The 69,002-nt window shown below is 32.9% G+C and overlaps 7 protein-coding genes and 2 long non-coding RNA genes across 28 annotated transcripts in view; 4 read left to right on the top strand and 5 right to left on the bottom strand.

The window, feature by feature from the left end:
* LOC108201625 (protein VERNALIZATION 3-like) overlaps positions 1 to 1,871 on the top strand; it is a 2,544-nt gene extending 673 nt beyond the window's left edge. Inside the window, exons 2-4 of the mRNA XM_064094324.1 lie at positions 376 to 437; positions 1,118 to 1,158; positions 1,473 to 1,871. Of these exons, the coding sequence (XP_063950394.1) occupies positions 376 to 437; positions 1,118 to 1,158; positions 1,473 to 1,705 (336 nt within the window). The 3' untranslated portion in view covers positions 1,706 to 1,871. The remainder of the gene's footprint in view (positions 1 to 375; positions 438 to 1,117; positions 1,159 to 1,472) is intronic.
* A 9,193-nt stretch (positions 1,872 to 11,064) lies between these two features.
* Positions 11,065 to 20,662, bottom strand: LOC108205515 (uncharacterized). 2 transcript variants are annotated; one of them, XM_017375505.2, is made up of 17 exons: positions 20,523 to 20,662; positions 19,001 to 19,132; positions 17,356 to 18,849; positions 17,190 to 17,281; positions 16,960 to 17,013; positions 16,760 to 16,874; positions 16,590 to 16,663; positions 16,230 to 16,324; positions 15,677 to 15,877; positions 14,983 to 15,217; positions 12,261 to 12,458; positions 12,022 to 12,093; positions 11,843 to 11,938; positions 11,648 to 11,779; positions 11,535 to 11,561; positions 11,397 to 11,446; positions 11,065 to 11,312 (listed from the first exon to the last, which is right to left on the bottom strand). In XM_017375505.2, exons 11-17 carry the CDS (start codon positions 12,349 to 12,351, stop codon positions 11,259 to 11,261), a joined length of 522 nt encoding a protein of 173 aa, XP_017230994.1. In that variant the 5' UTR covers positions 12,352 to 12,458; positions 14,983 to 15,217; positions 15,677 to 15,877; positions 16,230 to 16,324; positions 16,590 to 16,663; positions 16,760 to 16,874; positions 16,960 to 17,013; positions 17,190 to 17,281; positions 17,356 to 18,849; positions 19,001 to 19,132; positions 20,523 to 20,662; the 3' UTR covers positions 11,065 to 11,258. The 2 variants fall into 2 exon arrangements, with proteins under 2 accessions (XP_017230994.1, XP_017230996.1); XM_017375507.2 differs by lacking the exons at positions 14,983 to 15,217; positions 15,677 to 15,877; positions 16,230 to 16,324; ... (5 more) ...; positions 19,001 to 19,132; positions 20,523 to 20,662 and having other exon boundaries at positions 12,022 to 12,172.
* Positions 20,663 to 20,767: 105 nt separating this feature from the next.
* LOC108205514 (pentatricopeptide repeat-containing protein At4g21065) lies at positions 20,768 to 22,755 on the bottom strand. Its single transcript, XM_017375504.2, has one exon. It carries the CDS (start codon positions 22,638 to 22,640, stop codon positions 20,814 to 20,816), a length of 1,827 nt encoding a protein of 608 aa, XP_017230993.2. The 5' UTR covers positions 22,641 to 22,755; the 3' UTR covers positions 20,768 to 20,813.
* A 2,479-nt stretch (positions 22,756 to 25,234) lies between these two features.
* On the top strand, positions 25,235 to 28,148 carry LOC108195181 (protein VERNALIZATION 3-like). Its single transcript, XM_017362136.2, has 4 exons — positions 25,235 to 25,475; positions 25,880 to 25,941; positions 27,402 to 27,442; positions 27,747 to 28,148. The coding sequence occupies exons 1-4, from the start codon at positions 25,278 to 25,280 to the stop codon at positions 27,977 to 27,979; spliced, it is 534 nt and encodes a 177-aa protein (XP_017217625.2). The 5' UTR covers positions 25,235 to 25,277; the 3' UTR covers positions 27,980 to 28,148.
* Positions 28,149 to 29,390: 1,242 nt separating this feature from the next.
* LOC108207421 (uncharacterized) lies at positions 29,391 to 35,687 on the top strand. 18 transcript variants are annotated; one of them, XR_010292267.1, is made up of 12 exons: positions 29,391 to 29,583; positions 29,740 to 30,034; positions 30,320 to 30,563; positions 31,651 to 31,737; positions 32,312 to 32,420; positions 32,500 to 32,620; positions 32,706 to 32,924; positions 33,288 to 33,477; positions 33,886 to 33,989; positions 34,078 to 34,260; positions 34,427 to 34,598; positions 34,828 to 35,687. It is a non-coding gene; the product is annotated as an uncharacterized LOC108207421 (long non-coding RNA). The 18 variants fall into 18 exon arrangements; XR_001804218.2 differs by having other exon boundaries at positions 32,299 to 32,420; XR_001804222.2 differs by lacking the exon at positions 31,651 to 31,737 and having other exon boundaries at positions 29,740 to 29,920.
* Positions 35,688 to 37,879: 2,192 nt separating this feature from the next.
* On the bottom strand, positions 37,880 to 41,086 carry LOC135150836 (uncharacterized). Its single transcript, XR_010289226.1, has 3 exons — positions 40,386 to 41,086; positions 38,533 to 38,611; positions 37,880 to 38,381 (listed from the first exon to the last, which is right to left on the bottom strand). It is a non-coding gene; the product is annotated as an uncharacterized LOC135150836 (long non-coding RNA).
* Positions 41,087 to 53,717: 12,631 nt separating this feature from the next.
* LOC108204580 (uncharacterized) lies at positions 53,718 to 58,132 on the top strand. The gene is made up of 4 exons (XM_017374094.2): positions 53,718 to 54,009; positions 54,204 to 54,336; positions 57,105 to 57,285; positions 57,669 to 58,132. Exons 1-4 carry the CDS (start codon positions 53,800 to 53,802, stop codon positions 57,886 to 57,888), a joined length of 744 nt encoding a protein of 247 aa, XP_017229583.1. The 5' UTR covers positions 53,718 to 53,799; the 3' UTR covers positions 57,889 to 58,132.
* Positions 58,133 to 58,175: 43 nt separating this feature from the next.
* LOC108204579 (protein LNK1) lies at positions 58,176 to 65,345 on the bottom strand. 2 transcript variants are annotated; one of them, XM_017374091.2, is made up of 8 exons: positions 65,161 to 65,345; positions 64,508 to 64,616; positions 63,752 to 64,326; positions 63,337 to 63,676; positions 62,375 to 63,013; positions 60,111 to 60,247; positions 58,710 to 58,845; positions 58,176 to 58,594 (listed from the first exon to the last, which is right to left on the bottom strand). In XM_017374091.2, the coding sequence occupies exons 2-8, from the start codon at positions 64,529 to 64,531 to the stop codon at positions 58,547 to 58,549; spliced, it is 1,899 nt and encodes a 632-aa protein (XP_017229580.1). In that variant the 5' UTR covers positions 64,532 to 64,616; positions 65,161 to 65,345; the 3' UTR covers positions 58,176 to 58,546. The 2 variants fall into 2 exon arrangements, with proteins under 2 accessions (XP_017229580.1, XP_017229582.1); XM_017374093.2 differs by having other exon boundaries at positions 65,034 to 65,175.
* Positions 65,346 to 67,924: 2,579 nt separating this feature from the next.
* Positions 67,925 to 69,002, bottom strand: part of LOC108195970 (uncharacterized) — a 2,825-nt gene continuing 1,747 nt past the window's right edge. Inside the window, exons 3-5 of the mRNA XM_064094279.1 lie at positions 68,666 to 68,857; positions 68,245 to 68,348; positions 67,925 to 68,119 (exon numbers count right to left, since the gene is read on the bottom strand). Of these exons, the coding sequence (XP_063950349.1) occupies positions 68,295 to 68,348; positions 68,666 to 68,857 (246 nt within the window). The 3' untranslated portion in view covers positions 67,925 to 68,119; positions 68,245 to 68,294. The remainder of the gene's footprint in view (positions 68,120 to 68,244; positions 68,349 to 68,665; positions 68,858 to 69,002) is intronic.

Genomic DNA, 69,002 nt, shown 5'->3' with positions numbered 1-69,002 from the left:
TATCTATCTCTCTCCCCCCCCCCCCCTCTCTCTCGTATGCCTCTCTCCCTCTCTGGTCTTCTCTCTCTATCTCTCTCTCCCCCCCCTCCCCCCTCTCTCTCTCTCGTATGCCTCTCTCCCTCTCTGGCCCTCTCTCTCTATCTCTCTCTCGTATGCCCCTCTCTCTCTCATGCATTTTTCTACTTGGTCTTCTCGTGTAGCTCACTCCCCCACACACTTACCCAGCATACTACTTTATATCTTCTTCTCATCCCTCACACACACAACTTCATATCCTCTTCTTAATTACACCTCAAACACACACATCACATAAAGCTATGCATATTATTATCATTATACAAACATGCTAAGTTGTATCATTAAATCTGACTGCAGGTTATGGTGGATCCTGATGCTCCCAGTCCAAGTGATCCAAGTTTGAGAGAATACTTACACTGGTAAGTACGATTAATCCTTTACAATTTTCCTAAGTACTCCTAATTCTTAACAAATAGAAAAAAATCATTTCAAATTCTCAACGTACAGTGTGATGAATTAATAGTACAGTATGGTATGGGCATTTAAAGTAAAAGCTCTGCTTGACATCTCAATCTCCACATAAGTCCTTCCAAGTTCCAACACATGAAAAAAGTATTACTAATTTGAAAAACTGAAACCCATGTCACTGGATTTATGTAGCTTACGTGCTACAACACAATCACTTGCTCTAGCGATATCGTTCTTGCATCTCTAATGGGAAGTCGAGGATTTAAATATTATAATTTTGAATCGATTAATGGTCAATTACAAAAAGAAAATTCATGCGTTTTTTCTTTTAAAGAAAGAATGATCAATGTGGATGATAAAAAGATGTATTTGCCGTCGCACTTATTACTCGATTTTTAATAAAATTTACATATTCGACGTGATGGATAATATTTAACATCTACAACAGTGATTTGTATTCAACAGGTTATTTGTATTCGACGTAACTAATAAATTTATCTAATTTCTGATTGAATACGCACGGTAGGATCATAGGATCATATTGTATTGTTAACTAGAATGCTCTTCACTCCAGCTTGGTTATGTAAATTCTTCCTAACATGTACAATTCTTCTCTATGCCCCTGATTTAGGTTGGTCACTGACATTCCTGCTACAACTGGAGCACATTTTGGTGAGCACTGAACTTTAAACTCCTCTTTTCCTCTGTTCTCTAAACTATTCTAACCAGCTATTCCTTAGGCATCCCTTATTGTATAAACTTGTGAAATTTGGATGTACTCGTTTGCAGTTAAGATATACGGTATTATATGATCTTTAGAAAAAGGCTTGACATGTTTCTCGTAAGATATCAGTTGATCCGTAAACTTAGCATTTGTTATAATCATGCCTTGGGGCTTGGGGTGATTTTTCCATGCATTTTAGTTAAATTTAAATTACCAATATCTTTAACATGTAGCGAGATTGATGAGCTAATTTGATTAATAGGCCATGAGATGATGCTCTACAAGAGTCCAAGACCGTCGAGTGGAATCCACAGATTCGTTTTCGTGTTGTTCAAACAACTGGGACGACAGACAGTCTACGCTCCACCATGTCGCGAGAACTTCAACACCCGAGACTTTGCAGAACAATACAATCTGGGTTCGCCTGTTGCTGCCCTCTATTTTAATTGCCAGAGAGAGACTGGTTCTGGTGGCCGAAGAAGACCACCAAATTAGAGACTCTTGCCGCGTTAATTATTAGCCTGCATCATGGTATCATAGTTGATCTGTTAGCTAGGGTTACTGCGACTTGCAGGCAGAGAATAAATTCCATGTTACATTTGTATTACCAAGTGCTATAATAATCTGTATTTTGCTGCTCATAGTAAAAATGCGCGCGTTAATGGTGTTATCTTATTTATTTTCGTTTTTAATTTACTTAAATGATTAATGACTGAACCATAATGGATGGAGTTTATGTATTAATCCGATCAATTTCAAGATAAAAATAATTTAAAATTAGTATATAACTCGACTTTCACTTTAATCTGATCAATCTCAATATATGGTTCGCCTCAATAGAACAAAATGAGAAGTAGCTTATGACCAACTTCTGGAAGATACATAATTGACTGCATTGATCTAGAAAAATAATTTAAAATTGGTTTATGAATTGTGACACGATACTGAAGGTTAATTAAAGATGTTAAAAATTGTTGTCCTCAAAAGATCTTAGCTAGCTTTAAATTAGTTCCATGCACGATCCCCGGGTATTTTTGATTTTTACGTCGTCTTTACATTTTAACTTATTTTGTTAAATATATTAACAGTGTATTTAAGTATTATAAATAAAATAAATATTTATTCTACATATTGTATAATTAAATCACATAAGTTGCAAATAGAGACTCAATAAGTTATTGAAATGAGTGAGAGAGGGGTTTCAAGTGATTTTCCCAAGGTTGTAAAGTTTTCCCTACAAGTTTTGCATGACAAATCGACAATCTTGTAATAAAGAAACTCATCCCTTCATTCGCAAAAATAACCTAGCAGAGCGCTTTCTTTTTCTTTTCTTTTTTTCTTTGACAGAAAAGCATTTGTCCGTAACTGAATACACCGATACTCCGAAGAATTTCATTCACTCAAAAAGCTTATTATCTAATCGAAAAGCGTGAAAATGTCTCCAGAAATTTAGACAATAAAACTTAATGTCCGAAAAAAAAACGCCCCAACTTATAAGATCACGGAAATAAATACAATCCATTAATAACAAGAAAATAATAATAATAAATTTAATTATATTAAATTCAGTATAGATTCTCAAAATAAGATAAATCCAATATAATTTATCAAAAAAGAAGATAAATAAAAGGAAAATAAAAAAAAAAATATCTAACCAAAGGGAGGCCCTTTGGCTAACGTTGATGGCCTCCGAATATGCCTCGCAGTGACTCTGAAAGGAAGAAATCTGAATTCCAATTTTCATTGTCTGTTGCCCGGTTGTGTCGTTTAGAATCCAATCTTCTTTCTCGGTAGAATTCGAGATGGTGATTTATGGGTTTTATTTTAAAATCGGTAACATCATTCTTTTAATTTATTTGTAATCAAATTCTCTCCGTCTCTTTAAAAGGTACGTCTTTTCTTGATCTGTTCTTGATGTTTGTCGTGTGTTTTTGGTTTGTTTTGTTGGTTTTTTCGGTGATCGAATTCATTTGTAACTTCGTTGGAATTTGTTCAGATTAGGTTGTGAATTTTGTTGAGTTTGGTGGCCTAGATTTTTCAAACATGTTTTGTCTTGGCCGGATTTGTTGTGGCCGGTCATAGTATTGATGGAATTCGGGGTTCGTTTTAATTTTTTATATGTGTTTTTTGTATACGTGTTCTTTGTGTTCTTGGTAGTTCTCGATTGATAGATGTGTTTAGTGTGTGTTTGATCTTCTATATTTAAAATTTTAGTTTTTTAAATTGTTTTTAGTTGCATGTACGAATAGATTATTGATTTGTTATAATTTGAATATCGATTGATTTTAATTATGGTATAATTTTATATGTTATACATATTGTATATATTTTAGTGTGCAAGAATTTTGGATAGGAAGAAAATAAATTCTTCAGTTATACATCAGAAAGAATTAAATATTTGTGTAATTGTGTTTTTATATTTAAATATATAGAGTTTAATTGATCGTACTCATGTTTTTAAAATATGTGTTTGGTAAGTGTTTTTATTTGCATTTATTCGCCTTAATTGGCATATTAAATTTGTTGATTTATTAATTATTAATGAGATATTATTGTGTGCCATAATTGATGGCTTTTATTTACGTCTTGATATTGTTCAAGGAGATTGTACCATTTTTTGATGGTCATAATTGGTGGCATATATTTTGGACCATTATGGGTTGGCATGATTATTGTCCCAGAAGAATTTGTGCGGAAAATTTTGTTCTTTGATTAATAATTAGAATCTATTAATTCTTATACTTTGTGATGCTATGATGACTCTTTGTTGATTAATTGGATTATTAAAAATAAATTAATGTTGATTGTGATATATATATTATTTAAATTTTAATAAATTAAATTTCTTAAAGAGAAGGTTTTATTCTTTTCCTAACAAAAAGTTTAAATTTTTTTGTTTATGTATGTTTGTTTCTCGTGAGAAAAGATTAGTATGTGTTGTGATTTTTTTAGTATTGTGTGTCTAACCAAAGTTATTGCTTTGGTTAGACATTATAACTTCTAATATTCTTTTTTTTTTTATCAAACTTCTAATATTCTTATTATTGAATAAGATGTTATATTCTTATATTTTTGTCGGGAATTATATTTCACAATTGGTTTTAGTTTGCCCCTCATATACTTTTTCTATCTAATTCATCATTCTTATGTTTCTTTTTGCTTGTTTTGATTTTCAGGATCATGGAAAGAGACCTTACGGGTTTTCTTATCAGACTTTAAAGTCTTATTATCTAAACGTCCGGAGATTTCCTTGCGAATCTTTCGGTTAGATGATAAACTTTATCGCATGAAAGTAATCCTTGATGCGACTATTGTATCCATGATACAACTCATCTACGAGTATGTAGATCCTGACAAAAAAAAAAAGAAGAGAAAAAAGAGGCCCTTTGGCTAGATATATAACAAGCTAAATAAATACTATGAATATAATTAATAATATAAGTATTAAAATATAAATGTTGAAATATAAAACATCTTCAAAATAATATCTAAAAATTTAATAAACAAATTAAATATAATAAATATGCCAACAAAATGGCACCAAACTGCCCTATACTAGGCCAAAAATATACGTCATCAATTATGGCCACCCATAAATTGTACAATAAAAGTCATTAATCAGCATTAAACAAGATTAAAGCATTTAGAGCATGTATAAGCAATTACTGACAAACAAAATAAAAATTCATTTAGGCTTATTTTAGGTTATTTTAGAGTAAAACGGACATATCATATAAAAACATATGTATTATTCTCTTCTCGTCTCACTTTTGTCGAATGAGGACATGTTGTAACATCTTCAAATCAACCAATCAAATGTTGCTTTTTAGTCTTTTTACTCTCGAACGACCAGTTTTTTCACAAAGTACGCATTGTACTTGATCATGTTTATCATCAGGCCAGAGACCATATTTCCATGCAGGAACAAAAGAATTTGCTAGCTTCTTCTTTTTTTGATCCTTCGAAGGATCATAAAGCGTTTGTGTATTTCCCTCCGACATTCTATAAATAAAATCAAAATCTCTTTTAAATTACCATACAAACATTCTTGATATACACATAGTAATATTATAAAACCTGGTGGAATGCTTGATTAATTCGTAATCACCCGAGGGAGACTTGAGAATGAGATAAAGTTGCTAGGTTTTAAAATTTAGGTTTTTAAGTTATAAAACATATAATCTGGGCTTATTGGACCACTTTTTATTAATTAGTTTTGGGATGGGCTGACATTAGCGGTCTTTAACGTCATATGGACGTCAAAAGACACCATATAAGAAGTAGACTGATGTCATGGACATTTCTACCGTCTTGTCGTCAAGACGAAGCCGTCTAAACAGTGGTAATAACAAAAAAAATATAAAGATGTTTGCCTGATATACCTATTTACACAACGCACAAAAAAATTCAAAATTTTTTAACTACTTGATCATGATCTTTTTTACAGCCTTTCATAGGGCTCATCTAAGAATTAATTTCATAATTTACTTACAAGACTTACTAAATATGTCGAGTGAAGTCAATCGATTACAAAACAATCATCAAAATTCTGACTACTTGCACATATCATACATTTAGTATTTATTTTCGCATACATCATTTTCCATCATTTTTAATGGGAATCGATGTCGAACTGCAATTTTATATCCTAAGATGATTAGGTATGTAATTTAAATAAATTCTTAATGTGAAATCAACTTTGGAATATTAAAAAAAATTCTATATATATTCAAACCTATTATATATCTTGATTTGTATATCCTGAACACATAAGATATACCTAATTTCTCATTTCAAATTTTCAACTGAAACTGAACTTCATACCGTATTCTTAATAAATGACATTTATCCGTACATTCCAAGTTAGAAATGTTTTAATATCTGATTACAAATAATCAGGGTGTCGATATTGGAATCCACTAACACTTATTACTGAATCGGAAGACAATTTTCGTTCCCTGAAACATCTTGATCTTTATTCTTTATTGAAGCCTGACATATTAATCAACTTCTTTTAGTGCACCTGTGAATGCTTCAGTTTAGTTGATCGTCTGCTTGTATATACTGGTTATTCATGTATTATACTTGTATATATATAATTTCCTGTTTTTTTACTGTGTAAGTTATCTCTATTACATTCTTAGTTATGTTATGCTTTATGGTCTTTTACTCGTTTTGTATGACTAGAATTTGAGGAACTTTTCATTGGCTAGCCGCGACAGATTATGGAGTTAAATGCTTCATCAAAAAGCGGTACGTACATTAAGAAGATAGATGCTTATCAATACATCGATAAGGATGGCAATCGGTTCAGAATAGATTGGATATGATAGCATTCAAAACCAAGCCCGAATTTTTATCCATATCCAAAACTGATTTGACGGATTTCAGATAGGATTCTCTAAATTTTTTCTCGATTGGATATAGATCATCTGAAACCCAAATCCAAACCTGAAATTGAAACTTGTATTTACTTTTATTCAATAATTAATCTTCAAATATACTAACATTTCCAAACGTGCATGATTATAACACATCATTAACACTCAAAATATATCACTCGATAACTAATTTAAAAAAAGAGTCAGACATGTCTTCTTTACCTTCAACAGAATGCTTATCACTGACTCAGTTATTGTTCGGCTAAGTTCTAAATGATTTTAAATTGATAAATTTATAATGTATTATTATACATAATATTATATATCTAATATGACATATCTTAGATTTAATTATCAAACTGAAAAATATTTTATGAATATAATATGGGGCGTGTTTGGCAATCATGCCATTTAAAAAATAAGCCCTGACATTTATTTAATTCTCTTTTGGATATAAATGTTAAAGAGGTGTTTCATATTTTTATTGTACGAAAAAAAGGGATTATTTCAGAAAAAATTAGAGTTTTATGTACTTTTCTTCAGAAACAAGTACTTATTTCTGAAAAATAAGTTTATCCAAACGGCCCCATAATATATAAATTGCAATATATTATAATGTAAGCCCTGATTTTTTTCTAAAAAATACATTTCTTTTAATTCTTTTTTGGAAATGAATGTTAAATAGGTGTTTCATATTCGTTATTTGACAAAACAAATAAGGGATATATCAGGAAAAGAGTAGAGTTTTATGTAATTTTTTTAGAAATAAGTCCTTATTTCTAAAAAAGAAGTTTAGCTAAACAGTCCCATAATATATAAATTGCAATATGTTGTTATAATGTATAATTTATAATTCATTATTAGTCTCATAATATATTAAAATATATATCACAGTGTATAATAAATAAAATATATATCATATATACACACACACACATGTATATATAAGGAATTTTTTCAAGAATTCATATTCAGACCGGTTTGGATCCGATTACAAATCAGTTTACCTAAAATCCATACTCATATTCAAAGAAAAATGGATTTAAAAGCTAGATTCAAATCCAAAAAAATGGTTTCGATAAATTCATAATTTTGAATTTTAAATAAGATATCTGTCAGATTATTTTATCATCGTTACACATTGATGCATAATAGCACAAGAGATATGAATGCGAGCTTCACAGAGAAATAATACACTATGAAGATGGAATTTTATGAGGATAACACTAAGGTTGTGTTCACTTCATGTAATGGAATGATGGGAGAATTGAATGAAAGTATATGAACAAGTTTTATGAGATTGGAGAAAGTATGAGGCAATAATGATTAAATATGAGTGAGTTAAAAATTTTCATGAAGAAGATGATAGCAAAAGATGATGAACAAATGAAATCAACATTCCTTTCAAAACATGTGGGTTAGATTTTTAGTTAAAATAGTTAGAATGCAATGATTGAAGGAATAAAAATTATAAACAATTTCACTAATCACTCACAATTTATAATACAAATTTCATTCCATTCTCCCCTCATTTCATGCCATGAAGTAAACACAACCTAAATGATGCATTTGAATGTTTAACCGGATTGTTACGTACAAAAGAAATGTGAAAATGGAATTTTATGTAGATAACAGTAAATGATGCATATGAATGTTTAACGGGATTGTTGTGTACAAAAGAGATGATGTATTCAATTGAGATTTTATGCGGATTCTATATAGAATATCGTAGAGCTGATGTATAATTTTTAGAATTTAGATATAATGCTCTAAAATCTCATGAATTATGATGAGATTTTAAAAAATATAAAATATATTGAATAATCTCACAAAATTCATTATTTAATGAAGTCCAAAAAAAACCATGAGCATATGAAATTATTAAATTTTACTGGATTTTATATATTCACAATTGAGTGACATTAGATTTTTAAGAATAATTTAAATTCATAATTGAATACAATCAGATTTTGTTGTATAATTTAAAATACTGATTAAATATCTCAATTTTTGAAATAATTTTTAAAATCCTGAATATATAATTTTATTTGAAAAATCAAACCATATAATTCCGAACTATTGACGTGTCGTTAGCGGTACAACATCTCTCATTTTCGCACAATTTGATACCTCATCAGAAAAGAGAGTAGCCATATTCATGATAATCTTTAAATAAAGAGTTAATTACACTTTGTAACTCCTAAGTTTACTCCAAACGCAGTTTAGTACATGAACTTTAAAATGTGACAATATACACTATACACTTAACATTCTCGTGCAAGTTGTAACTCTAGTCACTATTCCGTCCAAATCTGTCGTTAACTTTAACTGTTTGAGAGTTAATATATTAGTTTCTAACAGCTACTTTATCCCCTGTGACCCCTCAAAATTTATGTATTATATTTTGAAATTATTTCTAAACATATACAACGATTAAAAAAAATTAAAATAATTTTTAAAATATGTATTTGTTTAAAAATTTTAAAATAACTTACATCGTTTATGTAAAATAAATAAATCAGATTCTAAATCTAAATATATATTTTTAAAAAAAATTTAATTTTTTTTACATTGTTGTATGTGTTCAGAAATAATTTCAAAATATAATACAAAAAGTCAAAAACTTTGAGGGGTCATGAGAGTTAAGTAGCTGTTAGAAACTAATATACACACTGTTACCTCTCAAACACTTAAAGTTAACGGCAGATTTGAACGGAATAGTGACCAGAGATTACAACTTGCATGAGAATGTTAAGTGTAGGATGTATATTACTACGTTTTAAAGTCCAGGTACTAAATTACGTTTGAAGCAAATTTAGAGTTTACAAAGTGTAATTAACTCTTATATAAAAGTTGAAAACCGAAATAAAGAATGAATAACCATGTTTAAAAAAAAAAAAAAAAGGAATGAATAACCAGTATAGTTCGACCAGAATGTCAGCATCAAACTCCCGCATATTCAGTACAAGTCGAAGACTATTGTTATAACTGTGTTAAATAGTCGTCCATGATTAAAATTTCGCGCTTTTAAGTATACTAGCTTATAACCCGTGCAATGCACGGACGGGTGGTTATAATATTTGTTATTTTATCATATGTATATATAAATTTAACTAATTTTATAGTGAAAATAAAATTATGTTAAAATAATGTTGTTAAATAAATTTTTTATTTAACAGCTAAATAAATTCTTAATACTTAAGTCCGTCAAATGATTAATTAAAAATTAGATTGAACATATACTTCCTATATCTCCCTCAATTCTTTAAGTTACTTTTTGGCACGTTTTTTAAGACTCATTTAAAGTATGGTTTCATAGTATATTTTTAACTTTTTTTTCCTGAACATAAGTTTGATGTTTAAATTTTTATTAAAAAAAATTAATAAAATGTTATGAAACTATATTTTATAAGATCCTCAAAATGCGTGCAAACAGTGAACGTAAACAACCTAGAGGGACGGAGGGAGTATATTTTAATGAGAATATTAAAATATGTTTTTTTACATGTCTTAATTTAAGGAGAAGATATAAATCAATCAATCAACCTTTTAATATTTCGTTATTAATAATTAATAATATAGTTTAGAACATATTATAAGTTAATGAGAGGCATAAACCCAAATACCAACCCATCATACTAACCTATTTGTTAATGTTTTGGTTTAATATATAATCAAAAAACATATTATAACATGTGGAGATCCGTGCGTCGAATACCGACCGGCTCACCAAACTCGACTAATCGAACCCACTGACCAATTGAACTTTTCATGTTTTGGCTTTAATAGTATAATAATATATAATATAGTATAAATTTATAATGTTACTTTTAAAGTGAGACCATTAGTGTATTTAATAATAATATTAATGTAATTTGGATGAGAGATATAACCAGTTATTTATTAATAAAACCTATATATAATAATATTATACTTTTATATATATACGTTGCCCATGTTAATTGTAGAAGATTGAGTTTTTTTTATTTAGAAATTCTAAAATAGATAACGTGTTTTAGTTAAAAAGGTAATTACTATGTTGTTCGATGTTATTTTAGAAGAATTAAGTTTTTTTAGTTAGAAAATATAAAAGATAATATATTTTAGTAAAAAGAATAATCGGGCCCAAATACCGACCGACCAAACTTCAATGTTTCGGCCCAAGTACCGACCGATCAAACTTTTAATGTTTTGGCTTTAATAGTACTAGCTTATAGCCCGTGTAAGGCATGGAAGCTTTTTGATTATTTATAAACTTTTTAAATATATTGTAAATGGTTTGATAAAATTTAATTTATAAATAATAAATTAAAATTTTCAAAGCTCAGACATCAAATTAGCAGAAGTTGCAACTTCAAAGCAGATGGCAATGGACCTTGATGGCAGGACCTGAACTTTCTAGAAAATTTAGTTTGAAGCAATAAGGACCTTTACTGTTGTTGATCTTCTTATCAATCTTACCACCGATAGATATGAAATGGAACATGGAGTTGTATGTTCTTATATTATTCAAAAAATGAGTTGTTTTCTCGCCACCAGATAATAATGAAGCTAAATAAGGAGGAGGTTGCTCCTCGGGCTGAAATATACTTAACCATCTCTACAACAAATCGAAAAGGTAGGATCACTGTGTTTTGCGGCTTTATTATTGCGTCCCTCATTCCACATTACAGTCTCACATTTTGAACAGACTTTGGTGGGCGGACCAAGATCCATATAACCTTTCCAGAAGTATGGACAAAAAAAATAGTCATGAACAAATAATGCTCTTTAAAGGAAATTATTTAATGCAAAACTATGAAAACCTGGCATCTCCGCTTTGCTATCAGTTTCATCATCTTCTGTATATTGTCCGCTGCAATAAAAATTAAAAGGTGTTACATTGATGTGTTGTCACCAATGTTACTGTGATGCTCGATAAACCTTGGAAAAAGTTTGCACACCTTCTTGGACCGGACCAGCAACATCATCTGATGAAAATGTATTGTCAAATTCACCATTAAGCGAGAAAAATAGAGTACTATATGCTAGTATGGGAGGTGACAGTGAAACTCACCGGTGTCAAATGTTACAGAACAGGGAGTAACAAAAATGCCAGGAACATTTGTCAGTTTATCCTTCTGTTCACATATTCTTTTAGTAACATGATGCCGAAGAACTTGACTCCATTGACAATCCTGTGTACGACCTACAAATACAATGATTTAGGCAGGTATACACAGTTCATTATGCAATAAAGTATAACAATTACCTGTTTCTTTATGTCCTAAAGATCTGTCCTCCCCAAAAGAATTGAATGAAGTCATCAAGTTTTTCACGCCAGGAACTGATTTCTCTGCATACCGGGCTGTTTGGTAGGAGATTCTATCAAATCATGTTTAAACGGCTATTTTCTTCATAAAACATAATTTTGAAAGGAATAAAAGTTACCTGGACATCGAACACCCATTTGTTCCAAACCCAGCACCAGAATAGTAATGTCTGAAACCGGACTATTCCCTTCTGCAGAAACATCCTGAGAATTAGTCATATTATTGAGAGAAGCATGAACTGACAGTAGCAGCAGGCTTTATTCTATGTCCTGTTAAGAAACAATATTGGTGTTGTCAATTGCATGCATATAAGTTTTTCAATCCATTAACTGAATTAGGAGGTGGTTATAATGTTACCAGGGGTTTGAGCTTTAATCAGTGGTGTTATTGTCGAGGCCGGTAAATGGAATGGAGTTCCCTTGTTGGACGTTGATGCAATTCTGTTCATAAGCCTGGAGGTTGAAATATGTGGGCCTGGACTTGACAGATCAACACCATGTAGCCGTCTCTATGATGGAGTAAGATATCCATGAGTGCCACCAAGTTTCGTCCTGCCTGTGTAGACAGGTTTATTAGTGTACTCGGGGAAACAGGCTCAAAAACAATTTCAGCTACATAGAATTTCCTGTGTAGCAGCTGGTGAAAGCAGTTTATGGTCCAGCTCAATTGGTAATACAACATGAAGCTTGATTACGTCCATATAAAATACTACAGGCTGTTACACTGAAATTAGGTGGCACTTCTGTTACTGAGTGTTTACAAATAGATCTGTCCAGCAAGTAGTAAATTGTTAAAAGCACCATCACTATCTCTTTCCATGTGTAAATTATTGTGCCAACAGTAATTCCTTTACATTTGCAATTTTGTTATATAAAACATATTGTCTGATAAATAAGACTTGGAGACTAACAAATAGATATAAGTTAACAGATAGCGGCTTATTAACTCATTTTCCATTCTAACTACGTAGCTGCTTATTAGATCACTTTTGCCGCTTATTTTACAGATAGCACAACTTTGTATTTTCAAGTTATGCTAATTCATAACAAAAATTATATTTAGCATAAAGAAAAATGAAGCATGAAAACAAAAATAATATTAAGGGCAACGAACATGAAATAGTAACAGAAAAAGGATTGGTTGCCTTCACCCTTCAGGATATCAACCAAATTTGTATGCAGCTTAAAGTTGAAATATTATCTATGATAAGTGATAACAGTTATAGTGCTAGTCTTCAAAACTTTTTTTTGCATATATCTGGGCATGTGATTTTAAGATAGCCAATACAAAAATAACTCTTTTATATAATGTATTACCACCAAAAAAGTGAAATATTCTTCTCCATAGAAGTCCATAAGAAGACAGGACGGTACCATAATATATGTCAAGGACATTCTCCTAATTTAAATAAGCTACTTCATCTCAGAAATCCCAATATGCACAAAAAGAATTAAGATCCCCCTAGCTTTTGATATTAACTTGAGCCTAGTATAAACTTTTTACATTTAAAACTGCAATCAAAAAAGAATAAAATGTGACTTCCGATTCTCTGAATAAGAGGTTATGGTGTAGGCTTACTAAATATATTACATTTGCAGGCCTATATTTTAAGAATTTAGTGCCAGCGACAAATATATTAACTTTATAATAGGAACATACCCAGGTCCACTATGTCCACTGGCTGACTCAAGTTAATGAGGTGAGGTACGGTGCTTATGCTGTAGTTTTAGTTTCTTATATTTAATTATATTATTGTCCATTTTTTTTTGTATTTCTTAAATTTTTCACGATAAAGTTAAGTAGTTCTCACGATAAAGTGGAAAAAACAAACAAACCTGCAGTTAACATAATTATACTACCAGAGCAACTTCAGCTGTAGCTTGGGTTTAATAATAGAAGTTAACAATAATATAGAATATCCAAACTCCTATAGAAGTTAGGTAATTGGAGTGCTACAATACATTCACGAATAAAAGTCTTTCCCCACAGATAGGCAAGATGATTACATCTGCCTTTGATATGCCTAAATTAAGATCAAATAACCATTCTTGCCCGAAAGAGTTGAGTCATAAAGAAAAAGGAAAAAGGAAAAAGGAAATAAAGAACAGAAAATAGGAGTTTGTCAAGCATAATGTCTAGCAGTCTAGCTCATGTCCATGCCAGCTCCAATTTGACTGGAGATTGGACCAATTTGAGAGAAGGATCTCTCAAAAGGAGAGGGATGAAATTGTGCGCTCCGCCTACGCTTAAAAGTGCAACTATCAGAGGGGGAACTCTCAGCATCAAGCTTTCTACACACACCTTTCACAGCCTGTTCCTCAGCCGGCGTAGATGGAAAAATAAGCCTGCTAACTCCGCATAGGGAGCTACTGTTATCATACAAAATTCTTTAGTTACACTTTTTGTCACAGATGTGAGTGGTTCCAGTTAGTTTGCAGCGATACATAGTATAATTCTGTTGAGAATAAGAAGTTAACTTTGGCTGATGGAAAGATTAAAAATCTTTTGGCTAGTATGTCTGAATTAAAGGTGGGGATGTGCCTAAATACGGTTGTTTAATGCATGGTTTTTGTAATTTGCCGATGCCAAAAGGTTTGACAAACTACAGGGCACATCGTACTTAATTAAAAAGCATTATGAAGTTGTGATTCAGATCGCTGATGATCCCACACTTGAATATAGAAAAGAAGAGAGTGTTTGTGCCACTTGATTTGGTATTGTGAGACTCGTGGTTAAGCTCGGTACTAAACTGATTATGCATGTCAGTCAAATGCTTCCTGTACTAAATCAGGCTGGTCTTGGAGCATATACTTGTAGTTGTCCTGAGGTGAATATTTTAAGTATACGAAATATATTAAATCGATAAAAATACTCATATAAGTATTTAACAAACTGAGTTGAATTTTGGGTTTCAGAGCTTCTAGTCTAGTACCTTGGATCAAACTCAAGCTAATATATCAGTTCAGAGGACATTAGGGAATATGATGCTAATCCGTTTTGCTAGTTACTGTATTTTATAGGTATTTCACACATAAGCAGCTCTATATGCAAACGGAAATGAAATCTGAGCAAGACTTACTTCTTGTATGACAGGCCCCTTCATTGTCCAAGCAATCACATGAAATAGGCCAAGAAGACTGAAGATCACCATAGTTAAATGTCCCAACCATACATGGAACCTGGCTGCATGCTCAAAAGGGATATCTATAAGTCTGAGAAGTATCGATCCTCTTGAAACTGGCAGAAACAAAAATGCCAGGCAGAATAATCCAATCAATCCAAAGCGGAGTCCTGTGATTTCCAGCATCAATACACTACAGAAATCAAATAACAACTTTATTAGTCGAGACACAAAAAGTCACTCATATTAAAAAGAGAGTGGTACATTCATTCATAGGCATCTAGAGTTCCAGATTATAACTAAAAGAAATTAATAGAAACTGGTAAATCATGTTTGATGCAAATGCTCAACGTAGAGGAAAAAAAGAGTCATCTATAAAACAGGTTTATCGAACCAGTTTGAAGGAATGCTTCACCTAAATAATTGAATTAACAATAATATAAACATATCTCAATTTCGAAATATTCAACAATCATACAAAAATCACGGATACTTGCTTCTAAACAACTCATATAGATAGCATGATGATTGTAGAGCATTAAGAGCAAACAAAGGTTTAATACGATTGCAGATGATAGTTCCTCCTATATTTAATGGAAAATAACCATGCTATATGCTTCAAAAAGTCACAATATATAAGGCGTAAATTAACCTTTTCTCCCACAAAGACCGAATCGCAGATACTGCGCTGCTGTTGCTGTCTTTTATGATAAAAACAGAAGCAATCCAGATAATAAACAAAGAAAATGCAAGAATTTCAATAAACTCCCCAGCAGAAACAACCCCAAACGGACAGTCTACAATCACAGGGAATGTCAATAAGCGAAATCGCGCCTTCTTTGATGCAGGTTTCCTACACAGAACAATTTACGTACCGTATGAAATACTCTCCATTATACCAATATATCAGCTCAAAAGAAAATGAAAACATACATTAATACATAAATCCTTTCAGAGATAACTCACGAGTGAGCCAACTTAAGTTTTTGACTAACATTTCAAAATTTATTAATTCCAATCGAATGACACAAAGTTGCTGAACATCTATTTATGAAAATTTTACAAATGAACAAATGATGCAATGATGTTAAGAAGGGCAGGCTACAGCTTCACATTAGAAAGGGGATCTTTTTTATCTATCCTGGTGGAAAAGGAACACATGATTCATATATTAGAAAGGGGGAAAAAAAGCTCTAAAAACTTACACATAGGGTAGTCAATGTATTAGATTCTGCAAATTATCAGGCGAGAAACCAATTTCATTGATGAAGACGTGATAGTGAGCAGGTCAAGAAGTTCCCTGTCAATGTAATAATTAACATTGTGAGCAGAGTTAAAAATGAACTAAGAGTTGATTGATCAAGCACATTTCATTGTCAACAATTCAAGTTTAAGATCAAAGCTGAATATTGTAGGGATATGATACCAAGCAAAATTAATTTATCTTATTAAACTTTGTTTAACACCTTTTGAAAATCCTGTGTATCTTAATAAATGGGATCAGCACTTATGAACATAAAATATCATAACTAAAGATTCAAGGAGAAAGAAAAGTGGAAACTCACAATCATCCCTGCCTGGGCACATATTTAAAAATCATAATTTCTAGGATGCACAATCTTTGTGTCCACAACAGTACCTGCAAAGCTCATAACAATGATAGTGCACCTCAGAACAGGCGTACTTAAAAATGAAAGTTAGAATTTACATAGTGTGAATGTGCAAAGATGCAGACCAGGCAGAACATTCTCAGAGACACCATCAGCTTGAAAGAGTTTGGTATGATGGTTCTTCTGGGAAACAATCACTGTGAACTTTGGTATATTTTCTTCACGGAGATGCTGGTAAGCCTGCAAAAGCAAGAATCACCATGGTTAATTCCATGCTTCAAGATAATCTTATAACCATGTTCCACGGTATGTAACAAAAACATACCTTCCAAATCAGTTACGCTATAACGTGTCGACCCTTCTTCGTTGATCACAATATCTACACAGAAGACACATATAGGGTCATACATCGAGCAAGTCATGGACACAAATAAAAATATAAAGATCTCCGTGATTTAGATGCCTACTGTACTTGCAGAGTATGCATCATATATGTTGGGAGCCTAACCTAAGAACACAACAGAAAAGCATGTGTAAAGTTAAAGTTTAGCCTACTTGTTCCTGTTGTTCCTGTTGATTCGTCTGCGTCCATCTCTGTTGGGAGAGAGAGTCCTAATAGGTGTTGGGAGAGAGAGTCCTAGCAGAGACTGTTTTTAAACATTAGTATAGAATAGAGACGAAACCAAAAAACGTGAACAAAAGATGGGACTACAAATTATACCCATGTTGGCTTATTATAGTATAGTATAGATTTAAGTACTTGGGTCAGCACTAGCAAAGTGGACTCCGAAGTCCAAACCACCGTCGGAGGCAAACTTTTGAAATCTCCGCCCATGCATAGAAAGTCCACACGCTTTACCATTGTGCAAGCCACTGTTAAGAAACATGTTCAAGCTAATTCTGCAGTTGCACCAGGATTGCTTAGGATGATATTCCACGATTTATTTGTTCAGAATTGCTTAGAATGATATTTCACCCCTACGTTAGTCATTCTTATCTCCCTCTCTCATGCGTTCTTCTACTTGGTCTTCTCCTGTGGCTCACCCCCCAGAAGTACACATGCAGCACATTACTTTATATCTTCTTCTCATCCCTCACATACACAACTTCATATCTTCTTTCAAATATCTCACACAAATATCTCTATCATGAAGTAAGTAAGACTGTAATGTAATACTACAGTATGGTATAGGCATTAGCTCACAGTAAATACTCTGATTGACGTCTTAACAATTACACAACTCCTTCCATAAAACACTGTGTATCCATAAATAAGTTCAATCTTCAATGAATAGAACAGGTGGTTTGTATCCGACCCGATTCCCGATTCCCAGTTTTTTTTTTATTATGCAACCAATAATGCCAACATCAAGCCCCGAGACTCGGTACAAATCGAAAAATATTATTGTGTAACTGTGACAAATAGACAACCAGTACAGTTCTACAAATTAGGAAAAAAGAATTAACAACCAGTACACGAATGTCAACATCAAGCCTTCGGATACTCACCGTGTTAAATAGGCATGAATGTAAACATCAAGCCCCCGGATACTCAGTACAAGTCGAAGATTATTGTGTAACCGTGTTTAACAGACATGCATGATTGAAATTTTGCACTTGCTTAGGTCAGCCCTAGCAAAGTGGACTGCAAACCAAACTTATGAATATGATTTTAACTATTTAAAATCAGTAATAATGCACCATCTTCCTTGGCATTAATTCAAACAAACTTACAACAATAGTAATGCATCACAAAGCTCAAATGGATTCTTTTCTTAACAAATTCTTTTGGCTTCTTGTTCTTTTACTCGCCACACCCTTAGCACTAGCTCAGACAAAAGTTGGGTTCTATTCCAGCTCTTGCCCCAAAGCTGAATCCATTGTGCAAGCCACTGTAAAGAAAGATCCATTAGACTTGAGTTTTTACCAGATTCAGTTGCAAGGTAGTCAGTTCATACAAGATCTGATGCCCACTTTAGGGAATTTTTCACATCTTACTGCTCTATAATGGGTATGGGAGTGTGTAGAAGGGGAGGAAATGGTCTGCATATCTCCCCAATCTGAAAGAATGGCAAATTGAGGACGGAACTCTGCCTTCTCTCAACGTTTTTACTATTGTTGGTTGTGAAAAGCTGAGGATGGTTGCAGAGCGAGTAAAATCTGCTCCTTCCATACATGATATACTTAGATTTGGATTGATATCGGGCAATAAGACCTGACAGATTAAATATAAGATAGCTTATGTTGTATTGCATGCAGGATACAAGCAAAAATAGCATATCTATTCTTAAATACATTGTAGCATTCAATTGAATTGTTTATTCTGCAATATTATGAGATATTTGCTCAGAAAAATTGGTTGTCACCTGGATGTTAGATGTTGGATGACCATATCTGGTATGCAATGCGGATATGTTGTGTACCTTTTTGGGGTGGATTTTGCTAATTTCTTCCTCGTCAATAATAGCCCAAGAGCTCAAGCTTCACCTATCATTGTCCTGTAAAAGGGTAAAGAGTACCTTTCTCAGATTGGGAACGTGAATCAATGATCAACTTAAAAGTTAACTACCCAGAATCTATGAGATACGTAGGGATCAACGTGAACATGTCACTAGTTTTAATGTGGCATTTTTATGGTATCTAGAAAAATCCTGATGCTTCTTGGTGGTAATACTGAGATTGGGCGATCAATATGGTTTAAAGAAGATTTGGCATTACAAATCAAGAAATACTAGGAGTTAAACTATCCATAATACTGATAGCAGCATACAAGTTTGATATTGCATGTATCAGCTTTTGAAGTAATTTAAATTTAAGTTCTTGCTTCAGTTTTCAATAAATACTCGGAGCATCATAAGTAATACTGGTCTATAGTTGAAATTTCATGCTACTGTACTGGTCAAACGTTGCATCAATTTTTTCAATCATGCCCTCCTAAAGTTGTGGCAACCTTCATGCATTCATATCTTATAATCTCGATCAGCTGGGGGCATACTTATAAAATTGCATATACTTGTGTTTATTGTAATGTTTTCTGAGCAGGATCGTCACATAAACAGCTTCCTGTAGAATGTATAAGGAGGCGGTCTGGCGTGGTACTGGTTGGGATGTCTAGAAATTACACCTTTTTGACCAAAAAATATATGTATATTTTTCATTCTTCATTAACAATGTCTTTTGGACTTTAAATAGATTGGAATACATGCAAGCGATACAGGAATAAAGTTTGCATCCGTGTTAAGTTCTCTGTAAACAAAAACTATAGTTACTGAGTATTGATAAACTTGCAAATGAAATTACTGCACTATGCTTACGTTTTGCCTATGTTAACATGTCTATAGAAATTAAGGATCAAAATGATTTAGGTGTTAGACGACTGGCACTGAAGTTGCTAATTCTAAATAAGTAAACTCACATAAACTATGATAAAGAACTTGACTGATGATGACTCACATTGACTGGTGATAAGAGGTCGAGAGTTCAAACCCTGTGGGGATGCTGCATGTGTATTAAGAGTTCTATACCTTTACCCAAAAAAAGGAATCTTCTTATTCCAAACAGATAGGTAAAGACGATTTCTTTCATTTAGATAGGTAAAGACTATTCTACGTAAGATATCGTCATTTTTATGATCAGATACTAATATACTATCTTAAGAAGGAGATTTTGATATGATTTAAATTTACTCTGACCATAACAGGTAGAGTACAGGCTTCCGAACTGAACTCTCCAAGTGTCCATCTCAGTTGAACACAACACATTTACGTTTAATTTTTTTAGAGTGCCACAAAACTATGAGGATTGGTATGGCTCGAGGACAGCAGTTCAAAGTTCAATTATTCATATAGAAAAGTAGCAGATATAAAAAGACATAGAATACCAACATACCTGATCCATATCAGGGGAAATCATGTCAGGAAACCCAATTAGTCTCAGGCTCTCAGCTGCTTCCTTTCAGCGACTTCTAAAGGGACAAAAGTTTGTAGGAGAAAATGCCAGGAAAAAGAATAGAAGATGTGCAGAATTAGTAAAGACTCCTCTTGTGTACAAGACCCAGTATGAATAAAGAAGAATTGACAAGGTCTTTAACAGATTAGTTGCATGAATAATAACTGTAAAGAGCATCACTAGCATTTCTCAAATTGCAGTTCTTTAAATTTTGATGACGTTAACAAAAGTTTACCAATAATCTCTACAAGAACATGAACCATTTCTAAAATGGTGGAATCTACTCCGATCTCTCACAACAATTTCTCGGTTGAAAACCTTGGATATGAGTTTTATTGCTAGATGGCAATCTGCACAAACCCTCAGATTCTTTACAACACTGATAGGGGTGCAAGGTGGGGTATTAATGAGCATGAATGCAATTGCAATCTTCTCACTGTGATATGATAGAGCAGTCTCCTTTTCCTCCTCTTCAATGTCGGCGAGCACATTGGTGGTGCGAGGCATATAACCTTCTAGTCGTAACAACATTGTAATCTCAGCTAGCTTTGCATATATATCATCACTTTGTGGATGTGATCTATCTCCCATAACAAATTCATGGACATTATTTCCCAACTCAACTAAACTATGCCCCGGGACTTTCCTTATTCCTTCATTTAGCATTGTCTTCCTAACCTTTTGCACCTCCGACCAGCGTCTTTCAGAAGCGTAAAGGTTGGAAAGGAGCACATAATCCCCACAATGTTTAGGCTCTAATTTCTGAAGCTGTACTTTTGCAATCTCTCCTAAAGCCAAATGCCCATGATTAGCGCAGGCCCCTAACAATGTCCTCCATATAACAGCATTGGGTGGCAACGGCATGTTCTTAATATATTCATATGCTTGCTTCACTAAGCCAGCCCTCCCCAACAAATCAACCATGCATCCATAATGTTCTATTTTCGGCATTATCCTGAACTCCTCTATCATTTTATTAAAGTAAGCAAATCCCTCATCAACCATCCCGCAATGACTACAAGCATAAAGCACCCCGACAAAAGTAATCTCACTAGGGACCAAACCTTCCCTCTCCAATTCCTTGAACAACTCAAGCGCCTCAAAACCAAAACCATTAACAGCCAACCCAACGATCAAAGAAGTCCACGACACAACACTCTTTTCCTCCATCTCATAAAAAACCCTACTCGCCTCCCTTATCTTCCCACATTTGGCATAAACATCCAAAAGCGCATTCGCAGCATGTAGATTCCTATCCAACCCAACCTTAAACATATAACCCTGCGCCCTCCTCCCCAACGCCAAAGCCCCAAGCTCCGCACAAGCCGTAAGCAAACTAACCATCGTAAACCCATCCGGCTCCACACCCTCAACCCCCATTTCCCTAAACAACGTCAACGCCTCATTCGGCCTCCCATTCAACGCAAACCCATTAATCACCGAATTCCACGTGACCAAATTCCTCTCAGACATTCCCTCAAACACCTTATGCGCACTCCCCACCTCCCCACACGCAGCATAAACATGCACCAATGCATTCCTCACAAACACCAACTCCTCAAACCCATTTCTCACCACACCCCCATGAACCCTCTCCGCCTCTCTCCCATCCATCAGCCTCCCTATAGCCTTCAACACAAAAGGGTACGTATGCGTGTCACTCTCCACACCCACCCATCTCATCCTCCTAAACACATCCACAGCAGGCCTGGCGTCGTCGCTCTCAGCATACCCTCTAATCATCGTGTTCCAAGTGAACACATTCGGGGCTTGAAGATTCCTAAACACATTGTACGCATACGCCATTGGGGCAGAGAGAGAGACAATGGTGAAGATGAGGTGCTTGCCCATATCTGGGTTGGTGAGAGGGAGGCCATGTCGGATGGAGAAGGCGTGGACTTGGCGGAGCTTGGGGGTTGAAGAAGCGCAAGAGAGGAGGAGAGCTATGCATTTCTTGATGAGGTAAGAGCTTGGGGTTTGCTGGGAGGAGAAGAGAGTGGGGATTGGAATGGTGGAGGGTTGTGAAAAGGGGTTGGAGGATGGTGAATTTGATTGCATAAATATGTATGGAAACAAAGCTGACGGGAGGACGACCTGGTAGTAGTTTGCTACTGCTTTTTGGACGATGACTGGATTCAGTAGGCAGCGGGCGGGACTGGGTCGGTATATATATATTTGTTTATTTTTATTCATAAATTTGGTCTAATACATAAATTAGAGAAATCTAAAAATTAACACTTCATCTTATAATGTTAATTATCTCTTAAAAGTGAACAAATATTTTTTTGGGGGCCAAATTTTTATATTTATATAAATATAAAAAGAAAATATAATTTTTTTCAAAATTATATAATACAAATTATAGTATTACAGAAACCTAGGGGGGCCATGGCCCCTTTTGGCCCCTACATAGCTTCCTCCCTGCTCTGCACGTACAGTACTAATTAACATTAATATACTAAATGTAGTAAGTTTTTGCCCATCCAATGATGTTGTAAAGCAAGGAAAGATTTTCATCCACTCAGATTCTCTATGCTTTTTCCTTCTTTCTTCTTCCACTCAACAGGCTCGTGGGTCCCACTAAAGAAATTTATACACCGTGACAAAAGTATTATATAGTGTTCTTAACTTGACACGTATCTGATTTCTGTATTATAAATAGGATTTATGCGGTGTTCATGGACACATGCTAACACCATTGGACTTTCAGCATCGGTCAAATAATCTCTAAGACGTCGGTTAAACGGTGTAACAAATCTGGGAGACGGTATAAGTATAGGCCTATAGCGTCGATTAATCTAGAGACGCAAATAATCTCTGGCGTCGGTTAAATGCAGAGGTCCACCATTATTAATCATCATTAAAATATGTAATATTGAATAATTTTCAGTGATATTGAATTATATTGACGTTTACCTTTATCACATAAATCTTTTTCTTAAATAGTATAATTATATATATATATATATATATATATTTATTTATTTTTATTCATAAATTTGGTCTAATACATAAATTAGAGAAATCTAAAAATTAACACTTCATCTTATAATGTTAATTATCTCTTAAGAGTGAACAAATATTTTTTTGGGGGGCCAAATTTTTATATTTATATAAATATAAAAAGAAAATATAATTTTTTTTCAAAATTATATAATACAAATTATAGTATTACGGAAACTCAGGGGGGCCATGGCCCCTTCTGACCCCTACATAGCTTCGTCCCTGCTCTGCATGTACTAATTAACATTAATATACTACTCCCTCTATCCCTTTCATTTCTTAACATTTCTTTTTCACTGCTCGACACGCATTTTAATGCATCATAAAAACATAGTTCCATAACCTTTTTTTAAAATTTTCTTTTTCTGAATAAAAGTTTAAACATCGAACTTTTATTCGGAAAAATAAAATTTTAAAAAAAGGTATGGAACTATACTTTAGGGAAGTATTAAAGTCCGTGTCACGTCCCCCAATGTTAAGAATTGAGGGGGACGGAGGGAGTAATTAACATTAATTAATCCACTTGTTTAGAAATATTTGATAGACTGCATGCAGGTCTTATCTTATTTTCAAAGAAAATAGAGTTTAGTTTTACAAATATATATTAAATTTTTCTTAGAGTTTATTTAGTTTTAGTTAAATAATGAATAATAATTCATTAACATTTAAATTAATTGAACATATTTTTGTGTCGAAATATATATACCCCTACAAAGCCTACAGTAGTACACATATTTGATGTGTTTTTAGCATTAATGTTAGTGTGTAGCTTCCTGTATTATTAGTAATCTAAACTCATTTTAAAAGAAAGAATTCTAACAAAAAATATTATCTTTACTAATTAAATAACTTGCCATTAAATAACAAATACTTGATGACTATAAGTAAAGTTTAAAGATAACAAATTTAAACACATTTTTTCTATATAAAAATATCATTTTGATAGTATAACTGTCCTGCTATTTATATCATTGCATGGTGTAAATGGATGGGGGACAACGACAATTGCCAAGAGGGAATATTTGGTAATAATTTACTCCGACATGTTTTTAGAATATAATTTCATGATATTTTCCTAAAATTTTCTTTTTCTAATAATATTTGATGTAAAATTTTAAAAAAATATAATGAAATTATATTTTAAAAATATCACTAAATGGGTGCAAATAATAAATATATACTCCCTCCGTCCCATTTAATTCTATACGTTTCTTTTTAACTGCTCGACACGCATTTCAATGCTCTTATAAAATATAGTTCCGTAACTTATTTTTGAATTTTTCTTTTTCTGTATAAAAATATAACATCCAAACTTTAATTCAGAAAAGAAAAATTTTAAAAATAAATTGCACAACTACACTTTGCAGGAGCATTAAAGTCCGTGCCGCGTCCCCGTCCCCCAATGTATACAACTCAGGGGGACGGAGGGAGTATGGAGTATCAGTTTGAGATATACATAGGTACAAGTCCCACGTGGGCCGGGACCATTGCCATGTAGCACTCAGAGCAGTATATAAGTAAGTAGAGTTGGCACTTGGCAGTTGGCACAGATATGCATGGATTTCATAGCCACTAGATACACTAGTGACTAGTGAGTTGCTATGTAGTATAAGTTAAACACACTTGAGTAGACACTTTGAGTTTGACATACTCTCTTACGCTCACAACATAAATATCTTTGCCATTTTAATTATGCCGCCTAGAGGCGATCCTCTTGTTGTTGGTAGGGTTATAGGGGATGTTTTGGATCCATTCACCCGTTCCATTTCTCTTAGTGTGATATATAACAACAGAGAAGTGAACAACGGCTGTGAGTTGAGACCTTCTCAAATTATCAACCACCCAAGGGTTAATATTGGTGGAGATGATCTCAGAACTTTCTACACTCTTGTAATCCTCCTTCTTTATACCCTTTTCTCTCTCTCCCCCCCCCCCCCTCTCTCTCTCTCGTATGCCTCTCTCCCTCTCTGGTCTTCTCTCTCTATCTCTCTCTCCCCCCCCCCCTCCCCCCCTCTCTCTCTCTCGTATGCCTCTCTTCCTCTCTGGCCCTCTCTCTTTATCTCTCTCTCGTATGCCCCTCTCTCTCTCATGCATTTTTCTACTTGGTCTTCTCGTGTAGCTTACTCCCCCACACACTTACCCAGCATACTACTTTATATCTTCTTCTCATCCCTCACACACACAACTTCATATCCTCTTCTTAATTACACCTCAAACACACACATCACATAAAGCTATGCATATTATTATCATTATACAAACATGCTAAGTTGTATCATTAAATCTGACTGCAGGTTATGGTGGATCCTGATGCTCCCAGTCCAAGTGATCCAAGTTTGAGAGAATACTTACACTGGTAAGTACGATTAATCCTTTACAATTTTCCTAAGTACTCCTAATTCTTAACAAATACTACCTCCGTGGCTCCGTCCCATTTTATGTGGTGTGGTTTGACTTTCACGGAGATTAAGAAAAAAATAGTAAATGTAGTTGAAAAGTGGGTAAAGTGGTGGAACCTATCAATATTTAATAATAGATTTGAGATATTGGAGGAAAGTAGTGGGTATAATAGTGTTTATTTAATAAAAAGAGAGTATAAAATATAGAGATAGTAGGTGTAATAGTGAAAAGTAGTGTTCAAAAATAGTAAGTATTATAAGTTCATTCTTTTTGGGACGTCCCAAAAAATAAATGAGGTCACATAAAATGGGACGGAGGGAGTAGAAAAAAATCATTTCAAATTCTCAACGTACAGTGTGATGAATTAATAGTACAGTATGGTATGGGCATTAGCCTGAAGTAAAAGCTCTGCTTGACATCTCAATCTCCACATAAGTCCTTCCAAGTTCCAACACATGAAAAAAGTATTACTAATTTGAAAAACTGAAACCCATGTCACTGGATTTATGTAGCTTACGTGCTACAACACAATCACTTGCTCTAGCGATATCGTTCTTGCATCTCTAATGGGAAGTCGAGGATTTAAATATTATAATTTTGAATCGATTAATGGTCAATTACAAAAAGAAAATTCATGCGTTTTTTCTTTTCATTACCAAGTTTATTAATTTTTATCAAGTCTCATTTATTTTTTCTACTTTCCTATATATTTATCTAAACCTCCGTGCTAAATCTAAATATTAATTATAATTAGATGGAACGTCGGAGTACTACAATGTCCTACTAGTATTAGTATAGCTGTATAGTATTTGCTTTCTGGTGCCACTCCTATAAAATGAGCGTGCCTTTCTGATTGACAAGCTTCCTCGGATTTGGACCCCATGCCATGCATGAACTCGTACCTTCTTCTCTATATATGCCCACGCCTCTTTATACTATTACTCATTTTTTTTCATTTGTTGAAAACCCAAAACTAACCTAGCTCGCACATATTGGGCTACAAGAGCGCTGCACATCACTGCTCTTGTATTCTTGGCTTAAACACACACTGTTTATATTATTATGGCCCCGCGTCCAGTCTGCACAAGTCCTTTTCTGGGTTCTTCTTTTGCTTTTAATTTTTATGCATTTCTTTGATTTCTTGTTAAGGCAAACTCGAATGGCTAAATCTTTGCCGTCGCACTTATTACTCGATTTTTAATAAAATTTACATATTCGACGTGATGGATAATATTTAACATCTACAACAGTATTCAACAGGTTATTTGTATTCGACGTAACTAATAAATTTATCTAATTTCTGATTGAATACGCACGGCAGGATCATAGGATCATATTGTATTGTTAACTAGAATACTCTTCACTCCAGCTTGGTTATGTAAATTCTTCCTAACATGTAGAATTCTTTTGATTTAGGTTGGTCACTGACATTCCTGCTACAACTGGAGCACATTTTGGTGAGCATGCACTTTAAACTCCTCTTTTCCTCTGTTCTCTAAATTATTCTAACCAGTTATTCCTTAGGCATCCCTTATTGTATAAACTTGTGCAATTTGGATGTACTAGTTTGCTGTTAATTAAGATATACTGTATCATATGATCCTGCCAGGCTCTCGTAACAACTTCAAGTTTTAGTATAAGGCTTGACATGTTTCCATAAGATATCCGTTGATCCGTAAACTTAGCATTTGTTATTATCATGCCTTGGGATGATTTATCCATGCATTTTAATTACAGTTAAATTACCAATATCTTTAACAGGCCATCAGATGATGTTCTACGAGAGTCCAAGACCGTCGAGTGGAATCCACAGATTCGTTTTCGTGTTGTTCAAACAACTGGGACGACAGACAGTCTACGCTCCACCATGGCGCCAGAACTTCAACACCCGAGACTTTGCAGAACAATACAATCTGGGTTCGCCTGTTGCTGCCCTCTATTTTAATTGCCAGAGAGAGACTGGTTCTGGTGGCCGAAGAAGAGCACCCAATTAGACTCTTGCCATGTTAAATATTAGCCTGCATCATGGTATCATAGTTGATCTGTTAGCAAGGGTTACTGCGACTTGCGGGCAAAGAATAAATTCCATGTTACATTTGTATTAACAAGTGCTATATATAATAATCTGTATTTTGCCGCTCATAGTAAAAATGCAATCCTGTTATCTTATTGTCTTCGTTTTTAAATTTTATTTAGGTCACTAATAGCTGAATTATAATGAAATTGACGACTTTCTGCATTAATCCGATCAATTTAAAGATATAAAGATTATTTAAAATTAGTATATGAATCGACTTCCCCCTTAATCTGATCACCTTCAAGGTATCGTTCATCTCCGAAAAATGATTTAAAATTGGTTTATGAATTGTGACACGATACTGAACGTTGATATTATATTTAAAAATGCTGACCTCAAAGATCTTAGGTTTAAATTAGTTCACGGTGTATTTGTGATTTTTACGCTTTATATTTGACCTATTTTGTTAAACAATGTATTAATTTATAAAGATCTTATAAATAACAATAAATATTTATTCTATGTATAATTAAATCAATAAGTTACAAGTTACAAATAGAGAAATAAGTTATAAGAATGAGTGGGGGAGATTTCAGGTGATTTTCCCAGTTTATAAAGTTTTCGCTACAAATTTTACCTGACATCTATTATTATCTATACTATATTATAATAAGCCAACATGGGTATAATTTGTAGTCCAAGGTTTTAGTTATATTTTTTGGTTTGGTACTACAAGTCTACAAATGTGGAGTTTATTAGTATTATATTGTTAAACAGTTTCAAATACTTAAAAACAATCATAACAATATATTATCATATAATATTTCATTAAAAAAATTATTATGATGTTATAAATAAAATTATAAATATACAATTTTAACAAGAACCTTCGTATAACTCTTTTTAATTTTGACGTGTTCTATTTCAATATAAACATGAACCATTATATAATTCTTTCTAACTCTAATCTTAAAAGTTATTGTTGTCAAAAAAACCAAGATTACAAAATTACGTTTGAAATTCGATTGATTAGACTACTGAATCTTTCAAAAGTATTACACGATCGGCTATTTTTGAAAAGATTTGAATTTTCCGACTTTTTTATTTTTAAATCTACGTGTACTAAATTCGGATTAAATGTACTAATATATAGTAAGTTGAATAATATAATATAATTTAAATTCAATCCATTAATACAAAAATACTAATAAAATGATGTTAAAATATAAATTATAAATAATAAATTACGAATTATATACCCGGTTAAAGGCTAGTATATATAATACTACAACATGAGTTCTGGTGAGCCAATTAAATCATATGAAATTACAGTTTTGCCCCTTCCGTGGGCCATTTGATTCTGCCTTTAGTCTCCGTTAAACCTCTGTTATCTACGTATCTTACTCTCTCAAACTCCTTCACCTGATCACCTCCCCCTACTGCGTCTCTAGCTTTCTCTTTAATTATTCTGTTTCATCCTCGTGCGTTGAAGGCACTGGCGTCTGATCCGGATTTGAAGAAAGAAAGAGGCGCCGAATGAACAGTTACTGATTTTTTTGTGGTATTGATTCTTTGTGACAGGTAAAATTTTCGCTGACTTTTTCAAGTATCACATTATATATATCAACTATTAGGTGTCTATTACCTGTTTGATAAATTGTCTTTGATATACTTTCGGATTTTGTACTGTGTGCTTTTCTAATTTGTGTGATAAATCACTAAGATGCCAAATCACAGGAATTGTGCGTTAGCTATGTATTGGTGGATCAGGGTCTGTCCGCATATGACGAAACACATGTTTTGGTCCTTCAGTATTGGATTGAGGCTGCAATCTTATTATTTCCTTTATGCTCTGCAAGCTTTTTAATCTTTTACTACATTGTTTGTCAGCTGATACTGGTCAACAATTTTCCTACTGGTTAGTTTTTATTTCTAGCTCACTTGCATATTTTAAATTATATGACCCTTGGATTCCTAGATAAAGATGGCGGCGCAAATACGTCAAGTGATACAAAGAAGAGCATTGTATAAGGTGAATATATCAATGATAGATAAGAAAGTGGTTATGTTTCTGAACGCTACAAAACAGCTAGAGATTGCCAAGATTGATGATAATTCGAAAAACCATAAATATTCTTATTCTCTTTGCTGTGCAGTTGATCATCAACTATTGTTTTAAACATATTCGTCATAATTGTACATGCCGTAATCATGCTGCTTTTCCTGTTTATATAAGGTTGCACTGAGGGTCTACTATCATTATTTGTGCCATTTTTGCCTTCTTAACTCATATATTTTTGATTTTTTTCCCCCTCAGCATATAGTGCTGTCTGGAGGATCAACCATGTTTAAGGATTTCCACAGAAGATTACAGCGTGATGTAAAAGAAGATTGTCGATGCTCGGGTCCTTGCATCTGATGGTCGAGTCAGTGATGAAATCAAAGTAAATTTTTTGTCATTCTTGTTTTGAGTGGAAAACCAAGACAGTAGAGAAACTCCTTCTTGGTCCAAAGAAGAGCCGACTGGAAACCAGGAAATATTGAGAAGCAAAAAGATCAAGGTAATTGTTGTGCTTGATATTATGAGATTTTGTACCATGTTATCATTTCCTTGCATCTGATCCTCGATATTCGACAGACTCACATGCATATATTAGTATTTAGAAAATTAATTCGAGGCATGTCAGTATGCATTAGAAACCCCCAATGAATATCATAATTATATGCTGCAATTCGAAAACCTTCCTCACAAGTCAGGCCTCAGAAAGTTTCCAGCTTATTCGAAATTTAGGTGGATTTTCTTGTGGCTCGAAAGACAGAGCAAGGAGTTAATGCTGTATCTGGTATGGACTTGGGGATAGTTGGCAATATTTCTGTAAATGTGTGAACATAAAACCTTTTGCTTAAATTTTTTTACCTTGTAGAAGTAGATATGTCACGGTAAGTTTCCAAATAATTACTCTGCATAGCTGGATTTCAATTTTTTGTTTTCCTGTACCTAAATTTAATTGGACCAATAATGCGAGCATGTGATTACTCTTGTCATCTGAAAGTGCAGTTTCCTTGTTTTGTTTTAATCAAACTTGAAGTATCGGTGTCATTGTAGCTTATCGTGCTTGTAATGTATTATCTGAATTCATGTTTCTCATCCACCTCTCTTCCCTTCTTCCTTCATTTTTATCAGTAGGGTACTCTATCAATTAAGTGCCTGACAAACTAACTTATCTGAATGTATCCAAGTGATCAGCCACTGAAATTGACATATCACAGCAAAAGTAAAGATCGACAACTGAACCTTTTCTGCTTCATAATTGATATGGGGAGGTCTTAAATTAATTTCCCTTGGATGTGTACTTGTCTTTATTATACAAAAGTTATCCATCTTATCTTCAAGAGGGGATTGAATACATCCATTCGTACAACTACAAGCTAATGCATGAGCCTGACATACATTTCAATTATAAAAGTAATTTATAAAGTTTCCTGCAACTGACATGCATGAGGATGATCTCAAATGAATTTTCGCTATAGTTATCATATAAATTATTGAAAGTGAAAATATGGGCAGCCATGATGGTTTGATTTTCGAGTTCATTACAAGTATAAGTTCTGCATCTAATTGTTCTGCTAATTTCACATATTATACAGAAATCCTTCGGGCTTCAACTGCATGCAATGCACAACAATGGTCACAAAATCTATTTTATATATATAATGCTGCAACATGGGTTTTTGGTGAGCCAATTAAATCGTGTGAAATTACAGTATTACCATTTCTTATTTATTTCTCTTATTTACATATATCCATCGAACCTTCGACCCTTCTTCTTCCCTGTACCATTCACCGTGCAAAATATGGTTTGTGAACCAGTTCTTAATGGCGATCAATCATTATTGGACTCCTGCGTTACAAAATTTTTGTAATGGGTAATTGTGATAGATTTTATTCTGGTCCAACTGCTTAACTGCTTAGGCAGCTATAAGTTGGGAACTTTTTCCAAAAAAAAACTACTACTAATAGAGTATTAGAATTAGAGACTGGTCCTCGTGGGTTTTGGTGATATCATGTGCATAGGTTATTTTATGACTTTTACTTCTACATTAGTTTTGCCGTTGTTAAGTACTGATGCTCAAGTGACCACCATATTAAATGAAGGAGGCTCTGTGCATGTAAATAAGGACCAAAAATTCTACTAACCAACAAAATATTGCAGAGGTTAAAGCTTTTGATTAAATCCATTTCCAAGACTTTTATGTGATAAAATATTATAGATGTTCTTGTAACCAGTTTTAAAGTTCGTGGCAGCAGGCAATCTCCCTGATAAAATGGATACGAGCCTCATTAAAGGGTATGATTACAACAATAAGTCATAGGTCCGGTGTGGATCTACAAATAAAAGCTTTCTCTTTATATTATAGTAAGTAGCATTGTTTATGGATGCTCCTTTTTCTCCTCAAAAAGATTTAAAAACGTTTTTAATCACATAATTTTTGCAGGTTGGAGATATTACTTCCACCAAATTTAGGCGCATGTGCAAGCACATTATAAGGATCCTGGGACTTGGCACATCACGAAAATGGAAATGAAAATTGTGAGTATACTACAGAAAGTTGGAAGGTATTTAACATACGTAGAGTCGCTCATTATATCTAAAACTCACATACCTATCATAGTTAGTTGCTTACTTCTGATTTCTATGCAGACTTTGCTCCCACTTGATAGTTCATTTAGGTTTATAAGAATATGACTTTGGCTAATTCAGAGGCTCATCATTTGCATGTAAAAAATCTGAGAAGCCTTGTAATAATGATGAGATCATCTGCATCTTGATAGCAAAGATGAATATGAGCATGATTTGAAAGAGCCACCAAGCCCTGTCTACAAATTCTCTCCTGACCTTCTTTATGCCAATTCCAAAAGGGTATGTTTCTCATCTGCTCTTTGCTTTGTTTCAAAGATCAATTCTTTAAAATATTTATTTTAGTTACTTAGAAAAGTGTGAACCTTCAGCAATAATTATATATAGTTGGTCACTCTTATCAACATATTATTTCTTTTGTTTATGTAAATTGAGTGTTTTGTGGTCATAAATAAACAAAATTCAGACTATTAAGGCTCACATTTCACTGATTTCTTCAAGGTTTTCCTTGGAGCATAGTGTGGTAAAATACAGAAAAGCTGTTTTCCGAATTGAGCAAAGTAGACTTTTTGTCACTTGTGTAATAAACAATAAAAAACATGTTAGTAATTCACATATTATTAAATTATAACTGTCTCTTTGCAGAAGAGGGGATTTGGCTTGTTTTCATGCTGCTTGAGGCCATCTTGCGACACTGAGAAACCAGTGACAACTCAGAAGACTTGTTGAGATGCATCATATGCCTACATGCAAAAAAATGATGCAGACAGCATATTGTGAACAAAACCATTCTAAGCCTTTATATTTTGATGCAGCGATGGATCAAAGAGCAGAGGTAATTTTTCCCATGTAATCTGATGTTCTCGGCTTCAGCCACGAGTATATGAAAATAGGAACCAGAGATTTTAAACGAATGCGAGCTATTAGTCTACAAAGACATCTTCGAGGATATTTTGGAAACAAAAGCATTTGATAATTTATATAAAACCTCTGATTGGCTATATAACTTTTGGGTCTACTTAAATCATGTACTTACCTGTTCATTTTGATGGCCTGTCTCATGCTAGAGTAAAAAAGCATTCTCATCAACTTAATTATTGTCTGGTTATTACTGTGAAGATACAATGGATATGATTATCAGTGTTTTGTTTTCTTTTTGAAATTAGAGTGTTAGGCACATATTGATTATTGCTGAGGATTGCAGTTAATTATAAATATGCACTGTGTTTTCACATCTGTGAAGTTACCTGAGCAATAATGGTTATGTCAATTGTCAAGAAAGGATGCTCCGGAAGTCATGGCAGTACTATTGATGATCGAGAGTTGGAACTTCTCTATTTCAGCAAGGTTTTTCTTTTAAGACTCCTTTTCGTTTCTCACAGTGAATTTTTATTAGGATATCTTTATATGGGATTCTTACTTCAATTTCTGGCAGGGGCCCTTCAACAGGAATGCCAGCTGCGTGATTATCGATATCTGAGGATGAATTGTTGGAAAAAGCAACCGATTCTGTGGACTTCTCCGAGTTTGCTCCTCAAGGGCCTTCACTCTTTCTTGAAGTTGTTTCAAGTACTTGATAACGTCTCCTAGAACAGAAGCCTTGTCCATCTGTTGCAGGGTACGAAAAATATCAGTATCTTGTAGCAGTGGCACTTCTAGAACACAAAACCTCTTCTTCCAGTTTTACAATACCAATTTGATTATTGTCATTAGCATAACTTTTCAACACCTTTTCCTTTTTGAGATTGTAAATTTATGATCTTGTTTTTCTTGTCCAAAAGCAGGTGGATCTGACAGAGTCGATGTTCAAAAAATGTGAAAAAAGAGAGAAGCTTCAAAAAATAGCTCACAGAATTGTATGATTATCCCAAGTATGATGCTCCATTTAGGGAAGGCGAGAAGTTCTTCTATTTTCTTAACACCGGTCTTCAGGCTAAAAAAGTCCTCTATATGTAGGTACATCAATTTTTTACCGCTACCATCTTTCTATGCATGCCTACTCAAAATACACCTAACTAGCTGTTTAATTTGGTACTTAACATCTATCCTGATTTTTGAATTCTATATAATATTTTGTTTGACTATATAGCAATATTTGTGATTCTTAATTATATTATTATTTGCCATATTTTTTACTCAAAATTAAAAACTTCTTATTGTTTTTCTGGCCGTTGTTCTTTTACAGTGTTTTGGGATAGGGTGATTGGACAACCATAGATTTTGCTTGATCTGAGTGAACTCAGTGAGGATGGAACAACGCATTAAGTGTATATGCAGTAAGCAAGGATGCTAAATACTTGGCATATGCATTCAATTCAATTGGAAGTGATTAGGTGACTATCAAAATAATGGGGGTTCATGACAAAAAAGTTCACGATGATACTTTGTCATGGGTATGTAGTTTCATTGGGTCTTCTGTACAAAACAGAAATTGCTATCTTATTGGAGTCATCCAGGATGAGAAGCCATGCGCCTATTACATGTGCACTGGAGCTTGTAAGTTTGGAATTGCGTGCAAATTTCATCATCCTCAACCGGATCCTGCCGTTTCTGTTACTGGGCCTTCTCATTACGGATCTACTGATTCATCTGGTTATCTTATGGAGGTGGACTTCCTGCATGGTCATTCCCCAAAACAACATACTTGTATGCTCCTCATTCAGGAGGTCCACAGACCTACTTGCCAGTTATTTATCCTCCCTCTCAAGGGATGTTATCTGCACCAGAATGGAACACTTCTATGGTTAGTAAGAGTTAAACTTGTAGTGATTATCTTAAGTTTATCAAAGCACCAGCTCTCCCTTTGGACATTCTGATATGTACATTCATACAAGTTTGTCGTAGACGCTTCTCTAGGTTAGAGTAGTAGGTTGAATGGTTGCAATGGTATTTTCCTGTTTGGCTGTTCTCTCTCTGTTTTTACTACTATATAATCAGATGTAATATTCCTAAAACATGGTCAGACTTATACCAAGTCGTTTGTATCTCATCTATTATGTATGACATTCTTCCCACTGTTTGAATAATAAGACTTGCATTTGTCAATTTGAAGTTAAATCTTCTGCCTGGTAGTCTGATACACTTAAAGAACCAAGATTATCATCATTTTTTGCCAGATGATATTTGGCCTTTAGTCCTGTTGTTTGTGTATGCAAATAATTAGTTATCTGCTAAGCACCCATTTAGTAAAACTTTGAAAGTTATATACAATTTGTAGACTGGTTTATGTTCCTTTGGTCTCCATGTACATATATTTTAAAATCCTTAGTAATTTTTATTTAATTTATGATATTTATTCAAAAATTTCAAAAACACTTCTCCTTTATAGAGTTAAATAGTTGATTTAAACTATACCTTTACCAAATTGTCGATGGTCTATTTTTTCTTCTGATAGTGGACAAGAAAATTACATATATGTAATTTTCCAACATGACAAAAAAAACTACAAAAAATGAAATTAAAACATGCCCGTGCCTCGCACGGGCTATAAAGCTAGTTCTTGTAATAAAGAAACTCATCACTTCATTGACAAAAGTAACCTAGCAGAGCACTTTCTTTTCAAGTTAATTAATTTGTATTAAATATAAAAGGCTAACTATAATAGAAGTGTATATGCTATATCGGATTGTGTAATGCTCTCTGCATCATCCAGATTCACTCCGTTATTCTCATTTCTTCTCATCACCACACACCTGAAGCGACACTGGTACGAGAGCTGTTTAAATTTTTAAGAGTAAATGATAAAAGAGTGGCCGGAGTTATAGCAAAATAGTGGCTAAAGTTTACTTTCGTTTTAAATAAAGTGGTGTCGGTCAAGCACCGTCAACGTAGCTCCGTTAACTCCAAAAAATTAAGAATAAATGATAAGGAGATGGCCAGAATTTTTCAAAAATTGCAAAAAATCGGCTGCCACTATTATGCTATATTTTTAAAGTCCAGCCACTGTTTTGCAACTTTTGAAAACTCCAACCACCCTCCTGTCATTTATTCTTAATTTTTAGGAGTTAACGGAGTTATATTAACGGCGGTTGACGGGCGCCACCTTATTAAAACACATACTCCCTCCGTCCCGGTCATTTCTATACAGTTTCCTTTTTGGGATGTCCCATCATTTCTATACATTCCCAAAATAGCAACTTTTAATAATGTAAAACACTATTACATCAATTACTTTTTTCCACTATCTTCATTTTATAATAATATAAACACTATTACACTCACTACTTTTCTCCACTATCACAAATCTATAATTAAATATAAATGGGGCCCGCCACTTACCCACTTTTCATCTAACTTTACTCATTTTTTACACTTTTTCTTGGTCTCCGTGTCCACACCAAATGTATATAACCTACTGGGACGGAGGGAGTAATTAAACTCCAGCCACTGTTCTGCTATTTTTCAAATCGAGCCAACTTTTTGCAAATTTTGAAAAATTCCGGCCACCCCTTTGTCATTTACTCAATTTTTAATCTGAATACTTCTAAAATATTTTTTTTTTCGTTTATATTTTAAACAAGATACTTGAGGAAAGTGGTGTTATTTTTCAAGAACTATAAAGTTCAAAATTTTCGTAATTCTTTTTATAATTATTATTAAAAAATTCAAAAATTAGCAATCTTGTAAAAATGAACAATCATTTTTAAATAATTATTTAAATTTTGAACCTTATTGTTTTAAAAAGATCTTTTTATTCTCTACAATTTTCGTTTTTTAAGTTTTTCCGAGAAATATCGTTTAGATGGTCAAAAAATTTAAATAAAAGTCTGATTTTAATTAAATATAATTAAATTTACCAAAATGCCCCTACAAAAGCTAACGGTAACGGCAGAAATTAACGGAAAGGGTGCAAAGTGTCTACGGGTTAAAAGTCTGCGGTTGCAAAGTGTATTTTCCAAAACTATTAGGTGCGATGTGCAATAAGCCGAAACCAAAGAGGTGTCAATTGCAATTAACTCAATTAGAAAAAAAGAATTAACAACTAGTGCCGTCAAGCCCTCGGATACTCACCGTGTTAAATAGACATGAATGGCAACATCAAGCCCTCAGATACTCATCGCGTTAAAGATATCAATGTCAACATCAAGCCGAGTACTCTATACAAATAGAAGATTATTATGTAACCGAGTTAAATTTTGCACTTGCTTATGTCAGCCCTGGCAAAGTGGACTCTAAACCAAACTTACGAATATGATTTTTAACTATTTAAAATCTGTATAATGCACCATCTTCCTTGGAATTAATTCAAACAAACTTATAACAATAGTAATGCATCACAAAGCTCAAATGGATTCTTTTCTTAAAAAATTATATTTGCTTCTTGTTCTTTTACTCGCCACACCCTTAGCACTAGCTCAGACAAAGGTCGGATTCTATTCCACTCTTGCCCCAAAGCTGAATCTAATGTGCAAGCCACTGTAAAGAAAGATCCATTAGACTTAAGTTTTTTACCAGATTCAGTTGCAAGGTAGTGAGTTCATACAAGATCTGATGCCCACTTTATGGAGTTTTTCAAATCTTACTGCTCTGTATATGGGTATGGGAGTGTGCACAAGGGGAGAAATAGTCTGCATATCTCCCCAATCTGAAAGAATGGCAAATTGAGTACGGAGCTCTGCCTTCTCTCAAAATTTTTACTATTGTCGGTTGTGAAAAACTGAGGATGGTCGCAAAGCGAGTAAAATCTGCTCCTTCCATGCCTGATATACTTGGATTTGGATTGATATCGGGCAATAAGACCTGACAGATTAAATATAAGATAGCTTATGTTGTGTTACATGAAGGATATAAGCAAAAATAGCATATCTATTCTTAAAAAAATTGTAGCATTCAATTGAATTGTTTATTCTGCAATATTATGAAATATGTGCTCAGAAAAAATGGTTGTCACCTGGATGTTAGATGTTGGATGACCATATCTAGTATGCAATGCGGATATGCCCAAGAGCTCAAGCTTCACAATCATTGTCCTGTAAAAGGAAAAAGTGTACCTTCCTCAGATTCAGAATGTGCATCAACGATCAACTTAAAAGTTAATTACTCAGAATCTATGAGATATGTAGGGATTCACGTGAACATGTCACTAGTTTTAATGTGGCTTTTTTATGGTATCCAGACAAAATCCTGATGCTTCTTGGTACTAATACTGAGATAGGGCGATCAATATGGTTAAAGAATATTTGGCATTACAAATCAAGATATACTGGGAGTTAAATTATCCATAATTCTGATAGCAGCATACAAGTTTGATATTGCATGTATCAGCTTTTGAAGTAATTTAAATTTAGGTTCTTGCTTCAGTTTCAATAAATACTCAGAGGATCATAAGTAATACATATAGTTGAAATTTCATGCTACTGTACTGGTAAAACGTTGCATTCAAGCATGCCCTCCTAAAGTTGTTGCAACCTTCATGCATTCATATCTTATAATCTCGATCAGCTGGGGCATACTTATAACATTGCATATACATGTGTTTATAGTAACATTTTCTGAGCATGATCGTCACATAAACAGCTTCCTGTGGAATGTATTAGGAGGCGGTCTGGCGTGGTACTGGTTGGGGTGTCTAGAAATTACACCTTTTGACCAAAAAATATAAGTATATATTACATTCTTCATTAACAATGTCTCTTGGACTTTAGATGGATTTGCATACATGCAAGCTTCCTTTAGTACAGGAATAAAGTTTGCATTCATGTTAAGTTCTCTGTAAACAAAAACTCTAGTTACTGAGTATTGATAAACTTGCAAATGAAATTACTGCACTATGCTTAGGTTTTGCATATGTTAATATTTCTATAGAGATTAAGGATCAAAAAGATTTAGGTTAGACGACTAGCACTGAAGTTGCTAATTCTAAATAAGTAAACTCACATAAACTATGATAAAGAACTTGGCTGCTGATAGACATCGACTCTGGACCGGACAACAAACGGAAAACAGAGTCCCGCCTCGGAATATAAAATGAGAAATAACATTTCTCCAATTCAGGAACCTAGAAAAGAATTTGCTTTTGCACTCTATGGGTGTGCAGTTAAACAGTAAACCAAATGCAACTGGGTAAGCCATCTCTAATTTTGTCTGCAAGGCTTAAGCTAGTGCTCTCTTACCAAGACTTTTCAATTTTGTCTTCATACCCGTGGCAGACCCTGGGACATGGGTATGGATACTCGACACTTCCTTTCACACAAATAAATGTAATAATTTTAGAAAAATTTACCAAACCTGCCGCTTGGACACATCAATGTGGGACACTTCCAAGGTTATATAGGTACATGGAAACCCCCTTTACTCTTGGTGATAAGAGGTGTAGAGTTCAAACTCTGTGGGGATGCCGCATGTGTATTAAGAGTTCTATTTGACCTTTACCCAAAAATGAAATCTTCTTATTCCAAACAGATAGGCAAAGACAATTTTTTTACTGGTAGATAGGTAAAGACTCTTCTACATAAGATATCGTCATTTTTATGATCAGATACTATCTTAAGAAGGAGATTTTGATATTTAATATAAGCAAAGATTTAAATTTACTCTGACCATAACAGGTAGAGTACAGGCTTCCGAACTGAACTCTCCAAGTGTCCATCTCCGTTGAAGACAACACATTTAAGGTAAAATTTTTAGGGTGCCACAAAACTATGAGGATTGGTAATTTGGTATGGCTCAAAGACAGCAGTTCAAAGTTAAATTTTTCATTGATAGAAAAGTAGCACATAAAGAAGACATAGAATACCAACATACCTTATAAATATCAGGGGAAATCACGTCAGGAAACCCAAATAGTCTCAGCTGCTTCCTCATCTCAGAGACTGCACAAACTTTGTGGTTTAAATTGTCAGCCTTATTCACCTGAGATATCTGAAGGGATAAAGTTTGTAGGAGAAAATGCCAGGAAAATAAATAGAAGATGTGCAGAATTAATGAAGACTCCTCTCGTGTACAAGACTTAGTATGAAAAAAGAAGAATTGACAAGTTCTTTTACAGATTAGTTGCATGAATCATAATTACAGAGAGCATCATTAGCATTTCTTTAAAATTTTGATAAAGTAAACAAATGTTTACCAATAATCTCTACAAGAACATGAACCATTTCTAAAATGGTGGAATCTACTGCGATCTCTCACAACAATTTCTCGGTTGTAAACCTTGGATATGAGTTTTATTGCTAAATGGCAGTCTGCACAAACCCTCAGATTCTTTACAACACTGATTGGGGTGCAAGGTGGGGTACTAATGAGCATGAATGCAATTGCAATCTTCTCACTGTGATATGATAGAGCAGTCTCCTTTTCCTCCTCTTCAATGTCGGCGAGCACATTGGTGGTGCGAGGCATATAACCTTCTAGTCGTAACAACATTGTAATCTCAGCTAGCTTTGCATATATATCATCACTTTGTGGATGTGATCTATCTCCCATAACAAATTCATGGACATTATTTCCCAGCTAGCTTTTTGTGGATGTGGATATTGCATAAATATGTATGGAAACAAATTTGACGAGAGGGCGACCTGGTAGAGTAGTTTGCTACAGCTTTTTGTACGATAACTGGATTAGGAGTCAGCGGGCGGGACTGCGTCACGCCGGTATATAGGGCTGTTTAACGAACCGAGTTGTTCGCGAACAAGCTCGAGCTCGGCTCGTTAAGAGCTCGTTCGGCTCGGCTCGTTAAGTTAACGAGCTCGAGCTCGAACACAAAAAATTGTTCGTTAAGTAAACGAGCTCGAGCCGAGCTTTTAGTATGTTCGGCTCGAGCTCGGCTCGAGCTCGGCTCGAGCTCGTTCGGCTCGAGTTCGGCTCGTTAAAGCTCAAAAAAATGTAATATTTTCGGGGTTTTTTTATAATTTATATATGTTATTGGACTCAGAATTCAACATAATATATATATATTTTAGTGATGTAAACAAAATTTTAGGAAATAATAATTTTATTTGGTTTTTAACAGGCAAGTAGAAGTTTGACTAGTACCGCTAACTAGTGTTTAATCCTAATTTAGTGTTTCAATATTTTAAAAAATATTTTTTACCGATCCAACTGTATGGATGTTAACATATATACATTTTAGTGATATAAACAAAGTTTCAAAAAAATTGAAATTATTAGGTTAGCTATTTTAAGAGTCAACTAGCGGTTTGTCCTTATTTTTTTTCTGGCTCGGCTCGACTCGACTCGACTCGGCTCGGCTCGTATTTGTTCGCGAACAAGCTCGTGTTCGGCTTGTTAGTTAACGAGCCGAGCTTGAACACAATTTTTGTTCGATTAAAAAGCTCGGCTCGGCTCGGCTCGTCAGAAAAAAAATTAAAGCTCGGCTTGGTTCGGTCAAAACTCGGATCGGCTCGGTTCGTGAACAGCTCTACCGGTATATCATACAAAATTAATTTATTAAATTTATGTTTGTAATTAAATAATTTCAACTACGCCTTCAAAAAAAAAAATTCAACTATATATATATATATATAGGCAAGTGTTCAAATGAGAACCCTAACTAGTGTGAGATATGAGATTTAATCTCAACCACACATTTTTATCCCCAAATTAAATCACAACCCCACATTTGAACCTTTATTTTTTAATCCATCTCTTTCATTCACCTCCCACCCACACCAACCACCCACCCACCACTTCCCAGTCGCCCTCGCCCGCCATCTGCTCATCCCTCTCTCCCTTTCTAGCCGCTGCCACCACCGCTCTGATCTGCCTCTTTCTTTGCTGTTGCCGCCGGTGTCGGGGTGGAGTGTCCACCGCCGGCGACACTACAACCACTTCCACTCCCGGACACCACCTCCGATCGCAATCATCCCACCACCCCAGCCGCCATCGTCTTCACCTGTCAGGCCCGTCTTCTTTCTGCCTCGACTTGCTGCTGTTGATTTTGTGCGCTTAGATCTGAAACAAATCGTCGATGATGATTAATGCTAGTCACCGGAGCTCAGATCTGCTGCTGATTTTTGTATTCGCTGGAGGTTTTGTTCGTCGGAAGGTGGGCGGAAATAATGGTTAGATGTGGTGAATTTCATTTTTGATGGTGTTTTTGATTTTCCGATGGTGATTTTGTTTTGTAGTTGGTGGTTTTTCGGGTTTGGGGGTTGTAATGGTGGTTTGTAGATGGTGGTGGTGTTTGGTTTCTTGGAGGTGATTTATTGTTTTCTGGTGGTGATTTTTTATTTTATGACGCTGATTTTTCATTTTTTGACGGTGATTTTCAGATTTGGGGGGTGGTGGTGGTGGTTCGTAAATGGTGGAGGTGTGGTGATTTTAATTTTCAGGCGTTGATTTTTGGTTTTCTGGCGGTGATTTTTAGTTTCCGATGGTGATTTTTAGTTTTCCGGTGGTGATTTTCTGGTGGTCGCCGGATGTGGTGGTGGTCGCCGGAGGAGGTGGTGGTGGTCAGCGGTGGTTGAAGGTGATAAGTGGTTGAATTAAAAGAAGGTGAAATATTAAAATATTAAATGAATGGTGAGAGATGAATATAATGTATTTAAATGAGTGGCTGAGATTAGATCTCATATCTCACCATAAGATTGGTTCTCTCTGGAGCATGACTCTATATATATATTATCTAATATCATTTATATATTTATATATTTTATTATTTGATTTTGTTATATTTAAATTCAGATTTTACATTTTTTTATCTGATTTTGTTAGATATTAAATTATTTGCGTGCTAGAGCTTTTACCATCTTAAAAATTAAAACTAAAAATTAAGAGATCTACACTAATCGCAAGCTCAATGATTCTTCATTTCCCAAAAGCTTAAAAGCATGTGGTGGTACTTTAGAATAGTCATTCAACTTGGAGAACATAAATTATAAAGATAAGACAAGATTAAGCTAAAAGAGATTTGCATAGAAATTAAAAAGTGTATACAAGCTTGGAAAGGAAATTGGGGCTAGCAAAATGTAAATCTATCTAAGATACTAACTATAGAAATGACTAGGTAGAAAAGGTGGGTAGGTAGCTAGGTTGGTTTTTTTACAAGTAAAGAGAAGGGGGTATTTATAACTAAAGAATTAGGGTTTAGGGGTAGGGTGGCTCAATCTTGACCATCCATGTGCCTTGTGTGTTGGGAAGATTGTGGCCCTCCATGTGTCCCTTAGTTGCCAACTCTTCTTCTCTCTTCTTCTTTTTCTTCTTTTCTTTTCCTTTTCTTTTTCTTCTTTTTCTTGCTTTTTCTCTTCTTTCTTTATTTATCTACAATTTCCTGAAATAAAATAAATAAGCGATTAATACTACGAAAATAAACAAAAAATAGGCACTTAAATACGCAAAAATATGGACTAATCAAGAGAGCTTACAAAAGAAGCATGGAAGAAGGAAAAGAAGAGAAAGATTAAAAAGAAGGTTCACGAAAGAAGGAAGAGGAAGAGGAAAGAAAAAGAATGAGATATGTTATATTGAATATGAGAGATTTTTTTTTTCTACATAAGCTCTTTTATATACACATAAGTGCTTCTTTGGTGAATTGCAATATTTTAAAAAATAATATATTTCATCAAAAAGAAAATTATTGAACATTATAAATTGGGACTCGTTGAAGTCAATAAATTAAGAGCTCAGTAAGTTAGGATTGATACACATATATTTAGGATTTATATACTGTTAAATGAGGAAGAAGACATTTTAAATACGATATTCCCACTTTATCCCGATTTAATTAGCGCTTAAATATAGATATCTAACGGAGGTTGACGGAAAGAGTGTAGAATGTCGCGTCCAAAATACGAGTTGCGAAATGTAATTTTCAAAAATTTACGCACTAAAATTTTTTTGACCATAAATATAAGAATGCTTACAATTTACTCCTTCTGTTTCAAAATAGATATCCACTTTAAAAAAATCATACAGTTTAAGAAAAGTGGATGTGACAAATTAGATGCATTAAATCTATATATCTATATACTTCTTAAAGCATGAGTGATTTTTTAAGGTTATTCTGGTAATTTCACATGCTCTTGGATCAACCCATCAACCATCTGGATCTACCCGGTCTCTTCTCTATTCAAATTAACACTGTAATTTCAAATTTCGGATCTTCATGTAACCCGACCCAGATAATGTTGGATCTCATAGCATCTTCCAACCATATGAGAGTTTGAAAACGGCATTGAATTCGGTTCCTCCAATCATGGCACTCATTACTACGTCTGATTGATTTAAAATTCAAACATGATAGTTAATCATAACATATCCATGCTTAATTTTCTTAATCAATCTCTCCCTCCTCCATTATGCTCTCTGCTATTTTTTTATTTGAAATTCAAAATTCTTATAATCTGCTTGCATCTGTAATCATTTGGTCATTTATCTCTCTCTCGATTTGCAGAGTGTTTGGTAGTAACATTTTTTTATATTGTAGTGATAACGGTGATCGTGTTTTTTTAGCATGAAGATGGATTCAACGTCGTCAACAGGTTTTGAAATCCTTTCTATGGTAGGTTATGTTGCGTTGATCAGTGTATGCATCGGGCAAGACGATGCTTCGACAAAGGATGATGTCTCGAAGTCAAAAAGAGAATAACACCATTGGTCGTGAAATAGGTCTGCACTATATCCAACTTAATTTACAATATTTGCTCCATTGTGTATATTTGTCCATTCTATTATTTTTGAACGGGTTCTGAGTTTGTTGTTTGAACGCTGCAGGTATAATAATCAGTACATAATTTTGTATTTAACGTGTTTGATAATTTGCTACAGAGAAAAACTGAAAGATCCGTTCTCACGATTTCTATTGATTTCATGTTCAAGGAATTTGAGAAAAGGTTCGAACACTTTTGTGCAAATGAAAGATTTGTGTTGTGATATAGAACTTGAGATTATTTTTTGAACATCATTTTTAACTCTTCGTGTTGGTATTTATGTTGTGCAAAAAGTAATCTTGGTGTTTTCTCTTTTAATTCTTCTAGATTCAATTTACTTTGATTTTGTTATAATTTGTCATGTATGATTTCTGATTTGTGGTTAGTATAACTCATAGGTCATAAAATGTTTGTTAGTCTAAACTAAACTGTTTGTTCTTTGTGTTTTTTGATTCATTTAATATATTTTTTATTCCTAACATGTTAATCTCTTCAAACTCTATTTGTGTTTCAGATTAATGTTAAAAGAAATGCATGAAGATCTTAGAATGAAATCAGTTCAAGTATTACAAAATAATTTCGTAATTGATTTCCGCACTAGAGTAAAGTTTCTATGCGCATTCATTTCCAAGATACAGTACTCTTGGTCTTGGTTCCTCAAAAGTCTTGGACGCGATCATATTGTCGTTAACGTCTTCATGTAGAATCATTAGTGTGATATACAACAATTTGTAATAAGTTTGTGTCTGTTATTTAATAGGTATTCTCATGTGGGGAGCTCATTTGATTCACCTGATATTGGATTAAGGTAGTCACTGGGTGAAAGTTTGGAAAGCTGGAGAGGCTTTTATGAAAGTATACGACCTCCACATATGGGATTGTGGCTTAGCATTGGTGTATGTTTTATTTTTTGTATTTTTGTTCCAGTTTTTAAGTTTTTTATATTGTATAGATGACATGATATTTTGTAATTGATTTTTTTGACATTATTTTTGCATAATTTCCTTTCGTATTGATAGTGATTATGATGCATATATGCCCTCTAATGCATTTATTGGGCCTTTTTTTTATGATTGAGTTTTCCTGGCAGCTGCTGAATAGAGATGATTCGTCCAGGCCACTATCGGATGCTCACCGTGTGAAGATTTATATTCACTTTTTCTCAACATCTGACCAAGGCTTTTTGTTTATTTCTTATTGCGTGTCATTGTATTTTGACAAGAGACACCGAAAAGGAATATGACCCAATTTCCGTCTAGATACATGAATCTAGCCTATTATAACTCATATGTGTATAAGGAAATGTAGTCAAAATATATTTGATTTTCGATGATTTTGGCATTAATCCTTTTTTGTATAATATGTAGTGGTTTCCATATTCACTATATTCAATTTTCAAATCTAGACCTTTTGTTATAATTTCAAATTAATGGACTACTTTTTCACTCCACAATTTTAACTCTCGATAAGGAAGTTTTTATATATTAGATTTTTAAATATTCGGATACATGGATCCAGACTGTTATAGCTCATATGCAAATAGGGAAGTCAAACTTTATTTGATTTTCATTGATGTTGACATTAATTACTAAAATACCATTTACATTTAATGTTTGCGGTTTCCACGTTCATTATATTTAATTTTCAAATCAAGACTTTTTGTTATAATTTCAAATTAATAGAGTTTTTTTTCACTCCATAATTTTAGCTCTTGATAAGAAAGTTTTTATATATTTGATCTTTTAAATTTTTGGATACATGGGTCTAGCATGCTATAACCCATATGTAAATAAGGAAAAATAGTCAAACTTTATTTTATTTAACTGATTTTGGCCGTTATTATTACAATCCTTTTTTGTATAATATATATTGGTTTCCATATTCAATACATTTAATTTCCAAATCAAGACTTTTGATATTTTTATATATTAATTATTATTTTTTTATATTTTCCAATACATGGATATAGACTGCTATAATTCATAGCACAAAAGAAAACGTAGTCAAACATAATTTGATTTCCACTTATTTTAACATTTAATACTGCAAAACTTTTTCGTATAATTTGTGCAGTTTTCATATTCACTATATTCAATTTTCAGATTGACTTTTTGTTATAATTTCTGATTAATGGAGTTTTTTTTTTCACTTCAAAATTTTAACTCTTGATAAAGAAGTTTCTATATATTAGACTTTTAAAATTTTCATATACATGAATCTAGCCTGCTATAACTTATATGTAAATAAGGAAACATAGTCAAAGTTTATTTGATTTTGAATAATTTTGGCATTTATTATCATAATCCATTTTTGTATAAAATGTGGTGATTTACATATACACTATATTTAATTTTCAAATCAAATTTTTTTGTTATAAATTCAAATTAATAGAGTCTTTTCTCATTCCATAATTTCAGCTCTTGATATATAAGAAAGTACTCATACACTAGGTTTTACAAATTTTCGATACATGGATCTGGACTGTAATAACTTATATGCGAATAGGAAGTCAAGCTTTATTTGCTTTCCACAGATTTTGACATTTATCACTACAATACTTTTTTGTTTAATTTATACAGTTTTCATGTTCATTACATTCAATTTTGAGATCAAGAATTTTTATTATAATTTCATTATTAATAGAGCATTCTTTCCCTACCCATATCATACCTGTGTGTAGCATGGGTCAAAATGCTTAAATAATTTTCATGTGGTAATAAATGAGCATATTTTTATTTAAATAAATTAACAATTAAATTTTTTACATGCGGTTTATTACAATTTTTTGTTATTCTATTCAAGATACGAGGTATTGCCGTTAGGCGACATCGAGAAATTTTAATTATATATTCATTACTATTTTCATGTCTTTTATAAATATTTTTGAAAAAAATTATTTTTTTAATTATTTTAACTATACAATTAATGATTTAATAATAGATCCATAAACTTATAAATTTTTATTCCAAACATAAATTATTATTATTATATTAAAATTTGGTTATAATATTGATAATAATGAAAAATCTATTCCGTTATAAAATCGATACAGAATCTATTCCATTATTGATATTTATGACGTATATCTTCTTATTGTCAATTTCTAATATAGACAATAATTGTAGCATATAATTTTAGTATTGTAACTGAATTATGACTACATATGTATTTCTTTTTTCTTTTTAAATCTCATATGTATTCCTTTATTGATGTATTCCTTCAAGGTTAATTATTTCTTAACATGTTTATCAATTTTTATTAAGGACGGGAGGAAACTCTATCATCAGCATATTCATCGTACCTTAATTAATGATACTAATGAAAAATCTATTATGTTGTCTTTCATAACTTATATCTCATATCATACTGTTTGTTAATAAAAAAATGTATAGCTTAACTGGAAAAAAACAAAAAAATCCTATCTATGTACGTAGCACGGGCCAGAATGTTATGAGCATTTTTTTTTTTGGATTAAAATTTGATAGATGCGCATCATTTTATTCAAATAACTTAATAATAAAATTCTTTACATACAGTTTATTATTATTTTTTTACTATTTTATTTAAGGTATGAGGCATCGCCGTTAGGCGACGCCGATAAACTTTAATTATATAATCATTACTATTTTCATGTTTTTTATAAATAATTAAGATAAAAATTACTTAATATTTTTTATTATTTTAACTATACAAATAATGATTTAATAATATATTCATAAACTTATAAATTTTTATTCCAAACATGAAATACTATTATTATATTAAATATTTGGTTATATTAATGATATTATTGAACAATCTATTCCGTTATAAATATTTATCAATTTTTATTAAGGACGAGAGGAAACTCTATCAGCATCATATTCACTATAATTTTATAATTAAGGATTGGAAGGAAGCTTTATAACCTGCTAACTGGGTTAAGTTTATAATTATTTATGTTTCAAAATATGAATATTTATATAGTACGCGTCGTTATAATTTCTGTTGTGTGACTTTATTTTTTTCATTCGACATTCGTATATATTATCTTTAACATCTACATCGTATTGATCGCCAATAACATAACTCGGGTATTTTGACTGTTACCTACGCTGCCTTTCAGAACTTATATATATCTCATATCATATCGTTTGTTAATAAAAAAATGTATAGATTAACTCGATAAAAAAATCAAAAAATCATACCCATATGCATAGCACAGGCCAAAATGCTATAACCATATTTTTATTAAAATAAAAATTTGATAAATGAGCATATTTTTATTTAAATAACTTAACAATAAAAAATGTTACATACAGTTTACTATAATTTTTGTTATTTTATTTAAGATTCGAGGGGTCGCCGTTAGGCGACGCCGAGAAATTTTAATTATATAGTCGTTACTATTTTAGTGTCTTTTATAAATATTTTAGAAAGTAATACCTGGTATTTTTGATTATTTAACAATACAAATAATGATTTGATAATAGATCCATAAAGTTATAAATTTTTATTCCAAACATGAATTATTATTATTATATTAAATATTTGATTATATTAATTATACTAATTAAAAATCTATTCCGTTATAAAATCAATACAGAATCTATTCAATTATAGATATTTATCACGTATATCTTTTTATTATAAATTTTCAATATAAATAATAATCGTAGCATATAATTGTAGTTATGTAACTGAATTATGAGTGCATATTATTTCTTTATTGATGTATTACTTTAAGGTTGATTATTTCCTAACCTATTTATCAATTTTTATTAAGTAAGGGAGGAAAATCTATCATTTGCATATTCACTTTAATTTTATAATTAAAGTATGGATGGAAGCTTTATAATACGCATAATCAGGTTATGTTTATAATTATTTATGTTTCTAAACACAAAAATTTATATCGTCCGCTTCATTATAATTTCTGTTGCGTGATTTTATTTTTTTTCAATCGACATTCGTATATATTATGCTTCATCTACAACGTACTCATCGTCAATAACATAACTCGAGTATTTTGACTCTTACATACGTTGCCTTTCATAACTTATATCTCATATCATACTCTTTGTTAATAAAAAATGTATAGTTTAACTAAATAAAAAAACAAAAAATCATATCCGTATGCGTAGCACGGGTCAAATTGCTACGGAGTATATTTTTATTTAAATAAAAATTTCATAAATGAGCATATTTTCATTTAAATAACTTCACAATAAAAATTCTACATATAGTTTATTATATTTTTTCTTATTTTATTTAACATTCGAGGCGTCGCCTTTAGACGACGCCGAGAAATTTTAATTATACAATCATTACTATTTTCATATCTTTTATAAATATTTTAGAACATATTACCTAATATTTTTGATTTTTTAACTATACAAATAATGATTCGATAATAGATCCATAAAGTTATAAATTTTTATTCCAAACATGAATTTTTATTATTATATTAAATATTTAATTATATTTATGACACTAATTAAAAATCTATTCCGATATAAAATCAATAGAATCTATTCCATTACAGATATTATCATGTATATCTTCTTATTATCAATTTTCATTACAGGCAATAATTGTAGCATATAATTTTAGTAATGTAACTGAATTATGACTACATATGTATTTCTTTATTGATGTATTACCTTAAGGTTGATTATTTTCTAACCTATTTATCAATTTTTATTAAGGAAGGGAGGAAACTCTATCATTTGCATATTCACCTTAATTTTATAATGAAGGTATGGATGGAAGAATTATAATACGCATAATCAGGTTAAGTGTTTATAATTATTTATATTTCTAAATACAAAGATTTATATAGTCCGCGTCCTCATAATTTTTGTTGCATGATTTTATTTTTTTTTCAATCGATATTTGTATATATTATCTTTAACATCTACAACGTACTGATCGTCAATAACATAACTCAAGTATTTTGACTCTTACATACGTTGCCTTTCATAACTTATATCTCATATTATACTGTTTGTTTATTAAAAAATGTATAGTTTAACAAGATAGAAAAAACAAAAAATCATACTCGTGCGCGTAGCAGGGACCAAAATGCTACGAGTATATTTTTATTTAAATAAAATTTTCATAAATGAGCAAATTTTCATTTAAATAACTTAACAATTCAATTTTTACATATAGTTTATTATATTTTTTGTTATTTTATTTAAGATTCGAGGCGTCGCCGAGAAATTTTAATTATATAGTCATTACTATTATTATGTCTTTTATAAATATTTTAGAAACAATTACCGATTATTTTTTATTATTTAACTATACAAATAATGATTTGATCATAGATCCATGAACACATAAATTTTTATTCCAAACACGAAATATTATTATTATATTAAATATTTGGTTATATTAATGATACTAATGAAAAATCTATTCCGTTATAAAATCAATGCAGAATTTATTCCATTATAGATATTTATGATGTATATCCTCTTATTATCAATTTTCAATAGGCAATAATTATAGCATATGTATAGTTTTAGTAATTTAACTGAATTATGACTACATATGTATTCCTTTATTGATGTATTACTTTAAGGCTAATTATTTCTTAACATATTTATCAATTTTTATTAAGGACGGGAGTAAACTCTATCATCGGCATATTCACCTTAATTTTATAACTAAGGAATGGATGGAAGTTTTATAATACGCATAATCAGGTTAAGTTTATAATTATTTATGTTTCCAAATACAAAGATTTATATAGTCTGCGTCGTCATAAATTCCGTTGTGTGATTTTATTTTTTCAATTGACATTCGTATATATTATTTTTAACATCTACAACGTATTGATCGACAATAACATAACTCGAGTATTTTGAATGTTACATACGTTACTTTTCATAACTTATATCTCATATAATACTGTTTGTTAATAAAAAAATTTTAGTTTAACTAGATAGAAAAACAAAAAATCATACCCGTGTGCGTAGCACGGGCGAAAATGTTACATGTATATTTTTATTTAAATAAATTTTTCATAAATGAGCAAATTTTCATTTAAATAACTAAACAATAAAATTTTTACATAAAGTTTATTATAGTTTTTGTTGTTTTATTTAAGATTCGAGGCGTCGCCGAGAAATTTTAATTATATAGTCATTACTATTTTTCATATCTTTTATAAATGTTTTAGAAACAATTATCGAATATTTTTTTATTATTTTAACTATACAAATAATGATTTGATCATAGATTCATGAACATATAAATTTTTATTCCAAAATGAAATATTATTATTATATTAAATATGTGGTTATTGTAATGATATTAATGAAAAATCTATTCCGTTATAAAATCAATACATAATCTATTCCATTATAGATATTTATCACGTATATTATCTTAGTATCAATTTTCAATATAGGCAATAATTATAGTATTATATAATTTTAGTAATGTAACTGAATTATAAATACATATGTATTCCCTAATTGATGTATTGCTTTAAAGTTAATTATTTTTTAACATATTTATCAATTTTTATTAAGGACGGGAGGAAACTCTATCATCAGCATATTCACCTTAATTTTATAATTGAGGAATGGATGGAAGCTCTATAATCTGCATAATCAGGTTAAGTTAATAATTATATATATTTCTAAATACAAAGATTTATATGGTCCGCGTCGTTATAATTTCTGTTGCGTGATTTTATTTTTTCAATTTGTATATATTTTTTTTAACATCTACAACATACTGATCGCCAATAACAAAACTCGAGTATTTTGACTCTTACGTACGTTGCTTTCGTAACTTATATCTCATATCATATTGTTTGTTAATAAAAATGTATAGGTTAACTCCATAAAAAAAACAAAAAATCATACACGTGTGCGTAGCACGAGACAAAATGCTAATAAACATTTAAAATTCTATAATTTAAAACTCATAATAAATAATTTGACTGCGCCGATTACCCGCCAGATTTGGGGTTGATCACGACATAAAGTATAGATTAAGTTGATAAAAATCAAAGAATCAATACCCGTGTTCGTAGCACGGGCCAAAAAAGCTAGTGACTATAATATGTGGAGTGAAATTGATCTAGGAAATATAAATAAGAGATATGTGGAGTAAAAATGACTTTAAAAATATGATTTTGCATTGAAAGTTGACGTGAAAATTTGAAGAAAAAAAAAATTTCTTCAAATTGGACATCTAAATTGGAATAGAAGGAGTAAAAAATATATATTAAAAAATTTGTTAAAAAGTACTCACTCTGTCCCATTTAATTCTATACGTTTCTTTTTCACTGCTCGACACGCACTTCAATGCTCTTATAAAATATAGTTCTATAATTTATTTTTATAATTTTCTTTTTTTAAATAAAAATATAACATTCAAATTTTTATTCTGAAAAAAAATATTAAAAATAATTTATATAACTATATTTTATGGGAGTATTAAAATTCGTGTAGCGTCCCATGTATATATAACTCAGGGGGCCGGAGGGATCAGGCATTTGTAGCATTAGATATCACAAGTCTGTGTGTTGCCAATTGCCATTGCAGTAGAGGAAGAAACATCGAGATTCAAGAATGAGCTTAACACTATTACAGGGCTACTCTTCTCCTGAAGAAGAAGAAGAGATTTCACTCTCTGACACCTCAGATGAAGAATCTCAAGATTATAATAATTCATCTAAGAACAACAAACCCTTGATTCCAAACACGCCCTTATTCGACCCCTCCAATCCCCCTTCTTCTAAACCCTCTTCTCTGCCTTCAGCTTTCGATGTTTTCTCACAGGTATTCATTTTTCTATGTTTCTTGAATTGGGTTGTTTTTGGTTTACTAATTAAACACACTCGCGCGACCATTTTGTCAAAAAAACAAGATTTGAGCTCTCGACTTCAAATATCATCTGGCCAAGAGGTTATAGATAAATGGGTTGTTTGTTATGCACTTGTTTTTGTTGCTGAATTGAGGTTTTTGGTGTTTAGATTACTGGGCCACCTAAGTTCTTGAATAACTGTGCGGATGCGGTGGCAGACCGTGTGGCTAGTGAGAATGAGGGGCAGCGGTGGAGGCAGAGGCATCGGAAGAATCGAAAACAGAAGACTGATTTGCCTACTGGTATAGTTATTGTTTTTTTCCTCGGTGTGATGACTGTTGTACTTATTTTGTGTTGTTAATAATTGCTGAGTAATTTTTAATGTTTAGTGTTAGTTTAGAAGAATTTATAACTAAGTGGAGGTGTTTGGTTATGTGTTTTGTAATTTGGATGATTGAGTTATTGGTTTGAGGGGTTGAAAGAAGGTGACTCGGTTTTATGATATAGATATGTTATAGAATTTAAACTTTGAAGTATGTTGATTCAGTATGCATTTCTATACTAACTTGGTTGTGTAGAATAGTGGGGGGAGAGAGAGAGAGTTTTTGGAAGCAAGAAATGTAGATATTATCCTTGATCTTCAATACAACCGATCTGTGAATTTATATACAAATCTGTATATCATTTAGCTGCCAATCACTCCTAAGGTTGTGTTCACTTGGATGGAATGGAATGAGGGGAGAATGGAATGAAAAATTATGTAGAAGTTTTAAGGAGAAAGAACAAAGTATGAGATAATAGTGACAAAATATGAATGTAGTTAAATTTCTTGTGAGAAAGATTGTAAAGAAACATGATGTAGAAATGGAATGAGCATTCCTTCCAAAACATGTGGGTTAGAATTATAGTTAAAATAGTAGAATTGGAATGATTGAAGGAATGGAAATTATATACATTTTCTTTGAACAACACCATTTTAGAGTACAAAATTCATTCCATTCTCCCTTCATTCATTCACTCCAAGTGAACACAACCTAACAGAATTGTAACTGATTTTGGCACCAAAAGCTACAACTGATTAACTATTTTCTATTTTACACAAAATGAGTATATTTTCTACAACTATATCATATGTTCCGGGGTTAGATCTAATATAAGATCTCATCTGCTTATTGGTTTAAATATTAGTAAAGAGATCATTCATTTATCCCATTAATGCTGTACTTCTCACTTCGTATCTTGCAGCTTAATTACAACTATATGTATTTATTCATAGTTTTATTAATTTTATATGCATAATATATGTGAAATTGCCACTTCTTTCAGCTACAAGATTGTGGATCTCTTGTTCTGTTCTTTGTTAGCTTTGTTCTGGTGGCATATACTAATTCCATTTTGTTGGGGTTTCTTTTGTAGCCCAGATTGTGTTTTCTACTTTCTGGGTTCCCCTCCTTGGAACATCTGCTCTTCTACTATATATATAATTTAGCAAAATAAATAAAGAGCAAGAAGTATGTAATCCCAGCAGTAGATAGTCTAGCATGGGGTGTGCATTGTTTTACAGACTGATTAATGGGCATTTGTTTTTTTGTTGACGCTCGAATTACTACTAAAATTAAAACAGTTGATGCGTTATTTTAAAATTTTGGCAGGGGTAAGATATTTCATTGAATTGAAAGAGGTTGTTGCTTAAGAAAGGGAACTATTTAACCTACCTATATATTACATACAAGCGTACTTACGTATATATTACATGATGGTTTTCTGCTTACTTCTAGATCAGTTGTAGAAACTGTGTTACGGTAAAGATCAGTCTTCATATTTAATATAATTCTGGAAGTCATAAAAGTGTGTCCTTATCTAGGAAGCACAGGTGCGGGTGCCTGGATGCGTGGATGAGTGATACGGGATTACGAGAATCCGGCAAAAGTTAAAAATATGGGGATTCGGCAAATATTGATTATGCATGTATTTCAAAAGCTACATTTACGTTTAAACTAAATATTTAAATTAATAAGTTTATTAGCCTTAACAATCTACATTGTAATTACTTGATAACACAACTGTTGCATTATAAGGTTGTTAGGTGATAATTAATCAACTAATAAAAGAATTAATTGTTTAAGAAGAATCCCCACACACCCAAGAATTTCCAAGAATCAACTGCGCAGTACGGCGGGGAGTGAAGAATCCCTGCTTCCTAGGTCCATATGTTTGAGAAGAACTTAGGAAGTAACGTGGAATGTCTTTTAGCCTTTGTGAAGGGCCAACTGGGTTATGTATAAGTCGAAAGGATGTTTGGATCATGCGGGGCAACTACTTTCCGGTTTCATTGTCAATTTTTATGGGGCAAGGTTGATTGTTCAATCACAATATCTTTTAGTTCCTTGCCAACACATTTTTTAGTGAGACTTGAACCGTTGACATCTTGTTACCAATGCTAAGGGGTATTGACTAGGCATCAAAGAATGCTAGCGATAACATCTTTTTTAGCCTGGGAAAAGGGTTCAGGTCTCCTGGGGCTATGGGGATTAAGCGTTTCTTAACTTTGAATTCAGTTAGTTCTGTTTATTAAACATCTCAAAATATTTTGAATGAGAACCTCTTCCAACCATAAATGGTCATCTTACCAACAGTCTAGACTCTAGTATAGTTCTCCTCCAAACTGGGTTAAATTCATGCTTAGTAGAAAACTTCTTGTTTGTAATATCGAAATGGAAGTTATGGAACCCAATCACAGAGGACTTGTCTTGATGCTCAGAAGGCTTTTAACTTGGACATATGACAAGGCCAACCTTTTTTAGAGCTACAACTTGTACATAGCAATTGAAAGGAGTGAATAACTAGCTGCTAGAATAATAGTATTGCAGATTATATACCAGAGTTTAGTTGTTCTGATTTTCGTTTTCTCTTTAAGCCTTGTCACTGGCCAAGATCATATTATACTTACGTTTGTTTGTGATGAGTTTGTTACCTCTTTTGCAACATTTCTTATCTATTTCTACAGGCACTTTTTCAGTTATATCCTCATAGAAACATGAAGACTCGAATTGGTTTTGTGTTCTTGTAGGCGCAGTAGTGGAGGCCAAAGCTCAACTAGTTGGAATCCATGAAAGAGTAAGAAGTGATGCTGAGAGTGGCCTTTCTAACACAACAGCAGTTCAGAATGATTCTTTGAGCACAACACAAGGAGTTAAGCGTGTAGCAACTGCAACGAATCCAAATGCAGAAGATGCTGCTGAGCTTTTGAGGTACTAGAAACTTTTTACAATCGCATATCTTACCCTGGAAAACTTAGACTTCTAATGCAATCGAGAACAGCAAACTTATCTAGTACAATTTAAAATAAATATAAATTTAACAATTCATGACAATAGGGCAAAACTATGTCTCAGCACAATTCTATTTTTCTAGCGGTAAGCCTTGATATGGTTGTTGTATCTCTAGAACTATGCATTTCAGTATTCAAATGATCGAAGGTTGTTGAGTCTGTGTTGCTGATAATAATTCTCGCGATGAATTTGTTTCTTAACTGAAGTCTGATGGAATGCGGCAAATGAGTTTACTTTGTTGTTATATGTTGGCTGTATCTGAGGTATGCTGAAGCTAAATTGTGGAATTTTCTTGTGTATAGGATGTGCCTTCAATGTGGAGTGCCCAAAACATTCTCCAATGCCCAAGGAATGGTCTGTCCATTATGTGGTGATCGGCCTGTTGCTGAAACAGACAAAGAGTCTAAGAAGAAGGGTTCTGCTATTAAAGACAAGGAGAAGAGCAAGCGGATGAAAGGCCAGTCATCACACGCCACGTGGAAGAGTGAAACAGAGATGCAGCTGCGACAACAATTTGATTAGCAGAATGAAATATAATCAAGAAAGTTGCTCCTAACCATGTCCAACTTTTTCCTATATTCATTAGAGGCTTAGCTGTTGTATAATTTCATATTCAGATTTTACAAAATTGTTTGTTGATTGTCAACTTGCCATTTGCAACCTAGAATATGGTTTAATTGCTTTGTTATAATTGGTTCCAACTCCAAATTATAGCTTAGCTAACTGTATTTGCTATTATTACAGTGGAATCTCAATATTCACACAACTGCTAATAGATTGCAACAGAATGAATAATACGAGCGTCCTGATTCTGCCAAAAATCATCCTTTGACATTTAATCATATCAAGAAAATATACAATAAAAATTTGTCATGATCAAGTAATTGTACAAGATAGTCGAGTCGTATCATGAAAACATATATACGAAGACAGCTGCAAAAACACTGATACATGGATATACATTGCCATGCATCACATTACAAATCAACTCCAACTAGAAACTGGAAACATGGGGTCAAACTGGTTTATCTACACCTTAGAAGCCTACCACTGCTACAAAACCAAGCATCGAGGAACTTGGATATCTTACTGTGATCAAGAAAACAATACATTTTCTATTATTTGATCAGCCTTCAAAATTGCCACTCCTATTTAGGCAGGCACCAGATTCATCGCTGCACTATAACCTGTCAGCTGTATTGTGTGGACCCGTCTCGGACTCTGTTTTCTGTAGTTTAATGAGAGGACAAATAATTATATGAATAAGGCTATTTAGCAAAAAAATAACTTTTTGGTTATCAGACCTAATAATTTAAACCCTAGCAGAAGATGTATGAGCTTACTATGGAATGCGGATCAAGAGACGATGCATTAGTACAAGGCATCACAGGCAAGTCAGTTGGCCTATGGAACAATAGATGTGCTATAGAACGATCTACAGGATTTGTGTCGGTCTCCATATCAATATATCCAGTACACCTAACACAAAAGATAACAAAATTTAGAAGGCATGAAATTATAGTAGCAGCAAACTTAATCAGCCATTGCAACAGAGAGCAAGAAGCCAACACTAGCAACTAGCTTAATAAATGAGTATCCATAGCATTGCTATGTAGCAAAAAAAACAAAAAAACAATAAAAGATACAATTCTTTTACTTGGATGGCTATGGAAACAGTCCATACTAATCTAGTTTAGATTCTAGAGAAGAAACATTTCTTGTGGGTGGTAACATAAGATGGCACAAGTTTATCATAATTGTTGTGCTCTATTTTTACTAGAGATTGCTTCATTATACAAATAAAGAGAAATAAATTTATATCCCTAAATATGTATAAGATCACAAACATGGTTGTCACGTCGATAAGTCGAGTCGATAGAAGTCCACCTCGTCGACTAGTCGTAGAGTAGTCGCTGACTAGTCGAAAAGTTAATTAATAATTAGTTAAATAATATATATATATATATATATATATATATATATATATATATATATATATATATATATTACATACATGGTTTCTTATAACTAATCTTATGTATATCAATCACAAAATAGATATGTTAATTACAAACATATCTTTTTTCCCCCCTTTCATGTACACACATTAACATACTACACACATTAGCACATTGACTGTACCAATATATAAACAGATTATACTACATGTATATTCAATTTTAATCAACTTATGCATACATAAACAAATACACGCCCAAAGATCTATAAACTTAGATTACCATGTTGATTATTGCTGCAGGTTCATATAATTTATTTTTTGTCATTTTAATTTTTGATTGAATTTTGCACTTGTTGGCCGACTAGTCGACCAAGTCGACCGACTAGTCGATAAGTCGATCAATTAGTCGACCGACTAGTCGATAATTCGCAAGTCGACCTTTCCAGTCGATTTTCTCAGTCTGACTAGTCGACTAGTCGTCGACTAGTCGCGACTAGTCGAGCGCCGTGACAACAATGATCACAAATGAGACATCTAGTGGAACGTAGGAGGTGGAATAAGGGAAGGATACCATGAATACATAATATTCTCACCTCATGCTTAAGAAGTGCATATAAAATTAAAAATATGTTGTATTAAATGAGAAGCTAACACGAAGAACTACTCTTTATCTTTCATCATTCTTATGTAGTAAAACTGTGACACTAACAACCTCATGCACTATTGCACTAGATATTTTAATATATGATATACGGAAGTTAAAAGAGAAACAAGTTGAGCATACTCATTTGTCCCATCTCTCATGAAATTTCTGACATCTCCAGGGCCACCTGTCAGATTAGCATAATTATGCCGTTGTTGAGCACTCCTAGCCAAACGGTAAAGACTGTCCCTTATGCATAGCTTTGTTTTTAAATCCATCTGCGAATTCATTAGGTGCTCTTTAAGTAATGGAAACATAAAAGGGACAATCAGAAAACGTAAAAGTTGCAAAGAGCACTTAGTTACAGACTTTTATGACAATGATACATGTATTGCCAATCTCTGTCTAGTGCCTTTCATTTCAGAAAATCAGATTGCATATAGACTATCTAAAACGGTGAGTGTGTGTGTGTGTGTGACAGTATAATGGAGGCAAATGCGTCCCGTTTAAGGTTTATACAGCACATAAACATGAAGGATAAATTTAAATTAATGCGTGAACTATTATAGTTAGAATGCTACTGTAAATTCACAATGACAGGATCACAATTTATTAAGGCTTATCTAAGTAGTAATCTTTTAACTTAATTATGTAAATGACAAACATGTATACATATCACATACAAATTGTCTATTATAAGAATATATATTGAATATAACGGATCCCAGTCCACTCATTAGAATGGTTCATTAATTATCATTTTCATTAAAATTTAGCATATGGTAAATGATCTTCATAAGCCAAATATAATAAGCCTACTCTTCTACAGTCCTCTCTTATTAAGTATATGCTACTCACTAAAAACAATGTAATATTCGCTATTCTTCTCATATTTATTCCCAACTTACCAAAAGTTGGATCATTATTGGAACTTAAGTAGAAAGATTTAAGATTTTTTGTAACTACCTAAACTGTCAAGACAATCTGCAAAACCTTTCCATTATCAATATCATGGAAATAACTTCCACGTTTCGGAAATGTTGCAAGAAAATGATTTGAACTTTACCTTTTAAATTTATTGTTAAGGAAATTGTCTAAGGCAGAACTTGGGAAATAAATAGATCTGTTCACTGCACAGAGATATTTATACCAAGTTCAGTCCAAAAATCACATTCTAATAGAAGAATTGTTAAATTAAGACAGATGAAGACCTTTATCAAGAACAGAATCTCATCTTTCTTTGTTTTTCAGATGTTGGGGATGATTGTTACAAGAAATATGTTGAAATTTTTTTCTTGCAGAAGGGGTAATATTGAAAGGCTCTGTGATAGTATAAAATATGACAAGTTCTTTTTTAGAAGAAGTGACTCTCTGGTGGGATTCTGTTAACATGGATTAACAAATTGAGTAACACAGATAGAGAAATCACTGAAAGCAGAAAAGCCTATTTTAATTATTATAGGTAAAATATATTGAAATATCAGCTTCATTGGATTTAGAATTGTTAGAGAATAATATATGATCCTGGAAAGCCCTCCGCCTAAAACATTGAGGTTTTAGGAGAGCTTGCAAATTAACATGTTACTATAGGAGAAGTCTACATCTAAAATGTCTACTATTATACATGTCAATATGGACAAACCAAAAGGACTTGAATGCTTTACATCTAGCATAATTGCAACTTCTAAATGAAAAATATATAGTGAAAAAGCAAAGCAAAACAATCTGCAAAAACCAGTACATGTACATCATGTTCATTTTACCATGTGACACAAATGAAACCTTCACTTCAAAGGGACCACAACTAGATAATAACATTTTGAGAAGGTTATTTAAGCTTTACACATTACACATAACCAGTACTAGTAATTGTATCTTAGAGTGAGGAGTCTCAGTCCCACTTCAGAAGTTTGACTGATAGAATAAAGATTCTCCATTGTAGCAACTCAAAAGAATCATTCCCATTTCACCCTAAATATGCGCAGTTAATCTAAATACAAACTGCAAGTAGGTAAGACTTCTCTCATTCCGGTAGTCAAAATGCAAAGACATATGTAGACAAGATAGCGTCACTTTTATATTCAAATACAATCTCAGAAAGGAGATTTGGAAATTAGTACATGCATATGTTATGAATTTCGCCAAGCATTATAGGTTAAGTAGAGGCTTAAAACTAAATCCATCCCTATAGTTGAAGATTACACAGTTAGGGTAAATTGTTTGTGAGTACCACTAAACTATGAGAAATCTCTATGGCTCAAGTTCGGCTGTTTAATTATGCATTTATAGTAAACTAACATTAAGTGAATAATATCTAGCTACCTGCTTGCTTATACTATAAGTTTTAGATGCTACGAGAACTTTTACACTAATGAACATAATCAGTGCTGAGAATACCAACATACCTGTTTCATGACCTGTTGGAGCTGGCGGAAACTGGTTACTTCTAGGGACAACTCATTTAACCCAATATTTGCGGAAGAACTTTCGTGGAGATTTAGAGAACTTAGATCTGCAGGAATTCCTGAGCCAACTCCTTCCACATCATTGTGATTTTCAAACCAGTGACCAGTTTGAACTGATGCTTGATTGAAGTTTAAAGGAGCATCAATATTTTTTGAGTTGCTATCAAACGAGTACTGGATATCTTGTAGATTTCTTCGTCTAACATCAGGTACAATATGTTTTTCCTGGAATGAGCGCTGTATTTCATTTGATGCATGGGAAGAATCCTTCTGAAAAGGAGAAGGTTGAACTGTATTTTTTGACTGCATCCCAGATAGCATTGTATCAACTGTAGTTTGTTCTGAAGGTTGAGGATAGTCTCCTTGCACATAATGAAAATCATTGTTTAGGTTGTCAATGGAATTATAGCATAAATTTTGCTTCTTCTGGATGCCACTCGAGGTGTATAAGTCATGATGACTATCATCCCATGGTAGATGTATGCCTTCCTTTTGCAGGTCATTGAGGTGACACGATGAGCTAGCATTTTCAAAATGCCGATCTTTTCTTTTCCCTTCCTTTTGTTTCTGTTGCTTTTTCTGTACATACATATATGTCTGTAGTTATAACTCGTGAAGACTCCCGTCAAGAAATTTAGTAATGACCCAGCTTTATATTTTCAAAATAGACGACTACAGCAAATAAGCTTTAAAAGATAATATGGATAATATTATGACAACACTGTTCTACGGAAGGATAAACATATATAACAAAATTATTAATTGCATCAACTCTTAGGAAGAGAAAAATGTAACATATACAGAAAGAAGATATAAGTACATCTGAGAAGCTTCTCAGGTTCAGCCTAACATTTATGTTATCAGACGACAGAAACTTGCACAGTAGTTGCCACTAAACTAACCTGATTTTCAAGGAACTGGTCTTTGTCTTTAGAAACTTGACCGCTCTTAAAAGACAAGTTATTTATTGAGGCGGGCTTGTCAAATATTGACAGCTGAGATCTATCTTTGTAACTAGAAGATGCATTTTCAGTACTTGAATACTGGACAGCAGGATCATCATATTTCAGATTTGGAGATCCAAGATCTTCTGTTAAGTCTTTCAAAGCATTTGAATCAGGACATGAGAAGTTGAATCTTGGCTTAGATACTTCAAATCCTTCAAGAGCACCTGATGCTGAAAACCATTCTGTTCCAGCTTCATTACCAGCACCCCCGAGCTCAAATGATGGGTCACAGCCTCTGAAAGAAATTATTAATATTCACTATCGCAATTAAGGAAAGACAAATGTCTTTTAGCAAAAGAATAAGAATTACCTAAACATCCGGTCAACATCCTCAAAATTTTCTATATGAGACCAATTGTAGTACAAGAGATCACTGGATTCTTTATCTGCATGAACATTATCAATAAAGCCTAGTAGATCCTTCTCTGTTTCAGACATGCAAGTCGATGGATGATCGGAGCTACTATCAAATGCAGTGCAATTTCCACCAAGTCTAGGATAACATGGTTCACCAGGTGAATCCTTATCGTTACTCCTCAAGCAATTTGACACCCCAGAATTTTCAGATGCTAAAGATGGCACCACTTTTGTTTGATCACTTTTGGAACCAAAAAACAACTTATCAGATTTGTGCAATTTGTGTGACAATGAGTCCTCCATCATTGTAGTATTTGCTATAACTGAATCTGAAGTATCTCTTTCCTCTTTTTCCTGACTAACACGGTTTGCAGCATATTTGTCAGCAGAATCACTCGGAAAGCCAACTACTTCAAACCCAGATTTCTTATGATTTTCAGCCTGAGACGCATGTTCTTCTACACTATTAGAGTAAGGCACTATATGATCTTCCGTCTGAGCAAATTCATCCCAAACGATATCTCCAAGCTGTAATACCAGACGCAAATTTTTGATGTTAAAAGTGCCAATTTTACATGGCTTTGTAATTTGTAAAGCAGATACCAAATTTTTAACTACTACTCCCCCAACAAGTCACTTTAAGTCCTAAACCAATCAAAAAATATGATAATTAATGCTTAATCTAATTTTAACTCGGAGCAAGAACTACCTCATAAACACTCGAGTCTGACATGCCTTTTCTTTTGTTTACCCAACACCGAAATCAAATGCACATCTCCCATCTGATGTCATACTTGAAGCAAAAAACCTCCCCGTCCCTTCATTAATCTCATCAAGAACAGCAACAATCAGAATTCAAGATTCAAGATTCAAATTATATTAAATCATAGATCACCAACAGACTAACAACAACATAACAAAAACTAATCAATTCCTTTCGACGAAGTGCTTGAAAATCAAACTCCTCCGGTCTTCCCTACATATAATCTACAAAGACAATACATGATCAAAATGAACCTTTTTTGGCTTCTAATCTAACAGTTCATTAAGAAACATATTAAATTGGTAACCAATTTTACTGCAAATTATCAAATACATAACAACCACAAAACAAAAATACAGGCTTTTCTCAATTCATAGCAACCCTTTATTGACTAAACAAAACATGTACCCAAATTTAAACAAACAAAGACCTTATAGCAAAATTAGATTAAAACCCATTAAAAAGATTCCACCTTTTTTACTTCCCCATTACTCCATCACCAACACATATAATACACAATCGCTCTCGTAGTCGTAGTTGCCGAGAGTTCAAATCTTGTCAAAAACACGGCAGAAAGACTAATATACCAATAAACTCACCAGAAAATCAAGAACCCAGCTCAAGTAATAAGATTTTGACCCTCGAAGCAGATTTAAAACCCCAAACTGAATGTAAAAACAGAGACAAATCTAGGTGTTCTTGGCAAGAAGAGAGAGAGAGAGAGAGTTGAAAACAAATAAAAAACACAGAAAGAAACAAGTGGTATTAGTTTAATGGTGAAGATGTAATGGAAAGAACAGTAGTAGACTATATTGTATGTGCAAGTGAGTGACACGTGGCATGGAGATCAAAACAAGGACGCTAGTGCAAAGATGAAACTAGTGGCGGAGAAACAACGTAGAGATACGATCTCTTACTGTCTTTTCATTTGTCCACGTAACATTGTTTGGCAGTGGTCCATGCACACACAGTATGTGGCCTGCGGAGTGCGGGAAGTCGGTATTAGCTGCTCTCTTTCCTCCTTTTCATGTTACTTTTACTTTCTTTTTACACTAATTTTTAAAATTTAACAGGTTCAACCGCTTCACCCGTGCCCAAACCAAACGTAAACTGGACGGGGAGAGTATTAAAATTTACGACTAATAACTAATTTTATAAATAGTGGAAAATGATAGAAATAAAAAATATATTAAATAACGTGGATAAATATTTTACTGATAAATTTAGAAGCGAGGATGAAAATAATGAACGAGATTTAATTTTATTATCAATATTTGTTATTTTTATGAATTTGAAATGCAAATCCAAAAATATATGTGAATAGCGTAAGAATTTGATTAGGAGGAAGGAGTAATATATTACAGAAATTTGTGAAAATACATGTTTCTTAAAAAATTCCAAAACACAATATTGTAGATATCATTTTTTTTTTTAAACATGTAGATATTATTTTTAACATAACATAATAGATATCTCTGTTGAGTGGCATGTAAATGCCAACGGCTTAGATAAATATTGCACCGCTAATCGGTCGATTCGGATTGGTTTAAGATAATAATTTATAATATTTTTGTTGTGATAAGTCATCTGTTAAATTATATATTTAAATAATTATATGTTATTAGTTATTTATAAGTTATCAACAATATAATAATAAAACTTATTTGAACAAATTATTTATTATAACGTTGAAATTAACTTTTATCAAATTCAAAATAAGTTGTTCAAAAAAACATAACTAACTTGTAAGTCAGTTTTTGATATATTTCTAGTTTGAGAATAACTTATTATGTAAGAACTTTTTTTAAGTCGAAAATGACTTTTTAACTCTTTAAGTCGATGTCTTACTGTCACAGAGTTCCACGAAGAAAAACTAAATTTCTTTGCTAAAGTGTTTCCCAAGTTTATAACCAAACTAAACCAAACATACTCGGTATATCCCGCTTAGAGCAGGTTCTGAGGAGGGTAAGATGTACGCAGCCTTGCCCCTGCTCCTAAATCAGAGAGGCTGTTTCCGTGAAGACTCCCGGCTTAGTGCACAATAAATAATATAGTGTGTGATATAATATTAATATACCTTAGCCCATGGCCTTCTTCACATGGGACTTACCTAAACGGTTCCCGTTTGTCGATGATGGGTGACAATGATCTGAAACGGTGACAATGATTAGAAATGGAGATATCAAACTGGATAAGAACTGCCACTACTTGCACACTTTTTTGAATTAACTTGATTTCTTCTTGTGTAATCCATCTATGTCGGTTCTACTTCATCAAATCCTTCGACAAAACAACATGTGTGATGATCCATTAGTACGCACTAAACCTTATTAAATCCTTCGACGAACCAACATTCGTGATGATCCATTAGTACGCACTAAACCTTATCAAATCATTCGACAAACCAACACCCGTGATGATCCATCTTACCAAATCTTCGACGAACCAACATCCGTGATGATCCATTAGTACGTATTAAATCTTACCAAATTCTTCGACGCACCAACATCCGTGATGATCCATTAATACGCACTGGTTAATGTAGATACAATGTTTGTGTCTATATCAACGAATCATAGAGAAGGAATCCTTGCGATGAAAACCGACTACAAGAGTCGCTTGAAGAAGAAAGACAACAGAAAATTATCCAGAAATTTGGCATATTCAAATCACGTAGGATTGTAATATGTGTGATATGCGGCAGCGAATCCAGAGACGGAATTTAGGAGGGCACCAAGCAAATTTTCAAAAAACACTTATATATTTTTAAATTTTTGTGGAGCACTTCTATAATTTTACATTTAGAATGATGAAAAAATGTAAAAAAATCACTAGTACAAAATAGACTTTTAGCTACGGTCGAATTAGGCCTTTAGCGTCGGTGTTTCAGCGTAGTATATGAACCCGACGCTATAGGTGGGTTCTATTGCGTCGGTTAAACACCCGACACTTAAACTATACAGGCCACGGTTAATCGGCGACGCAATAGAGAGGTTAACCGACGCTTAAAGTCAGTTTTATGCGTCGTTCTGACGTAAAACCGACGCTAAAGGTGTGACCTAGAGCGTCGGGTAAGTGGAACGCCGTCGCTAAAAGTCATCCTTTAAGCGTCGGTTACTCAGAAAGGCGTTGCTTAAAGTCATTTTGGTTAGTCAGTTATATGCATCGCTAGTCAAACAACCGTGGCCTAAAGATTGAACTTATAGCGTCGGCTGTCAAACTGCCGTGGCCTAAAGTTATTTTTTTTTAATTTTTTTTTTCCGCTGTTGAGCCATATTTATATTATATTATACATATATTAACCTTGCGCATCATTCATTCATATAAATAAACCCAACAACTAGTGCCCAAAGTCAATAGCACTAAATTAAACTTAAATGGGAATTAATCAATGTACATTAAAAATTAAATGTATTACAACCTATGATTCTTCTTGTGAAATTACATGTCAACACTAAATATTATGAAATCAATGTAGTAATAAGTCAGTTGCCTCCGTCTTCACTCTTGTCCTTACCGGTAAAAAGCTTGTAGTGGCCATTATAGTCCGTCAACTATCTGTATATATAAACAAGTAAATCAATAAGGAGTTCTATATTTACAAACGAATACATATAATTTGTTATACATGATTATATAGTGGAGTGAAGAAAATAATTAATTAATGGAAGTTGTTTTCACACCTGATTAAAGACATTCAACTGTAAAAAACTCAGCCCACAGCTCCCGAACCTCATTGAGTTCCTTCTTTGAATACTTTCTTGAACCAAGGCCTAGGCCCTTGCAACTACAAATGATGATAACATATTTAGACGAAATATCGAGTTTAATATTCCTAAAAGAATCATTAACTATATATTTTGTTCTTACCTCTTTCCAATTGGTATTAAGATTTTTTCGAGAAAGCAAGAATATTTCATGCATGTACTTCAAAACAAATAAATTCTGACTTTGTTTGCTCCAAAAAATTTAATAGATGGATTTAACATATATCTGTAATCCTATTAGTATATCAGGTGTGACTATACTTGAGAGATTTCTTCATGTTCTTGGATCAAATTAAAGGGAAAACTCAGTCAAAAAACTATAAAAAGAAATATTTACCTTAAATTCCTCACTTTCGCGTCTCATTTTGTATGTTTCCCATTGCTCTCGGCTAATGAAATTATAAACTTCACATGGATCCTTTCCAGCTCGCAGGAAATTCCTTGTCAACTTACCCTTGAAATCCCGCCATTGCTTTGCTGCTTTCTCCAACACAATCTTCTTTCGTGAATCATCAAGCTTCCAATGATTCTGTAAATATTAACATTATAAAATGACCAAAAGCAGCCTTCTGAACATTTCTTATCTATGTGATTATAGATTTAGTGAAGACAGTAGCCAATTTATAGTGATAATTACATATGCAACATAGCTTTTAGCAAGTACTGGACACATA

This window comes from Daucus carota, chromosome 1 (assembly GCF_001625215.2).
Source record: "Daucus carota subsp. sativus chromosome 1, DH1 v3.0, whole genome shotgun sequence".
In the NCBI taxonomy this organism is placed as follows: Eukaryota; Viridiplantae; Streptophyta; class Magnoliopsida; order Apiales; family Apiaceae; genus Daucus; species Daucus carota.
The sequence above is the reverse complement of the archived record's forward strand: the minus strand, read 5'-3'. Positions and strand labels throughout refer to the sequence as shown.

What these genes read in the sequence shown, in the direction of transcription:
- LOC108205515 (XM_017375505.2), bottom strand. Translation starts at nt 12,351, where the DNA reads ATGAACAGAATTGCATCAACGTCCAACAAGGGAACTCCATTCCATTTA. An exon ending in TTCTGTAACATTTGACACCG is followed by an intron (nt 11,562 to 11,647) that starts GTGAGTTTCACT and finishes CATTTTCATCAG; the next exon opens with ATGATGTTGCTGGTCCGGTC. An exon ending in TAGCAAAGCGGAGATGCCAG is followed by an intron (nt 11,313 to 11,396) that starts GTTTTCATAGTT and finishes ACTTCTGGAAAG; the next exon opens with GTTATATGGATCTTGGTCCG.
- LOC108205514 (XM_017375504.2), bottom strand. Translation starts at nt 22,640, where the DNA reads ATGCAATCAAATTCACCATCCTCCAACCCCTTTTCACAACCCTCCACC.
- LOC108195181 (XM_017362136.2), top strand. Translation starts at nt 25,278, where the DNA reads ATGCCGCCTAGAGGCGATCCTCTTGTTGTTGGTAGGGTTATAGGGGAT. An exon ending in TCAGAACTTTCTACACTCTT is followed by an intron (nt 25,476 to 25,879) that starts GTAATCCTCCTT and finishes ATCTGACTGCAG; the next exon opens with GTTATGGTGGATCCTGATGC. An exon ending in TACAACTGGAGCACATTTTG is followed by an intron (nt 27,443 to 27,746) that starts GTGAGCATGCAC and finishes TATCTTTAACAG; the next exon opens with GCCATCAGATGATGTTCTAC.
- LOC108204580 (XM_017374094.2), top strand. Translation starts at nt 53,800, where the DNA reads ATGAGCTTAACACTATTACAGGGCTACTCTTCTCCTGAAGAAGAAGAA. An exon ending in CTTTCGATGTTTTCTCACAG is followed by an intron (nt 54,010 to 54,203) that starts GTATTCATTTTT and finishes TTTGGTGTTTAG; the next exon opens with ATTACTGGGCCACCTAAGTT. An exon ending in GATGCTGCTGAGCTTTTGAG is followed by an intron (nt 57,286 to 57,668) that starts GTACTAGAAACT and finishes TCTTGTGTATAG; the next exon opens with GATGTGCCTTCAATGTGGAG.
- LOC108204579 (XM_017374091.2), bottom strand. Translation starts at nt 64,531, where the DNA reads ATGTCAGACTCGAGTGTTTATGAG. An exon ending in ACCAGTTCCTTGAAAATCAG is followed by an intron (nt 63,014 to 63,336) that starts GTTAGTTTAGTG and finishes ATGTATGTACAG; the next exon opens with AAAAAGCAACAGAAACAAAA. An exon ending in TCCAACAGGTCATGAAACAG is followed by an intron (nt 60,248 to 62,374) that starts GTATGTTGGTAT and finishes ATGAATTCGCAG; the next exon opens with ATGGATTTAAAAACAAAGCT.